At 43.2% G+C, this 72,089-nt stretch overlaps 1 non-coding gene across 1 annotated transcript; it reads left to right on the forward strand.

Moving 5' to 3' along the window:
• The first annotated feature begins 17,704 nt into the window (after positions 1 to 17,704).
• Positions 17,705 to 50,075, forward strand: LOC123772841 (uncharacterized). Its single transcript, XR_011228169.1, has 2 exons — positions 17,705 to 20,040; positions 48,956 to 50,075. It is a non-coding gene; the product is annotated as an uncharacterized protein (transcript).
• Positions 50,076 to 72,089: the final 22,014 nt, after the last annotated feature.

Raw genomic sequence — 72,089 nt, forward strand, 5'->3', positions numbered from 1 at the left:
GGTTCCACAAATCAACAACCACAAATAGGAGCGGCCCCGCATGGGTCAACTACTCATATATATATATATAAGAACATAAGTACATAAGAACAAGATAACTGCAGAAGGCCTATTGGCCCATACGAGGCAGCTCATAAGAACATAAGAACAAAGGTAACTGCAGAAGGCCTATTGGCCCATACGAGGCAGCTCCTATTCTATAACCACCCAATCCCACTCATATACTTGTCCAACCCGCGCTTGAAACAATCGAGGGACCCCACCTCCACCACGTTACGCGGCAATTGGTTCCACAAATCTACAACCCTGTTACTGAACCAGTATTTACCCAAGTCTTTCCTAAATCTAAACTTCTCCAATTTATACCCATTGTTTCGTGTTCTGTCTTGTGTTGATACTTTTAATACCCTATTAATATCCCCTTTGTTATGTCCATTCATCCACTTGTAAACCTCTATCATGTCACCCCTAACTCTCCGCCTTTCCAGTGAATGTAAGCTTTGTTATTCTTTTTTCATATGAAAGATTTCTAATCTGGGGAATTAACTTAGTCATCGTACGTTGGACACGTTCAAGTGAATTTATAACCATTCTATAATATGGCGACCAAAACTGAATTGCATAATCTAAATGAGGCCTAACTAGAGCAAGATATAGCTTGAGAACCACACCAGGTGTCTTGTTACTAACGCTGCGATTAATAAATCCGAGTGTCCGATTTAAGAACATAAGAACAAAGGTAACTGCAGAAGGCCTATTGGCCCATACGAGGCAGCTCCTATTCTATAACCACCCAATCCCACTCATATACTTGTCCAACCCGTGCTTGAACCAATCGAGGGACCCCACCTCCACAATGTTACGCGGCAATTGGTTCCACAAATCAACAACCCTGTTACTGAACCAGTATTTACCCAAGTCTTTCCTAAATCTAAACTTATCCAATTTATACCCATTGTTTCGTGTTCTGTCCTGTGTTAAGAACATAAGAACATAAGAACAAAGGTAACTGCAGAAGGCCTATTGGCCCATACGAGGCAGCTCCTATTCTATAACCACCCAATCCCACTCATATACTTGTCCAACCCGTGCTTGAAACAATCGAGGGACCCCACCTCCACAATGTTACGCGGCAATTGGTTCCACAAATCAACAACCCTGTTACTGAACCAGTATTTACCCAAGTCTTTCCTAAATCTAAACTTATCCAATTTATATCCATTGTTTCGTGTTCTGTCCTGTGTTGATATTTATATCCATTGTTTCGTGTTCTGTCCTGTGTTGATACTTTTAATACCCTATTAATATCCCCCCGGTTATGTCCATTCATCCACTTGTAAACCTCTATCATGTCACCCCTAACTCTTCGCCTTTCCAGTGAATGCAACTTAAGCTTTGTTAATCTTTCTTCATATGAAAGATTTCTAATTTGGGGAATTAACTTAGTCATCCTACGCTGGACACGTTCAAGTGAATTTATATCCATTCTATAATATAGCGACCAAAACTGAACGGCATAATCTAAATGGGGCCTAACTAGAGCAAGATATAGCTTGAGAACCACACCAGGTGTCTTGTTACTAACGCTGCGATTAATAAATCCAAGTGTCCGATTTGCCTTATTACGAACATTTATGCATTGATCCTTTTGTTTTAAATTCTTACTAATCATAACTCCCAGATCCCTTTCGCAATCCGACTTCGCAATCACAACACCATCTAGCTCGTATCTTGTAACTCTATCATCATTACCTAACCTCAGAACTTTACATTTATCAGCATTAAACTGCATCTGCCAATCCTTTGACCATTTCAAAACCCTATCTAGATCAACTTGAAGTGATAGTGAGTCCTCCTCCGAATTAATTTCCCTACCGATTTTCGTATCATCGGCAAATTTGCAAATGTTGCTACTCAAACCTGAATCTAAATCATTTATATATATTATAAACAACAGAGGTCCCAGGACAGAGCCTTGAGGCACTCCACTTACAACATTTTCCCACTCTGACTTGATTCCATTTATACTAACTCTCTGTTTCCTTTGGTATAGCCATGCCCTAATCCAGCTTAATATAGCACCCCCAATACCATGAGACTCTATCTTTTTAATCAGTCTTTCATGTGGCACTGTATCAAAAGCTTTGCTAAAGTCAAGGTATACAACATCGCAATCCTTACCACTATCAACTGCCTCAACAATGCTAGAATAAAAAGATAACAAATTTGTTAAACATGAACGGCCATTTATAAAACCATGTTGCGACTCAATTATTAATTTATGTTTTTCAAGATGAAGACGAATTTTATTTGCTATTATAGAATCGAGTAACTTTCCCACAATAGACGTTAGGCTAATTGGTCGATAGTTAGACGCAAGTGATCTATCTCCTTTCTTAAAAACTGGTATCACATTAGCAACTTTCCAAAACTCTGGCACTCTGCCTGACTCTATTGATTTATTAAATATGGTTGACAGTGGGTCACAAAGCTCCTCTTTGCATTCTTTAAGCACCCTAGCAAACACTTCATCCGGCCCTGGGGATTTGTTTGGTTTGAGTTTTACTATTTGTTTAAGAACATCCTCCCTGGTAACTGCTAAACTCGTCAACCTGTCCTCGTCCCCACCCACATAGACTTGTTCGGCTGAAGGCATATTGTTAAGTTCCTCTTTAGTAAATACAGATACAAAATATTTATTAAAAATACTACTCATCTCTTCATCACTATCTGTTATTTGACCTGTCTCAGTTTTTAATGGACCTATCCTTTCCCTAGTCTTAGTACGATATAACTGAAAAAACCCTTTAGGATTTGTCTTTGCTTGCCCTGCTATGCGAACTTCATAGTTTCTTTTTGCTTTCCTTATCTCTTTTTTAACATTTCTAACCAGTTGTACGAATTCCTGTTCTAAAGTGACCTCCCCATTTTTAATCCTTTTGTACCAAGCTCTCTTTTTACCTATAAGGTTCTTCAAATTCTTTGTTATCCACTTTGGGTCATTAGTATACGATCTATTCAATTTGTATGGTATACCACGTTCCTGTGCTTTGTTTAGAATATTCTTAAATAAGTTATATATTGAATCCACATCGAAATCCCCATTTAAGTCACCTATCGCTGGGTTCATGTCTCGCTCCAAGACCGGCCCACACCCCATACCCAAGCCTTTCCAATCAATTTGACCCAAAAAATTTCTTAGGCTATTAAAATCAGCTTTTCGAAAATCTGGCACTTTAACAGAATTTTCTCCTACTGGTCTATTCCATTCTATGCTAAATCTGATTTCTTTGTGATCACTGCTCCCTAGCTCACTCCCTATTTCGATGTCATTAATTTGCGTTTCCCTGTTAGTTAACACTAAATCTAAAATATTATTTTCCCGTGTTGGTTCCTTAATGTGTTGCGTAAGAAAGCAATCGTCAATTAATTCTAGAAAATCTTCTGCTTCACTATTCCCTGTTTTGTTCAACCAGTTTATTCCGCTAAAATTAAAGTCACCCATGACATAAATACTGTTAGATCTAGATGCTCTAGATATTTCATCCCATAGATGCTTTGCTTCCATTCTGTCTAAATTTGGTGGCCTATATATTACTCCTATTATAATATTATTAGCTTTTTCGTTTAATTCAATCCAAATAGTTTCTGTGTGTGGCTCTGTTTTGATTCCCTCTTTGAGACTACATTTCAAATTGTCCCTAACATATATGGCTACTCCACCTCCTCGTCTAATATATCTATCTGTGTGAAATAGTTTAAATCCATATATTTGATATTCAGCTAATAGTTCACTATTTTCTACATTCATCCACGTTTCGGTAAGTGCAATAATATCTATTTTTTCTGTGCAGACAAGAGCATTTAATTCGTTAATTTTATTTCTTAGACTTCTACTGTTAGTGTAATATACCCTAAGTGAATTGTTATTTTGCGGACCTTCTCTTTCCCTGATCGTTTTGCCAATTCCTTTCTCCCACAAACACATACTTTTATTACCTCCTTCCTCCAAATCAATTCCCATACCTCTATCTACTAACAGTTTAAACCCAAACAAACACCTCTAACCACTTCTTCTAGCGAGTTCGCAACAGCAACAACCCCAGCTCTCGATAGATGCACCCCATCACGAGCATACATTTCATTTCTTCCATAGAAGTGTTCCCAGTTGTCTATGAAAGATATTGCATTTGATTTGCAATATCTTTCCAGCCGGCAATTGACACCAAGTGCCCTCGATATCCATTCATTTCCCACTCCCTTTCTTGGAAGAATGCCACATATGATCGGGATTCCTCCCTTGCTCCTAACTAACTCTATGGCTGTTTTATACCTCTGAATCAGTTCCTCACTCCTGACTCGACCAACATCATTTCCTCCCACGCTAATGCAAATAATGGGATTGTTCCCATTACCAGCCATAATATCATTCATGTTGCTTATAATATCACCAATGCCAGCTCCGGGATAGCAAACCCTTAACCTGTTCCCCCTATCTCTAGCACAAAACGTTCTATCCAAATACCTTAAGAACAAATACCTTAAGAACTTGAGATTTGCCTTATTACGAACATTTATGCATTGATCCTTTTGTTTTAAATTCTTACTAATCATAACTCTCAGATCCCTTTCGCAATCCTACTTCGCAATCTCACCATCTAGCTCGTATCTTGTAACTCTATCATCATTACCTAACCTCAGAACTTTACATTTATCAGCATTAAACTGCATCTGCCAATCCTTTGACCATTTCAAAACCCTATCTAGATCAACTTGAAGTGATAGTGAGTCCTTCTCCGAATTAATTTCCCTACTGATTTTCGTATCATCGGCAAATTTGCAAATGTTGCTCCTCAAACCTGAATCTAAATCATTTATATATATTATAAACAACAGAGGTCCCAGGACAGAGCCTTGAGGCACTCCACTTACAACATTTTCCCACTCTAACTTGACCCCATTTATACTAACTCTCTGTTTCCTTTGGTATAGCCATGCCCTAATCCAGCTTAATATAGCACCCCCAATACCATGAGCCTCTATCTTTTTAATCAGTCTTTCATATGGCACTGTATCAAAAGCTTTGCTAAAGTCAAGGTACACAACATCACAACCCCTACCACTATCAACTGCCTCAACTATGCTGGAATAAAAAGATAACAAATTTGTTAAACATGAACGAGCCAGAAATGTTTTTGTTTTTTTGGTACAAGGACGTGCCGAGTACAATGAGTGAGTTGCTTCCAGGGTCACGGCGCCTTAAACAGAAAAGAAAACTCTTTCCCGGACCAACTTACTATGTAAGTCTTGCTGTTGTGCCGGAATATTGTCGGAGGGTATCGTTGCCTTATGATCAAGTAAATGTTTATTAACGGCCATTTGTAAAACCATGTTGCAACTCATTTATTAATTTATGTTTTTCAAGATGGAGACGAATTGTATTTGCAATTATTGATTCAAGTAACTTTCCCACAATAGACGTTAGGCTAATTGGCCGATAGTTTGACGCAAGTGATCTATCTCCTTTCTTAAAAATTGGTACCACATTAGCTACCTTCCATGACTCTGGCACTCTGCCTGACTCTATTGATTTATTAAATATGGTAGACAGTGGCTCGGAAAGCTCCTCTTTGCATTCTTTAAGCACCCTGGCAAACACTACATCCGGCCCTGGGGATTTGTTTGCTTTTAGTTTTACTATTTGTTTAAGAACATCCTCCCTGGTAACTGCTAAACTCGTCAACCTTTCCTCGTCCCCACCCACATAGACTTGTTCGGCTGAAGGCATATTGTTAAGTTCCTCTTTAGTAAATACAGATACAAAATATTTATTAAAAATACTACTCATCTCTTCATCACTATCTGTTATTTGACCTGTCTCAGTTTTTAATGGACCTATCCTTTCCCTAGTCTTAGTACGATATAACTGAAAAAACCCTTTAGGATTTGTCTTTGCTTGCCCTGCTATGCGAACTTCATAGTTTCTTTTTGCTTTCCTTATCTCTTTTTTAACATTTCTAACCAGTTGTACGAATTCCTGTTCTAAAGTGACCTCCCCATTTTTAATCCATTTGTACCAAGCTCTCTTTTTACCTATATGGTTCTTCAAATTCTTTGTTATCCACTTTGGGTCATAAGTATTCGATCTATTCAATTTGTATGATATACTACGTTCCTGTGCTTTGTTTAGAATATTCTTAAATAAGTTATAAATTGAATCCACATCGAAATCCCCATTTAAGTCACCTATCGCTGGGTTCATGTCTCGCTCCAAGACCGGCCCACACCCCATACCCAAGACTTTTCAATCAATTTGACCCAAAAAAATTCTTAGGCTATTAAAATCAGTTTTTCGAAAATCTGGCACTTTAACAGAATTTACTCCTACAGGTCTATTCCATTCTATGCTAAATCTGATTTCTTTGTGATCACTGTTCCCCAGCTCACTCCCTATTTCGATGTCAGTAATTTGTGTTTCCCTGTTAGTTAACACTAAATCTAAAATATTATTTTCCCGCGTTGGTTCCTTAATGTGTTGCGTAAGAAAGCAATCGTCAATTAATTCTAGAAAATCTTCTGCTTCACTATTCCCTGTTTTGTTCAACCAGTTTATTCCAGTAAAATTAAAGTCACCCATGACATAAATACTGTTAGATCTAGATGCTCTAGATATTTCATCCCATAGATGCTTTGCTTCCATTCTGTCTAAATTTGGTGGCCTATATATAACTCCTATTATAATATTATTAGCTTTTTCGTTTAATTCTATCCAAATAGTTTCTGTGTGTGGCTCAGTTTTGAATCCTTCTTTTAGATTACATTTCAAATTGTCCCTAACATATATTGCTACTCCACCTCCTCGTCTAATATATCTATCTGTGTGAAATAGTTTAAATCCATTTATTTGATATTCAGCTAATAGTTCTCTATTTTCTACATTCATCCACGTTTCGGTAAGTGCAATAATATCTATTTTTTCTGTGCAGACAAGAGCATTTAATTCGTTAATTTTATTTCTTAGACTTCTACTGTTAGTGTAACATACCCTAAGTGAATTGTTATTTTGAGGCCCTTCTCTTTCCCTGATCATTTTGCCAATTCCTTTCTCCCACAAACACATACTTTTATTACCTCCTTCCTCCAAATCAATTCCCATACCACTATCTACTAACAGTTTAAACCCAAACAAACACCTATAACCACTGGTTCCAACAAGTTCGCAACAGCAACAACCCCAGCCCTCGATAGATGCACCCCATCACGAGCATACATTTCATTTCTTCCACAGAAGTGTTCCCAGTTGTCTATGAAAGATATTGCATTTGATTTACAATATCTTTCTAGCCGGCAATTGACACCAAGTGCCCTCGACATCCATTCATTTCCCACTCCCTTTCTTGGAAGAATGCCACATATGATCGGGATTCCTCCCTTGCTCCTAACTAATTCAATGGCTGTCCTGAATCTCTGTATTAGTTCCTCACTCCTAACTCGTCCAACATCATTACCCCCTGCACTAATACAAATAATGGGTTTGTTCCCATTTCCCTTCATAATATCATTCATGTTTCCAACAATATCACCAATTCCAGCTCCCGGATAGCAAACCCTTAATCTGTTCCCCCTATCTCTGGCACAAAACGTTCTGTCTAAATACCTCACCTGGGAATCTCCCACAACCAAAATTCGCTTCGATTCTCCCTTTTCCTTTCGAGCAGTTTGAGGGACCTGCGCTCCGCCGCTCCTCGCTGATTTCCTCGCTGCAGGAAATTTGCAATTGACGATTGCTTTCTTACGCAACACATTAAGGAACCAACGCGGGAAAATAATATTTTAGATTTAGTGTTAACTAACAGGGAAACACAAATTAATGACATCGAAATAGGGAGTGAGCTAGGGAACAGTGATCACAAAGAAATCAGATTTAGCATAGAATGGAATAGACCTGTAGGAGAAAATTCTGTTAAAGTGCCAGATTTTCGAAAAGCTGATTTTAATAGCCTAAGAAATTTTTGGGTCAAACTGATTGGAAAGTCTTGGGTATGGGGTGTGGGCCGGTCTTGGAGCGAGACATGAACCCAGCGATAGGTGACTTAAATGGGGATTTCGATGTGGATTCAATATATAACTTATTTAAGAATATTCTAAGCAAAGCACAGGAACGTAGTATACCATACAAATTGAATAGATCGAATACTAATGACCCAAAGTGGATAACAAAGAATTTGAAGAACCTTATAGGTAAAAAGAGAGCTTGGTAGAAAAGGATTAAAAATGGGGAGGTCACTTTAGAACAGGAATTCGTACAACTGGTTAGAAATGTTAAAAAAGAGATAAGGAAAGCAAAAAGAAACTATGAAGTTCGCATAGCAGGGCAAGCAAAGACAAATCCTAAAGGTTTTTTTCAGTTATATCGTACTAAGACTAGGGAAAGGATAGGTCCATTAAAAACTGAGACAGGTCAAATAACAGATAGTGATGAAGAGATGAGTAGTATTTTTAATAAATATTTTGTATCTGTATTTACTAAAGAGGAACTTAACAATATGCCTTCAGCCGAACAAGTCTATGTGGGTGGGGACGAGGAAAGGTTGACGAGTTTAGCAGTTACCAGGGAGGATGTTCTTAAACAAATAGTAAAACTAAAAGCAAACAAATCCCCAGGGCCAGATGAAGTGTTTGCCAGGGTGCTTAAAGAATGCAAAGAGGAGCTTTCCGAGCCACTGTAAACCATATTTAATAAATCAATAGAGTCAGGCAGAGTGCCAGAGTTTTGGAAAGTTGCTTATGTGATACCAGTTTTTAAGAAAGGAGATAGATCACTTGCATCTACATAAGAACATAAGAACATAAGAACAAAGGTAACTGCAGAAGGCCTATTGGCCCATACGAGGCAGCTCCTATTGTATAACCACCCAATCCCACTCATATACTTGTCCAACCCGTGCTTGAAACAATCGAGGGACCCCACCTCCACAATGTTACGCGGCAATTGGTTCCACAAATCAACAACCCTGTTACTGAACCAGTATTTACCCAAGTCTTTCCTAAATCTAAACTTATCCAATTTATATCCATTGTTTCGTGTTCTGTCCTGTGTTGATACTTTTAATACCCTATTAATATCCCCCCGGTTATGTCCATTCATCCACTTGTAATCCTCTATCATGTCACCCCTAACTCTTCGCCTTAACACAACAGGCACCAGACACACGCTAGGCATCATACACACTAGGATAAAACAAACATTAGGCTGGAAGTCAGAAAAGAATTCAAAGAATTTTACTGGAAAGGCTTGCTGTTAGGAAAGGAAGTAATTGAGATGAATTAATGCACAGTATGTCAATTTTGTGAAATATATGATAAAGGAACAAAAACATTTATACCAAAACAAAGATGCAGAACTAGGAAACAGGATTTGTTCAACTGAAATTTCAAGACGGACAGAGACCAAAAGACACAAAAATGGAATCAATATACGAAGAGGCCAAACCCCCAAACATACCAGTAATACAAAGAGAAACAACTACACGGCAGTGAGGAGAGAGGCAGAAAGAAATTTTGAAAAAAAGGAACAAACAAATGTAAAGTAGAACAAATCATATTCTATAAATACAGCAACAACCAATTGCAGGTAAAGGATAATATTCAGAGCTTTTAAATGCATGGATGGCGAAATACTCAAGAAATTGTTCACGACTTTTGTTAGACCAAAGTTGGAATATGCAGCGGTTGTATGGTGCCCATATCTTAAGAAGCACATAAACAAACTGGAAAAGGTGCAAAGACATGCTACTAAGTGGCTCCCAGAACTGAAGGACAAGAACTATGAGGAGAGGTTAGAGGCATTAAATATACCAAATATACTACACAAATATATATACTACACATGCACAATAAACTACCCTACACAGGCTGAGTATGGTGTGTACAATAAATTATTAGCTAAAAGATAAGACTGAGTTTGTATAAATGGGGTTAAGTCAGAGTGGGAAAATGTAAGTGGAGTGCCTAAAAACCCTGTCCTGGGACCTCTGTAATTCATAATATATACAAATAATTTAGACTCAGGTTTGATCAGCAATATTTGAAAATTTCCAGACGATACAAAAGGGATTTTTTTCTGGATTCAGGATTATTTTTTTATGGCTGAAAACAGGTTTTCAGCAATAAAAGAAATACAGTATTGCTGGAACAACCGTCGACATCTTCAAGAGAAAACCTGAACATCTTCAAGAAGTGAAGATGACCTTGAGAAGAAGTATAGGTTGGGAGAAGTATAGGTTAGGAATTGTCTCCAAAGAATTCTCAAAGAATTACTCGTTATTGCTATCCAAGATAATTAGACGAGCCAAAGCTAAATACTACGAAGATAAATTTACCCAAATAAAGAGTACCTTACCTAAAAATATGTATGTACCTTACGTAAATAAACATTTGATTTTGAAGTGCCGGACAAACAAGGCTGTGGTGGATATGTGGGCCTGAGGGGCCTGTCCAAGCAACAGCCTGTTGGATCAAGCTCTCACATGTCAAGCCTGGCCTTGGAAGGGCTTGGTGAGTAGAACAACTACCAGAACCCTATAATGCATGTATCAAGGTGTCCAGGCAGTGAGCACCACATAATGCAGTGCAGTCCTGTAAGAATAAGCACAGTAAGTATGGGCATGGAGGGGGTGCAGCAGTGGCTTGTGAAGGGCTGGAGAGTAAATGGACATGCCCAGGGGTAAAAAGCATTAGGGTAACAGAACATAGCCCATAAAAATAGTAATGACAATGAATGAATAATTATATGAATGCAATAATACTTCATATCTCAATAGGAAAACTAAGCAGGGTGCAAGACAAGGTACTGGTGGTGATAGTGGTTGGTACAAGTCCTCACATCCCCACAGACACCAGTAACAGCCCTCACCTCCCAACACAGTACCCTTGTAGCGAGTTAATCTTATACTCGCTTCATTATCTTATAGCATAACTAATTAACACTAATTACAGAAGCTACACAGGGGATACTTTGGTGTGAGTTGAGCGCACTGAGCGTCGGTATCGCTACACCCTTGTTCCTTAACAACCCTTTGGACCTTTATTACAGAAAAATAGAATCAATTAATTTAATAAAATATAAAATATAAGTGCTTACTTACGATAATACTATCGGTGGAACACAAAATCTTCTTCTTCTTGATAGTAGGTGCAGTTTGCATGAAGGGTTAGTCCTCGCCATGACTGAACTGACGACAAAATGGCCGATGTGTTGATATGGCGTCAGTTGACGCTGTGACGTCACAGGTGAGGGACGCTTTGCGCATTACTCCCTCGTACTTAAAAAGTACTACAGGTACTTTTTGGTTTTATTTTTGAATATGGCAGAAGTTGGACAGCTTTTCAAATCATTATAAGGGAGTGAGTTCCATAAACTAGGTCCCTTTATTTACATAGTGTTTACATAGATTAAGTTTGACTCTGGGGATATCAAAGAGATATTTATGTCTGGTGGGGACGTGGCCATGTGTTCTATTACATCTGTCCAGGAAGAGTTTCAGAACAGGGTTTGCAGTTAGAAAAAGGGCTTTATAAACGTAATTTACACAGGAGAATGTATGGAGTGAATTTGTTTAGCATGTTTAAGGATTTGAACAAGGGAGCTGTGTGTTGTCTGAAGGTAGAGTTAGTTATTGTCCTGATAGCAGATTTTTACTGGATGATGATGGGCTTGAGGTAGTTTGCAGAGGTTGAACCCCAAGCACAAACGCCATAAGAATGATAGGGATAGATAAGTGCATAATAGAGTGAGAGGAGAGCAGAGTAGGGTACATAATATCTGATCTTAAACAGTATACCAACTGTTTTAGAAACCTTTTTAGTTATGTGTTGTATATGGGTGCGGAAGTTGAGTCTCTTGTCTAAGTATAGGCTAAGAAACTTTCCATCATTTTTATTGCTAATGTTTACATTATCTATCTGAAGCTGAATTGCATTTGTTGATTTGTTTCCAAATAAGATATAGTAGGTCTTTTCTATGTTTTGTGTGAGGCTTGTTGGTTGACAACCACAAGTAGACTTTTTTTAATTAATTGTTTACAACATTATTTAACAGGAGTGGGTTGGGGTCAGAGTAGATGAGTAGTATCATCAGCCAACAATATAGGTTTAAGTATGTTAGAGACATTAGGGAGATCATTGATGTATATAAGAAACAGGAGGGTCCTAGGATGCTGCTCTGTGGCACCTTTACGGTAATTAAGTGGTAGAGTGGGAGAGGTTATATCATTGATGGCTTCATATTGGTGTCTGTTACTAAGATAGGATCGGATATAGTTTAGGGCAAGGCCACGGATTCCATAATGGTGGAATTTAAGTAAGAGGTAGTTATGGTTAACAGTATCAAAGGCCTTTCTCAGGCCGATGAAGAGTTCAATTGGAAACTCACTTTTGTCAAGGGCTGAGAAGATTAAGTCAAGCAGACTAACAATAGCATCATTGGTACTCTTTTGGGAGCGGAAGCCAAACTGACAGGGACTTAGTATATTGAATTTTACAAGATTGGAGTAGAGCTGTTTGTAAAAAAAAAAAAATAATTTTGATAATATAGGTAGATTCGATATGGGTCTGTAATTATTTATGTCTGCCGTGTTACCTCCTTTATGAACTGGCGTTACTCTTGCTTTTTTAAGGATATCAGGGAAGGTATGACACTCTAGGGATTTGTTGAACAGCAGTGCTATGGATGGTGCAAGGGCATGGGAGGCACGCCTGTGTACCATCGATGGTATTTCACTAATGTTCCCAGCTTTGGTTTTTAGCGAGTGAATGATGGACACAACATCTGTAGGGCTGACCGGAGAGAGGAGAAGAGAGTTTGGATAGCTGCGTGAAAGATATGTGGTAACATATGTCTGAGTCTCTGGGATTTTTCGGGCAAGGTGAGCACCAAACGATGAAAAGAAGCTATTAAATTCAGTTGCTGTTTCAAGATCTGTTGCAGGTGTATAACCATCCTTGGAGATTTTTATCTTATTATGTAAATGTTGTTTAGCTCCTAGGATGGTAGAGATGGCTCTCCATGTGCTTTTTATGTTGCCTTTTGCTTCTTTGAATCTATTCTCGTAATAGGAACGCTTTGCTCTTATTATACTGGTAAGCACTGATGCATACCTCTTAACTACTTCTTTTCCAACTAGGCCAATCCTAAGTTTTTTTTCATATTCATATTTCTTGTCGATTGCTTTAAGTATGCCATTAGTGAGCCAGGGATTATTTAACCTTTTTGCCAGTTACTTGCTTGGTGAGGAGAGGACAATAAGTATTGTAAAGGCTTTAAATTTTGGAAAGAGGCTAGTTAACGAATTATTATCCTGTGTATTGATAAATTTAGATTCCCAGTTTACATTGTGGAGGGCATTTGTGAGATTGCCTATTGCCGCTTCACATTGTAACCTAAAGGTAATTTTCTTGTTACCTGGTGGTGTTATGGCCATGTTCGCTACAAGGAAGGTAGGATAGTGGTCAGTTGTTCTGTCAGTGATTATACTTGATGTAAGAGGAGCTGTTATGTTGGTCCATCAGTGATCCAGGGTAGTCGCAGATGTTTGAGTGACTCGGGTGGGCCTGGTGATTGCGGGGATGAGCATACAGGAATTCATGCTGTTGAGGAAACAGTCTACTTGAGGGTTATTTTGTAGCCCTAGGTCAATATTGAAATCACCTCTGAGAACTATGTGATTTTTGTTGAGATTATTGTTTATGATAAGGTTCCTCAAGTTGTTATTGTATTTGTGTCTAGCTTCAGACACAAGCATGTTACAGTTATGTCTTAAAGAGTTGAGAGCAATTAAGGATGATAAAGAGTCACTTACAACTAATGTATCAAGTTTGGATACTTGTACACATTTCAGTGCAAGGAGCAAGGCAAATAGTTCAGTCTGAAGGGTAGAGGCCCAGTTGTTTATACGGACTCCCCACTCAAAATATAAGTCATATCCTATTGCCAGGACAACTGCACTTCCAGCTGCACCCGTTGGGCGCTGTAGGAAACCTTCAGTGTATATGATTTGAGAGAGAGAATGCTCTGTGGACAGAGCATCAATATGGCTTAAGACGTTGAGCTTTGCCTCAAGACAAAGCTGGGACTGATCTCTAATTTGCTCCTTTGATGGAAAGGGAGGGATTAAAATTGAAAAGGGTGTAATTTCCTACAGTGCAGGAAAGTGCTATTGTTGTCTCTCTTGGTACAAATTATAAATCTGATACTTTCTGAGTTCAGTTCCAATTTTATTTATCTATTTGAAACAATGTTTACATTCAATAAAGAAATTCTGGAGGGCTTCTGTGCAACGGTTAGGATGAGCTAGCCTAAGCATTTTTATACCAATTTGACAGTTATTTTCAGTAACACGATAAACAACGCTCGGAATATTAAGTTCCTTTCTCATATTAAGTATCTTTGTGGTACGAGGGCACCCAAGGATTATCCTCAAGGCTTCGTTCTGCAATTTTTCAAGCCCTCCAAGCTTTCTTTCAGGATGCCTTAAAGTTAGTTTAGTTCATTTATTATGCACCCCATACCCATCTTGTGGGCGGTAGTGGAAAGGGTTGCAGAGGCACATAATGGGCTCAGGGACTGAACCCAACAATTCATTTAGCTAAGCAAGTTACAATCTTGATGAGCTAGTTACAAAATTCAGTATAAGTCGTCACATCAACAATAGGTTCGAGATCGATCACAAGTACAGTTTCTAAATTAAGCAACTGACATATGTGGAGAGCTAGTGTCACAATTGATATGTTTGTCCTGCACACCGCTCCCCATCCAGTGGGCAGCGGTGGATAGGTTACAATCACTTAGTTACTACTTACAGTTAGCAAACTGGGGATATTTGGCTAAAATTTCTGGTACCAGATCATTTTGAATGAAATATTGACACATCGTTGGTACATTGGTTATAGAATTGTCTCTGAATTCACTATCACATAGTGACGAAGGGGTGTGCAAATAATTTTGTTGACAGTTAACATTTGGTCAGGTCTACATCGGCAGATAATGAGAATTCCCAGAAATACTTGTAACCGAGTCTAAGCCGAGCAGTAGTAACATCTAGAAGTCTGCTGATTTTATTGGATGAACTATAGATGTGTGGCTCCTTTTGCATAATAGTATTGAACGAAAGTTAATCTCCCCAAACACTTTCGCGTTTTGGGCAAGTTACCCCTCCACTCTCTCCATTTTTGTTTGGACATTCCCTGGTAGTGTGCGGAAATACTGAAAAGTGTATACTCTTTTCAACTTTGTCACCTTAATTCTCGTCCTATGTCTTTCATTTTGGTATCAATGCGTTCGCAATAGAATTCCCAACAGAACTATGTGCATATAATGTCAAAGACAGCAGCGCGCTCCACCCGCCGACAAGATGAATGTAGGCCAAGGGTACCAGAAAAAGAAAGCTGAGCCACCCTCAGGCAACTCTCATTACATTAGAGAGTGTGATAATACTGAAAAGTGTATACCCTTTTCAACTTTGTTACCTCAATTCTCATCCTAGTTTTTTCAATTTGGCATCAATGTGTTCGCAATAGAATTCTCTACAGGACTAAAGGCATATAAACTCCAAAAGCCCGGCTTACCATCCGCAACAAACAGAGTAAGCGAGAGTGTGTTACCAGGGAGCGCACAAGAGCGATAAAATGTATACACTCTTTTCATTTTGGTCACCCCAATTTTCATCCTAGGTCTTTCATTTTGGTATCAATGTGTTAGCAATAGAATTATCTACAGGTTTAAATGCATATAAACTCCAAAAGCAAGGTGTACCATCCGCACAAAACAGAGAAAGTGAGAGAAAGTAACCCGGGAGCACTCTAGTGCAATGTAATGTGAACACTCTTTTCACTTTGGTTACCTCAATTCTCGTCATATGTCTTTCATTTTGGTATCAATGTGTTCGCAATTGTATCTGCTGGCATTTTACCCTTTGCTTGGATCTGAAGGGTTTTAGGCTCACCACGATGCAATCTGATAGTACCACAGGTGTATATACCTATCTTCAAGCAGCAATTCACTCATTCAAACCGACTTATAATAGTTATCCATATATAAATGGTAATCTTTGTTCTACCTGTTAACCTGTCATATGAAGAAAGATTGTCAAAGCTTATATTACATTCTCTAGAAAAGCAAAGAATTAGGAGTGACATATGGTAGAGGTGCACAATGGGATGAATGGACATAACAAAGGGGACATTAATGGGGTATTAAAAGTAGCAACACAAGACAGAACTCGAAACAAAGTGTAAAAATTGGAAAAATTTAGATTTAGGAAAGAACTGCATGAGTAAATACACTGGGTTTGTACCTTAAGGTTCATGTATGCAATATTACAGAGTTCCAGTTAACTCCCATGCATGCAATTACTTTATGTTATGTTTATGTTTTTTATGTTAAAATGTTTTTGTTGATTTGTTTGTATATTTTCATAAGTAAAGCATGCTTACCGTCTTATTCCAAGTTTTATGATAACTTTACAAGGTTTAAAACATAAAGTTCAATATATATTCTGGTTTTCACACATGAATTATACGTTAATATAACATCATAATAACGTAATGATGTCGTGTAAATAACGTTATACTGACGTCATATAAATGTTATATTTATGTTATAAGAACGTAAATTGGATAGCTTTACAGAAAGTAAACAAAAAAAACTAAATGTTGACTGAAAATTATTTATTCTTAAATATAAAGCATGAAAACATTATAATACCATAGCATTCACTATTATTTTTAAATTTTTACATAAATCTTAAAAAACTGTGTCTCAAGAATATATGTTTTTAGTTATATCCTTTGGTTTTAAGAACATCAGATATACGTATTTATGTCAAAAGTTACAGTATTACCTTTGTGGAACCATTTAAAAACGTCCACAAACGTTCTGTGTTTGCTGGGAATAGCCTGGATGTGTCACAACGGAAAGGTTGATGATATTCTTGAGAGATATAAGAATTTTGCACCAAGATTGTAATATTTTGTTGAATTATCTGCATGTCTCTTGCAAATTGTCTATACAGTATACCTAGGTCATAAAAGTATTTGTGTGTACGTCTGATAACATGCTACTTGTGAAGGAGGAACTTTATATGTGTTTATCTCTCAGAATGTTTGGTAATATGTTTATTTGTGATGTGTGTTTATGTATGTATTAACACGTTGTGCTGAATGGGGTGAGAATAGCTTGAGCTACCTCATCCCTTTGTGTGTATTTTACCTCAATAAACTTATTTCAATTTCAATTTCAATTACCTTACCCCTATATTGTCAACCCATGTCTGTTTTTTTTTAAACAACGCTGTTTGTCGACCTAATTGTATTTGTGCTGCTTTTTCTGCCATGTTCCCTCTTTTTTTTATTTTTATTTGTTCTCAACACATTTTATACTTTAATCTCAATTAGTATTAAGTTTTAGTCTTTAATGTTTTTCCTGCCCGAAACGCTCCGCGTAATAGTGGCTTTAGGCATTGTATGTACTAGCTCTATCTATAAATCTATGAATTTTTGTAAAACCTCTTGTATGCATGTACTTTACCTGAATAAACATTTATTTATTTATTTATTTTAATTTTATATTTATTATTTATTATTATATAGTTTACCCTAACATACTATAAAAGAAAACGTAAGAATTTATAGAAAAACAAGCAACCGATCCTTCCGCAACAACAATCACCGTTCCATCACGCACACCAGGCAACGCCAACGGTCGTCGATGCCCCTAAATCAACCACAACAGGCAACACCAAGACTGATACGTTGGAACACCTTCTTCTCCACTGCCCACGATTTCATAGCGCTCCCGTCAAACTAGAGAGTGCTGTTCGTAGGCTGAATATTCCCGCCACACGATTCCTTTTCTCCTTGACTGGGCAGGTGCGAGAGACAAAGTCGTTCGTTTTGACATCCTTCGCCATACCTTCCGGTTCATTCAGTGTGTCCGTGGCTCGAAGAGACAGTAGGGTGTGTGGTCTGAAGAGACTGTAGGGTCTGGGGGGCCTGAAGAGACTATAGGGATCCTATTCCTTGCTATTTTCCGGTATCGGGCAGCCGGGGCGTATCTGATCTCTCGATCGGCGTCGCCCCTCAAATCAACAACAACAAGAAAAGTTAATTACCCAACGCAGTAGGAGTGTTGTGCTTTCAGGAGACGCCCCCATGTCAGAAGAAGACGCCGGTCATCAGGAGGAGGTGGTGGTGGTACCAGTTTCAGAAAATGTACAAACCATAAAGAAGGTAAAACCTCAACAGTGTCCAGAGTGTGGCAAAATATTGAGTCATCAAGGGAGTTTGAAGACTCATATGACGGTGCATACAGGTGAAAAGTCTCACAAGTGTGTAGTGTGTGGGAAAAAATTCAGTCAATTTGGAAATATGAAGAGGCATATGACGGTTCATACAGGTGATAAATTGTATGAGTGTCCAGAGTGTGGCAAAAAATTCGGTCATCATGGAAGTATGAAGACGCATATGACAGTGCATACAGGTGATAAGGCGCACAAGTGTCCAGAGTGTGGGAAAAACTTCAGTCGTCTTGATAATATGAAGGCTCACATGTTAGTGCATACGGGTGATAAACCTCAAGAGTGTCCAGAATGTGGTAAAAGATTCAGTCATCTGGGAAATATGAAGACTCACATGCTGGTGCATACTGGTGATAAAACTCACATTTGTCCAGAGTGTGGGAAAAGCTTTGGCCGTCTTGGAACCATGAAGGCTCACATGTTGGTGCATAAAGGTGATAAACCACATAAATGTTCAGAGTGTGGAAAAAGCTTCAGTCGTCTTGATAATATGAAGACTCACATGCTAGTGCATTCAGGTGATAAACTGCATGAATGTCCAGAATGTGGGAAAAAATTCAGTCAACTTCAACATATAAAGAGGCATATGTTGGTTCATACTGGTCAAAGATTGCATGAGTGTGCCGTGTGTGGGAAACAATTTAAGCACCGTAAAAATATAATACGTCATATATTAGTGCACCCCGGGGACGAACCTCAAAAGGCACCAGATGATGTGGATGTTGAATAAATCTTGAGTACCATAAGCTGTACAGTATTATCTCCATACATAACTTCTCACTAATCCCATATTCCATATGGAAACTCGGCTTCACATTTAAAGTACATTGCTATTACTGTGTTAGATGCCCCTACAAAGAGATATGGAAATTTTGTGGTTCATTTAAAAAATACTGTAATAACACCATGTTATTTGGAAGTTGCACAAAATTATTTTTGTTTGTATATTGTTGTGTGAAAAAAATGCTTGGCTGTGGAAGGCAAAGCTCTGCAGGATTAGTATTTAAGTTGCTTTTTATCTTTTGCTCTTTAGTCAAATTTAGATTTACCTCATCAACTAAGCAAGATAAAACAATGGAAAAAATGATGGTCTTTTCATATTTTGTTTCAATTAAACTTTTAATTTAAATTGTTTTAAGAAATAGATTTAAAATATTATAGTCCAGTGGTTTCCAACCTGTTCTTGGCAGACTCCCAGGGGTTTGCAAAAGTCGTACAGTATTAGAGTAGTTTTGCTACTAATAATGTAGTTTTGCAAAAGTAGTAAACCCAAGCTAATTTAAAAATGTCATCCTCCCGATACCAATAACAAATGGAATAGGGATCAGATTTATGTAGATATGCAAAATGTAAAAAAAATTAACTGCATATGAAGAAAACAGTCTTGTTGAACTTTGATGTGATAACTCACTGAAGTTACATTTCATTCAGTACAACTTATCAAACTTTTGGTTGCATGTGATAATGAGTATTGTACCTAGAACTGGCATCCAAAGCACTGAGATATTTAATGCTATTCCTCACTGCATACTTATGTGAACAGGCTTTCTCCCAGCTGTTTTATATTAAAAAAAATTCAGAAACAGGATGAATGTGGACCTTTATCTATGCCTAAAACTGTCTGGCATTGAATCTCAAATTTGGAACATAGTGTCAACAAAGCAGCATCAACCATCTCATTCATCAAGTAAGTTTTTTTTAACACTACCATATATTTAATTGCATACTCGGTTACATAGGCCTTTCAATTGAAAACGTGTTTGTTGTTAGTGAAATTGGTTTGTTGAGTAGACAGGACTTTAAAGAACCAGGGGTCTGTAGGAAATATTAACATAAATACAAGTGGTCTTTGGGGGTGAAAGAGTTGGGAACCTCTGTTATGGCCGTTTGTGGGAATTTACTTGTGGGAAAGATTTATTAATTGTATTTATTTAAATTAATTCAAGATGCTGGTTAACTAAAGTTCAATTATTTTATTATTTTATTAAAGCATTGTGGACTGTATTTTCAAATTCCACAAAAATAAATTCTCTCACACATTTGAGGGGTTTTATATTTAAATTCAACTAAACTAAAATAAATGAGATAGTCAAACTGAGAAATAGTTCAGGTTATTAGTAATATTTTATAGAAGAATTGATTTAGTAACTATATGGAGCAACAGCTTAATGAGTCAGAAGCTGAAGTTCCTGTCTGAACATGTATGATTTATGTGGGCCCGGTTTCTTCCCTCGTTGACAATATGGGTTCTGGCGTCGCTTGCATGATGTAGTGTCTTAAGTTGTAGGACCCTTAACTCATGGTTTTGCATAGTCCACACCTCAGCCTGCCAAAATTTCACATTATAGCGCTTCACAGAAAAATTTATATTAACACTTTCGCGCTCTCCGCAAAGGTCACTCAGCCAACCGAATGTGCGCGCTGCGTTTTTATCGCTTAAGCGTAAAAACAAAAATGTGTATACTCTTTTTACTCTTCTGACCTTAGTTCTCATGCTACGTATTTCATTTTGGTACCAACGTGTTCGCAATAAAATTCTCTAGAAGAACATCAGTAAAAAAAGTCACGAAACGTATAGGGATACCAGCACCAAATAAATAACTACGAAGATGACTCGCCGTGAGCGCCCATCAGCAACAAAATGTTTTTACTCTTGGGATTGTAATCACCTCCACACTTGTTCTACAGCGTTAATTTTGGTATCAATGGATTCGCAATGAAATTCCCAATACGGTGATATGAATATAAGCGTAGAATAATGATTGCGGCCCGCCCGCAAGAGTGTGGGAACTGGTGAAATTGTTACCCGGTATCGGTGACGGGACGACGCACGGCGCTTTGAAAGTTTATACTTATTTCACTCTCATGACATTAATTTTCTATGTACGTCATTCATTTTTGCGTCAATGTGTTCGCAATAGAATGTTCTATGTGCCCATAGGTAAAAAATATCAACAAAGCGTAAGTTAGAATAGCGCCAAATATAAAACAACGCTGGAACATATCAGTGAGCGTCAAACACACACGAAATGTTTTTACTTTTGTTATGTTTGTCAAGTTTATACTTGATGCACACAGTTATTTTTGGTTGTATATTAATCGGAATAAAATTCCCTAAACAGACATATGCATATAATACATGATATGGGGGAAGCATTACCAGTATAAACGGCTAAAGTCACCCACCTGCAACCCGTTTGGGACAAAATACCATTTGATCGAAGTTATTCACACCTTTCATGAACTTATTGTACCATGCAGCCTAGTGGTGAGAAAGAGAGCCTCATAGCGCGCAGTTTAAAACAAACCCAAAGTAAATCGGATAAAAATTGAATTTTATACAAATATTTTAAAAGTTGACATAACTTTATGTCCACTATGCGTTTACGTTAGACGAAACCGGACGCGCCGGCGCGTTCAGATAGCGCGAAAGTGTTAATATTTAATTACTGTACTATTTAAGGTGATTGAATTTTGGGAAAACTCACCTTTCAGGGCTGGTTGTTCCTTCTATGTAACCACCTCTGACTAATTATTAAGAATAGCCATTCACTATTGCTATGTCAAAGATGGAACAATATACTTTCCTGATTGTAGCCCAGGTCATTCAGTGGTGATTCTATAGGAATCTTAATTTATAACGAGACCAACACAGCATCTCGTGTATCCTGACTGGCTGTGTACAATATGGCGATTCTCCCTCCTTCTTGGGCAGGGAGCATTCATGCTCCATATAAATTTTTTCTATTCCTGAAAGGAGAGTTGTTTAAAGTTTTATTTCTTTGAAATTGATACTAATATATAGATTTAATATATAGGGAATTCAGCCTTCAGACTGGACTCGTTGAATTTTGAACATATGCAAATACTGTGTGATCTTTCATTTACAGAAAATTGTTGACATGGTGGTCACGTTTTCTTTATTACGTAGAAACTAAATCATAATTCTTCACATTGTAACTGCCATGTTTATTTCCTATTAGATATAATAATTATACACACTAACAGAAATATAATTCTAGGTGCATTATTATTTAAATAGGAATTGATTAAATTTAAATAGACTTAGGTGGGAAATTTCCCACATCTTTGTTAACTAGATTAAGAACATTTTCTGTGGGGAGCCCCGTTGGCTCCCTGAAGTTATCCAAACTGACATGTAAAATCTTAGTTTCGGGTCATCAGTCACAGGAGTTCTTTATGCCTACCGGAAGTCACAAGCCAGAACCTGGTCCACTCAGGGAGGTGCAGGGAGCAATGGCCTATGAGCAATCTACATTTAGAGTATGTCATACTTGCTATCAACCAGGGAGGCCAACCAGAAAGATAGGCAAAACAGTTCAAACCTCCAGCTGGTAAAAATTGCAACCTGTGTCCGAACAGAGCAAAATAACCCCCCCAAACAGAAAATAAACAAGCAACACCTCATCCAACTATCACATTCACTCATTAGTGCCCGGGGGCACTAATGAGTGAGTGAGCCGGGGTGGAGGGGGGAGGGGACCGACTCGAGCGAGCCAACAGCTCACCCCCATCAGTTCTTGACTGATGTGCCTGGTGGTCAGATGTCACCTTTAGCCTCTCTTTCCTGTTCTGGGTTTTGCCCTGTGGGGTTGTACCAGCAGTGTGTGTGGTGTGGTGGCCAGGTGTTCTTGGTATGCAGGGCTGCATGTGCCTTGGGTAAACTTCCCTAGGTGCCCTGTAAGTACTACCCTTGCATTTTAGGGTTATCTTTCCTTGGGCGTTCGGGACTCACTCCCGTTGAGGTCTACATCGCTTGTCGTAGACTTCGCCCTTGGGGTATGTCGGGGGTTTTGGGCTTTTTGTCTTGCCCTGGGTAAGGAGTGATTTGTTGCTGGGTGGGGTGCACTGTGTCCAGCTTGCACATGCAGCAGCCAACGATTCTTTCTCGCTGCCAGTTTTTTTTTTTTTTTTTTTCTCATTTCGGCTGGCATTTTTCTTTTGTTTCTGGTGGAGATCTGTTTAGTTTCTCTAGTTTTATATGAAGATAGGGGTCAGGCAGCGGCTGCATTGCATGCTAGGTTTTCATTGTTGCAATGCGGCAGGTTGGTTGCCCGTTTGAAAGCCCCACTTGGGTTTTAGGGACCAAGATTTGGGGGTGTTTGTCGCTTCGACCTTCATTCTGTCCTCGCTGCCATTTCCTTCCCAGGTGGGCGTGGTTCGCCCCACTCTTTCCCCGTGCTTCTGACTCCCAAACATCTGATGGTTTCGGAGTCGGGGCAGGATGAGGCTCGTGTGGTTTCGGGGATTGCCCCTTCCGAGTCAGGTGCGAAGGTGGTTGAGCCCGATTTTCCCGACCCAAGGCTTCTGGGTCAACTCAGCAAACTCCCTTCTCTAAAGTTTTTCCACTTGACTCCGCTTTTTATTTTTTCTTCAGGGGTGGTGGGTGCTGATGAGGGATCTGCCCTGGAGCCTGTGCCGGGGGTTACTGGAGCCTGTGTTGGGGGTGCCAGGGGCTCGGAGGGAGTCCGCATGGAGCGTTTGACCCTGCTTGGGCCCTTGTGCCTTTTGGGCACATCTAGTCAGAGTTCTTTCTGCAGGGGCAGGTGTTTTCATATTTGCCTTCCCTGTATGAATTTGAGTTGGGTGCGACTTCCCCTCGGGTTCATTTCAGCTGCCCGGTTGAACCTGTTTGTGCCGATCCTCCGGGAGGTGGTTTATATATTTGTCACTTCCCATCTCACGTGTCTGCAGGCCGTCTTTGCTCTCTCTTTAGATTTGGCCTGGGCCCTGGCTTTGCAGTCTTTGTCTCCGTTTTTGTCCTCTGTCATTTCCGGATAACTATGTTGTGCAGTTTTTGACGGTGGCTTCTACTAGTTGCCGCCCATTTCCGACTTGTTGGTGTTCGGGAGGGGTCATTCTAGGACTTCTTGGGGTGGTCGTGCCAGGGCTTGGGCTTCGTTAGGTCAAGGTGGGCCTTTAGTGCTTGTTTTGGAGCCGGTGTGTTCCCCAGGGACGTTTTCGTCTGGTCAGTGTGGTGGTAAAAATTGGCAGACAGGCTGTACAGAAGTCTGCTTCGGTGGTTGCATTGACCCTTTCACGGGTCGCCCCATTGACAGGGCGATGGGTGGGGAAGGCTGGCTTTATTTGCCCACACTTGGTCCCACGATACGTGGGTTTTTTCAGGTCATCTCCTCAGTCTTTGGTGACATTGGGCAGCTTTTCCTCCCATAGGGGGGCTAGGGTCTGGTGGGGCAGGCTTCTTCCCAGTCCCTCAGTCGGGTCATCTCGGAGTGGAATGGGTCGAAATGACTTCATCCCTGAAGTGGGTTTCCCGCTTGTTTCTGGTTCCGAAATGGGACTGTGCGTTTCTTCGGTTCATTCTGGACTTGTCCCATTAGAACTGTTTGATTCCTTGCCCCTCTTTTTGGAAGACCATGTTGTCCCAGGTCCGGCTTCTTCTCGAGCCAGGCGCTAAGATGATTTCTCTGAACCTGAGGGACACTTATTAGCACATTCCTTTTCATCCAGGGTTCAGAGATTGGTTGGGGTTCGTGGTGGGGTGACAGGCTTACCGCTTCTGTTGCCTTCCCTTCGGTTTGAATGTGGCTCCTCGCGTTTTCATGCAGTTGTAACGGGGGGTGGGGGAAATAGCTCTATCTTGTCCATTATTCCACCCCCCAGTTAACTAACGAGGCCGGGGGAAACAGCTCTCTCTAGTCCGTTATCCCGTCCCCAGTTAGCTAACTATTCTAGAGCACCCTCCAGAGTTCCTAAGGCAACCTCTCTCGTTCAACACCTTGTAACCTAGGTATTCGACAACCTAGGTGCTACGACTACAAGGCGCCGTCACTTGATCAGTTACCCGAAACTCTAGAGAGAACTCTAGAATACAGAATCATTGCCACAAACGTATAAGAGAAAACGAAAGGAAAGAAATGAATAGTGAAGTAATTAGTGAGGGTTTGGGGTGAGAGGTAGAGAGGTGGGAGGAGCGAGGAGGGTCATTAGTTGAAAGTGAGAGTTTAGAGAGGGGTGGAGGGAGAGGTGTAGATAGGTAGAAGTAGAAGAGTAGATAGTAGAAGTAGAAGAGTAGATAGTAGAAGACGAAATGCTGCCACCATCCATTCATGATCATTACATACAAGACAAGGAATGGAACTTGTCTGTATCAAAATATTCTCAAAAGATGTTATTACCATGTATCAACTCCAAACATGTACTCGTTAATATCATGAAACCAGTAACCACAGAGGCTTTCTCACCTCAACTCAAATCTCTAGGGAACAAAGTTAAACACAATTTAAATAATACATTCAACAATTATATTTCACATGAAGTATCATAATTTAGCAATTCAATTAAAATGTTCCAGTTTAATATGCAAAGTGAGTCATCATCCAAGAATTCGAGAACCCTACAACTTGACTGCCCCTGATCATCACACAACATATGAAAACACGACCAAGTCACCTAAATGTTCAACTCACCGAGGACTGAGTCTAAGTTGAATAGAGAGGGGGGGGGGGGGGTCTGCAATTTTCAGGCAGCGTCACCCCCCGTCTGGTGACGGCCTATCTCGACGGCTGGCCTCTGCTCTGCTCGTCTGCTGTTCTGTCTCGTTAATCCTTTTTGCTGGATAGCTCTCCGAGTTTATATTGGGGAACCTAGTAGCTAACTCCGCCCACAAGTAGATAGCCTCCGGCACTACCAAGCCACTCCTTAAACGTCGGCATGTTTGAAGGCTACCCGGCTCCAATTATACGCTTAGCGGAAGCAAGGTGAAATTCTCATGATCTGACCTCAGGTCACTTGGGGTCATTAACGCTTTGAGGTGTGAGATCTCAGGCAGACAACTGGCGCCTCTCAGATCCTTGTCTGTGACTCATGTACTCTATGTATGTATTAACCTAAACCAAACACTTTTACAGTGTTACATCTCCCCTTCTCCCCGAAAATAAAGTTTTTGCAACACTGCTAAAGCAAGCTAGCTGTGTGCGACAACTTTATTAATGAAAAGAATACATCCTAGCTAAACAAATATACATCATCCTACTCTAAAAAATGAAATATGTAGACAGACGTCCATTGTCTCTGGCTGGGCGACGTCACTGCTTGGTCTTGTAGATAATCCTGTACCACATTTCTTCAACACAACTGCCTCCGTCGCTTCTCCGTCGTTAACGCACAACAACACTTGGTCAACCCGAAAGCCGTTACTACTTGAACTGTGCACAGGACCGTGGAATTCGGTTGTCCCAGCTGATCTGTAATTGGCCCTACGTCAGTCACCATGAGAGACGTATATTGGGGTTCTTCACAGCTATAGGGACTACAAGTTTCGAGACCTTCATATAGTTGCCAACAGTAGAAATCCCATCCTACTCTTCTTCCTCCCTGTTGCTCCAGCACGCCTCCTTCAGAGAGCTACTTCTGACAGCCACATCAAATCCGCATGACACAGGAAGAATCACTCAACAGAGCAACATGCTTGTAGGAGGGGCAGCCAGTCAAGGCAAACGATCCTGTCTTGCAATTACGCTCCATGCAATGATGCTGACACCAGCAAGGGACACTAGGTATCGTGTCTCACTCAGCTTGTCTTATCTTCTTCTTCTTCTTTCTTCTTTCTTCTCTCTTCCTTCTTCTCTCTTCTTTCTTCTCTCTTCTTTCTTCTCTCTTCCTTCTTCTCTCTTCCTCCTCCCATGGGTCTTTGACAAGCGACCTGGGGTCCATTGGGGTCTGTCCGTCCTGGGGTCCATCCTGGGTAGACCGATGTTGGTGGGACAGACTGGAGTCGTTGTTGCTCCTCTTCCATCTTTACTGGGTCGTCTGGGGTCGTCTGCAGAACGACCTGGGGTCCACTGGGGGTCCGTCCGTCTTGGGGTCCGCTGGGGTCCGTCCGTCCTGGGGTCCACTGGGTAGACCAATGTTGACTGACCGAGAGGCTGCATCTTGGGGTCCCCTGGGGCGGTGATGGTGGTGGAGCCATGACCTCCAGGTAGTGGGCTGGTCGTGGTGGTGGTGATAAACGCCCGTGAGTATGGTACACAGCAGCCGTCTCCCTCTTTTGTATGTGCGTCTCTCCTCTCTTCTGGCTCCCACCTGTGGGTGAACAGAAAGGCGACAATATCGTGCTCCCAAGATATGTTATGTGACCCTGTAGTTTGTATAGGGTTACACAGTCCAGTCATACCGCTCTCCTCCTGGCAACGACTACACTTAAATTTAAATAATCCAATTGACACTGAATGATACTGACTTGGTGGAACATAAAACAGTAACAGAGGAAAGTTTAGAGAAGAGAGAATAAGGTCATCACTACCTTTAACTTGTCACAAAAAAAAAATCAACACTAATAGACAAAACACTAGCCTAAACTTAACTGTACCGTTCCTAATCTTAAGTACATAATTAACCGTTACTCCCACCCTTAACCTACAGCCACCTACGTGACCCAGAGTGTTTCCCTAGCATCTCCGCCGTTCAACAACTCCAAACTGTTGTCACCCCTGTGACCAGACTATCTAACGTCGAGCGTCCCCAACGTGAAGTCTACTGACATACTAATCCACACTAGCATGCTGTACAATACCAGTACACCTCGGGTTATTGCGTTCAAATGGAGTAAAACAGTCGATCGCAATAATCTGAGCAGAACCACTACTTAAAAACTACACCTGCCACTCCCCACTGACCTGGAGACCAGCGGTGGCTGGGTGTCCCCGTGGGACATGCGAGGTCACCTGTCACACTCAGCTGACCTGCACTACCAACAACGCTAAGTTCCCAAATCGCCAAATCTTATTACTAACATAAATCACTACACACGCAAGTTCTGGTGAACATTCCCTGAACTACACAAAACTCACAAAATCACTAAACACAACACCAGAGAATCACTATCTCCTAACCTGAAAACAAGTTCGCTAACTCGCGAATAATAAACACCTGTCAAGATCTCCCTGATAGCGCCTGAGCGGCAAAAAGACACGTGGGACTGAACAATGTTAAAAGAACACCAACTACCTACAACATTGTTCAACACCGCTGCCAACATTGTAACGGGGGGTGGGGGAAATAGCTCTATCTTGTCCATTATTCCACCCCCCAGTTAACTAACGAGGCCGGGGGAAACAGCTCTCTCTAGTCCGTTATCCCGTCCCCAGTTAGCTAACTATTCTAGAGCACCCTCCAGAGTTCCTAAGGCAACCTCTCTCGTTCAACACCTTGTAACCTAGGTATTCGACAACCTAGGTGCTACGACTACAAGGCGCCGTCACTTGATCAGTTACCCGAAACTCTAGAGAGAACTCTAGAATACAGAATCATTGCCACAAACGTATAAGAGAAAACGAAAGGAAAGAAATGAATAGTGAAGTAATTAGTGAGGGTTTGGGGTGAGAGGTAGAGAGGTGGGAGGAGCGAGGAGGGTCATTAGTTGAAAGTGAGAGTTTAGAGAGGGGTGGAGGGAGAGGTGTAGATAGGTAGAAGTAGAAGAGTAGATAGTAGAAGTAGAAGAGTAGATAGTAGAAGACGAAATGCTGCCACCATCCATTCATGATCATTACATACAAGACAAGGAATGGAACTTGTCTGTATCAAAATATTCTCAAAAGATGTTATTACCATGTATCAACTCCAAACATGTACTCGTTAATATCATGAAACCAGTAACCACAGAGGCTTTCTCACCTCAACTCAAATCTCTAGGGAACAAAGTTAAACACAATTTAAATAATACATTCAACAATTATATTTCACATGAAGTATCATAATTTAGCAATTCAATTAAAATGTTCCAGTTTAATATGCAAAGTGAGTCATCATCCAAGAATTCGAGAACCCTACAACTTGACTGCCCCTGATCATCACACAACATATGAAAACACGACCAAGTCACCTAAATGTTCAACTCACCGAGGACTGAGTCTAAGTTGAATAGAGAGGGGGGGGGGGGTCTGCAATTTTCAGGCAGCGTCACCCCCCGTCTGGTGACGGCCTATCTCGACGGCTGGCCTCTGCTCTGCTCGTCTGCTGTTCTGTCTCGTTAATCCTTTTTGCTGGATAGCTCTCCGAGTTTATATTGGGGAACCTAGTAGCTAACTCCGCCCACAAGTAGATAGCCTCCGGCACTACCAAGCCACTCCTTAAACGTCGGCATGTTTGAAGGCTACCCGGCTCCAATTATACGCTTAGCGGAAGCAAGGTGAAATTCTCATGATCTGACCTCAGGTCACTTGGGGTCATTAACGCTTTGAGGTGTGAGATCTCAGGCAGACAACTGGCGCCTCTCAGATCCTTGTCTGTGACTCATGTACTCTATGTATGTATTAACCTAAACCAAACACTTTTACAGTGTTACACAGTTAACTAGGGTGATGATGCCCCGTCTGCGGGTTCCAGCCTACCTTGATGACTGGTTGGTGTGGGGCTCTCAGCCGGTATGTGCGTCTGCTAGCCAGGGATCTGGTTCTTTTCCAGCTTGCTTTTTTTTTTTTTTTTTTGCAGGGATATTCCTGCGTGGGCCCTAAGCCTCTGGCTGGCCCACTAGGTTTGGGTTCCTGGTGAAGTGGTGGAAGTCCCAGTTGGTTCCATCCCAGGTTCTGACTTGGCTGGCCCTTGTGTGGGGTTCTCAGATAGTGTCCTTTTCTCTCTCCCTCCTGCAGCTTTGCTCCGGCTGCAGTCCCGCTTTCAGCTGTTTTAAGGGGAGGACCCGTGTCACCCAGAGGTGGACCTCTTTGCATCAGCTTGGTCTTAGCGTCTCCCATTATATGTGGTGCTGTTCCCCGACTGTGAGGCTCTTGCTGTAGACACGTTCTGGCAGGGCTGGTTGCGGTGGGGGTTCCTATACCTTTATCCCCCAGTCCAGCTGCTGCTCTGGGTTCTCGCTCGGCTCAAATCCTACCAGGGAAGAGTGCTTCTCCTGGCCCCATGGTAGCCGGCCTATCCTTGATTTCAGGCACTGTCCAAACCCTAGAGTTTTCCGCAACTCTGCCTCTTGCATCGGGTCGGGCCAGTGAGGTATCTCACTGGCTCGACTTACTCTTCCGCTCGTCGCATCTTTTTTTTTTTACACGGGTGTATCTCTGCTTGTATGGTGATCAGGTGGCTTATTTGATAGTGTTCCACCTGCGGTCTTCCTCTCAGCGAAAGTATGAAGTCTCCTGGCGGTCTTTCCGACATTTCCTTTCACTTTGTAGGGTGTCGTCTGTATTTGTTAGAATTGTTTTGTCTTTGCTTTCTTGTTTTTTCTGGACCAGCTTCTCATGCTGAATACTGTTGCTTCTTAGCGTGTGGCATTGGCGCAGCTGCTTCAGCTTGCATTTGGAGTGGATGTCACTTCTGCTCCGTTTCGCAAGCTCTCTTGTGTGTTTTTTCACCTTTGGTCTGCTTATGCGCTGCCTGAGCTGTCCTGATCTTTGGACCGAGTGCTCTCTTTTTCTTTCCTTCCCTTGGTTTGTTGTGGCCCATTTGGTCTGGTATTGTTTTATGAAAGCCTTATTTTTGTTGGCTTTGGCCTTTGGGGGGTCAGGTTGGGGAGCTTCATGCTCTTCTCCAGTGCAGAGGGTTCTGCTCATTTGGTCCTGAAGGTAGTTTTGTTCGTTTGCAGCCCTCCTTCTTTTCTGGCGAAAAATGAGGTGGCTGGTTTCCGGAGGGGTCCATTGGAGGTGGATGCTTTGGTTAATTCTTAACACTTTAATGCGCGCCCCATGAAAAAAAATAGCGCATTGTGCGCGCGGCGTTTTGGGCTCTTGAGCGTTAACACCAAAAAGTGTGTAATCTTTTCACTCACCGGACACCAATTCTTGAGCTACGTATTTCATTTTGGTATCAATGTGTTGGCAATAAAATTCTCTACAAGATCATATGTATAACATGTCACCAAAGCATTAGCTATCCCACCATGAAATAAATAAAACGTAGATCACTCGCCGTGACGCCCAAATAGCAACAAAATGTTCATACTCTTATGTTTGTTGTCAGCTCCACATTAATCCTACAGCGTTATATTTTATATCACTGAACTCGCAATAAAATTCCCTACACAGACATATGCATATAAATGTAGAATCATGATCGCGGCCCACACCAAGAGTGTGTGAAGTGGACGATTACCCTCGTTGTGTCAACAACTCAATAGTCTCTCCTCTAAGTTACAATACAATGCCGTTTTCTCAAATAGGCCATGTGCCTATTAGAGAAAACGGAAATTTAATGGCAAACATTTTCATACTAACCCCAAGTCGATCGAATAAGAATATGATTTTATATGTTTTTTTTTAATTCGGCCAGCTATTTACTGCGCGGTTGCGGAACCCGTTAGCCAAGTGGTCCGTATATTTACGGTCTGGTTGCGTTAAAGTGATAAGCAGTTAAGGGGTCCTGAGGAGATTTTACACTGTGCGCAAGAAAAAAAAATTCTAAATTTTTTTTGTGTTCTAAAAATGTTAATTTGTGTTCCCTGAGCACAGGAAAAAAATACAAAAATTCTATTGTACTTACCAATGACGTAATTGAGCCGACAAGTTCGCCGATGATGTCACAGAGTGAGTGCTCAAAGGTGCTGCGTCAAGGAGGTGTCGTGCGTGGAGGCTCAAAAGGCCCGAGTTGCCACAAATTTATTTTCGCGGCATTATTTACAGTATCTATGGCCCATTTTACAATAATTTTTTTCGCTAGTATTGTTCCAATTATTGTTACTTGACCTTGTATTATTAATACAACTGGTATAAATTCACTATGTGCTCACATATTATTGTCACAAGTATGCGCACCAAAATGGTATATTTTAAAGGAAATATACAATGTATTTTGTTTTTTTTTCAATATATACACTAACGCTTTATGCGGATCAGGACATAACCTGGAGTCCTGTTTGCCTAACCGCTTCCGCAATGTGGACATAAAATGATGTCCTCAAAAAAATATTTGTATAAAATTCAATTTTAATCCGATATATTTTGGGTTTGTTTCAAACTGCGCGCCATGAGGTTCTCTTTCTCACCACTAGGCTGCATGGTACAATAAGTTCATGAAAGGTGTGGACCACTTCGATCAAATGGTATTACCATTTTACCAGGAAAACTCACAAGTGGACCAAAAAGATAACGTTTATTTCCTGCAAATGGCATTGCATAATGCCTTTGTTTTGTACAAATACAACACAACTGATCAAAAAAAGCTAACATTGCTACAGTTCCACGAGGTGGCAATTTGGGCCCTATTGCGCTGGGACCCGGAAGATTGGCCTCAAACAGCAACAGTATCTCAACACTTGCGGCACGCTCCAGACATAAATGATGACACAGGTCCTGCCTATGCTGACGCCATGCAAACTCTCGGACCATCTGGTGTGAGGCGGCCTCTGTTCACTTCAACACCTCAAGCTGAAGCAGCAACCGAATCAGAACCCGAAATGTCTGGCACACTGCCATTTGACGAGATGGTTTTGTCAGATGACTCTGACTCTGACTCAAATGTTGAACCTCCAGCGATTCAGTTGATTCTGAAAATCGCATGAACTACAAATTGAAACGAGTATTTTGATACCAGAATGAACACTGTATCACATAAACTGCCGTAAGTAGACTCGAACCTTCATAGATTTTTTTTGGGTATAGCGTGTGTCTGCATGAGTGTCCCAAACGGGTTGCAGGTGGGTGACTTTAGCCGTTTATACTGGTAATGCTTCCCCCATATCATGTATTATATGCATATGTCTGTTTAGGGAATTTTATTCTGATCAATGCACAACCAAAAATAACTGTGTGCAACAAGTATAAACTTGACAAACATAACAACAGTACAGTAAAACCATTTCGTGTGTGTTTGACGCTCACTGATATGTTCCCGCGTTGTTTTATATTTGGCGCTATTCTATCTTACGCTTTGTTGATCTTTTTTACCTACGGGCTCATAGAACATTCTATTGCGAACACATTGGCACAAAAATGAATGACGTACATAGAATAATAATGTCAGGACAGTGAAATAAGTATAAACTTTCAAAGCGCCGAATCACACGTGTCGTCGCGTCACCGATACTGGGTAACAGTTCCGCCACTTCCCACACTCTTGCAGGTGGGCCGCGACCATTATTCTATGTTTATATTCATATCACCGTGTTGGGAATTTCATTGCGAGTCCATTGATACCAAAATTAACGCTGTAGGACAAGTGGAGGTGATAACAATCCCAAGAGTAAAAACATTTTGTTGCTGTTGGGCACTCACGGCGAGTCATCTACGTAGGTTTTTATTTGGTGCTGGTATCCCTATACCTTTCGTGACCTTTTTTACTGATGTTCTTCTAGATAATTTTATTGCGAACACGTTGGTACCAAAATGAAATACCTGTACGTAGCTCGAGAACTAAGATCAGGAGAGTAAAAAGAGTATACACATTTTTGTTTTGACGCTTAAGCGACAAAAACGCCGCGCGCACATACCGCTTTTTTTTTTAACCTTAGCCGGGCGGGCGAAAGTGCTAAAATTCACTTGATATGTACATGTATTTACAAAAGTATTAGACATTTATTAGTCCTGGAGACTGTGATACTGTACAAAACAGTTGACATGGCACAGAGGGACTGCACACGTTTCACACCATGTTAACACTAATTTACGTTTCTGTGGCCTCATTTTTGTGCTGTAACACACAACGCACCGACGCTGGCCTGCTGCACACACTCCAGTTGATGGTAATTTCTTGATTTGGTGTACCAGAAAGGCCTCCCTGTAAGTGAGCCTGGGTGCAGGAGCATGGTCCAATATTGAGTCCCGAATGGGTCTTTGTATGCCAGGAGTATCTTTGCCAAACTTACCTAGTAATTGTTTCACAACCTGAAAACTAAACAAACAGAAATATGGTTTTCTACCTGTTTTCACAAGATACATGTTGTAACTGTTCAACATTGTTACGTCAATAAGGTGGAAAATCATCATCTTTTCCCACTTCACTGTTGTCCGTACACACTCTACAGCACCCACTATCATGTCACATTTATCGACTAAATGCATGTTGATGTTGTAGTCCATCACACAATCTGGCTTATATATTATTTGTTTTGTTGTTCTGTTCACTTTGCCACTGTCCACCATTGTACCAGGGTGAATGGTGGTCAACATGTTCACTTCACATCTGTCTTTCCACCGGACTGAAAGCATTTCACCACTTTTTCTTACCTCGCAATCACCTACTTGCATAACAGTGTCAAACACAGGCATTTCCCTTCATTTTGGCTTTACTGTGCCACACACTCCAGCTCTATTATCAAGCAAGAACCTGGTTAGTAAGGGACTGGTATGATAGTTATCTATGTACAATGTGTGGCTCTTGTTCAGATATGGTGCAAGCAGTGCCTTCACCGCATTACCTGAGAAGCCATGTTGGGCATTAGCAGGAATGTCTACATTTGTAGCCAAATACAGTATCGTGTGTAGGACCATTCCTGATTCAGTCACAGAGCACAAAGAACTTCAATCCAAATCGGTGGCATTTTGAGGGAATATACTACTTGAAGGCAGCACGTCCTTTGAAAAGCACAAGGGATTCATCAATAACCAGCTTCTGAGCTGGTATGTAGTAATCTCTGAACTTTCTAATCTGGTCATGTAGCACGTGCCTCACCCTCCAAAGCCTATCATTCTGTCTCTCGTCTGCATTATTTGCAAAATGAAGACACTGTAGGAGTATCAGAAATTGGTCTCGGGACATATATTTCGCAAACAATGGTGTTGGAACAGTGTTGTCTTTTCTCCAATAATGTGATATACTTGTTTCACACAATGTTTCATCAACATACATATGGCAAAAAACACATACAGCTCACCTACAGTTGTCTCTTTCCAACGCTGTAATCGTGAAAATTCTGATACATCCTCACCTTTAATGAAATCAGCTGCAAGTCTATTCGTTTCGTGAACAATATGTTCCATGAGCGGCTCATCAAAATATGCAGTGAAGAAGTTCATTTCGCTCTTTTCGTCACCTGTATCAGGGAAAAGATCTGTAATTCCCACATCTCTATTGTCAAAGTCGGGAATTTGTGAAACAAAATCTTCCCCATCACTCCACACAAATAAACCTGCTGTCTTCCGATAGCCATTAGCTGCACCACGGCGAGGATTCCTTGGACCAGAAGCTGAAGCAGGTCTAACAACAGTAGGGGCAGGAAGGGATGATGAGGGAAAGGTATTGGATCATTCCATCTCAAATCACCAAAAAGTCACCTATGGCTCCCACTCGACCCTCTCCAAATGCCATGAAATTTTGTAGTAAGATAGCCCTAGACCCCAAATGAAACTTTGCAAAATATTAAAGCTCAATCTGCTTTGGTTCTTAAATAACAGGTCCATATTCAATGGGCTCTCGTCCCATTAATGCGTAAATGCCACAAAAAGTACCAACTTTGACCCTTTGTTAAATCATTTCTATTACCTGTAGGAGTGTGAAATTTGACATACCAGGACAACTTTTGGTGTAGAATAATGTACTGTAATTGAAAAAGCAGTATGGGTGGCCATTCAGCTATCCATCCATGCTAAAATCACTGCCAAATTTTGTCGCGAGAAATTTGGACCCCAATTTGGTGACCACTTACTCATCAGCAAAAGGTCTAAACGCCATAATCTTTTGCAATGATGTATAACAAGTGCAATATTATGCAGTGATGCAATAGCAACTCTGTTGTATCCATATGTCCAGAGGTGGCCCACTTGAAAGTTGGCCCAAAAATTTTTTGTGCAAAACTAGCCCACTTTCAAGGCAAAATATCTCAATATGCATCATTCCCAATTTGGTTTTGAATGACACCATTGGATAGAGCAGATTTTTCTGTACAAGAGTAACTTATTTAGGTTTGGATCTGAATTCCTAGTTCAGCCAGAGGACCCTGAAAATGACATACCTTGGTGTGATATCGAAAAAATCAAATTATGATTCTCCATCTTCCTTGTGCACTGATTATGACTTCTCTGGGGGGGAGCCCCGTCGGCTCCCCGGAGCTATCCCAGGCTGATATGATAATGTCAGACTTTGGCATCAGTCATGTGTATGGAGTTCTTAGGCCTACCGGGGACCACGGCCAGAACCGGGCCCCCTCAGAGAGGCAAGGGGAGCAATGGCCTATAGAAGCCCCCGTGTAGTTGGAAGCATTCTATGTCTGCCATCGACCGGAACAGGCACCCAGAAAGGTAAGCGCCCCAAAACAAACCCCTATTCTGGTTAAAATTGCTACCAAAAACCGAACTAGTGGATAGAACTCCCCAACCGAAAACAAGCAAACTAGTGTGACGTCACACACTGCCGCGCCGCTGTCTGCGCAGCTCCCCCCTCCCCGGGAGGGGGAAGGGGAGCCCCAGACCCCCCGCGCCGGCTACCCACACCTCAGTTCTTGAGGCTGATGCTATAGGCGATGGTCGTGTGCTCTGGCTCCGGTGTCGCTACTGCACTGTGCTTTGCGTGTGGTGTTAGTTTTGTGGGTGCGAGAGCCAGGAGTTATCTTCAGTACTCGGGCTGCCTTCCCTAGGTGCCCTGTAAGTACTGCCCTTGGGGCTTGGGGCCACCTTCCACAGGCTCCTCGGGGTCTGCCTCTGCTGGTCCGTTTTACCTTTCGGTTTTTCGGCCGCCTGTTGGGCTCTTGGGTGTTCTGTTCTCCCTTGTTACCGGCAGGTAAGAGGCAGTTTGCACTGGTAAGGGGCGCAGGGTGCTGCTCAGCTTGTAATTCCCGACATCGCGGCCGGCTCTGTTCCTTGGGGTTCGCTGTCCTCTTGCGGGGTTTTGTTTTTCTTTTTGTTTTTGCCTGGTGGGGGGGTTCTGTCATTTTATTCAGTTTGTTTTTGCCCTTCCACTGTTCTCTTCGGTGGCGCCCCCTGCTAGGTCCCCGTGAGTGTACACGTCCCTGGGGTTCAGCTTTAGAAGTTTGCTTGGTAGTTTTGGGCGCCGGTTTGCAGCACCCTGCCTGGGACTACCTGAGCGCGAGTCCTCTTCAAGTAAACGCTCAGGACCCTGGGAATCCCTTAGGGGGCGCGTGGGTCCGATGGATGTGACCCCGGAGTCTCCACTCGTTGTGTGCGAGTTTGAGGGTTGCTCGGTCCCCTTGTCTCAGGGTGACCCTCATTGTTTTTGCCTCTGCCACGCTGCCTGTTGGGTCGGTGATACTTTCGACCCTGAGTCCTGTGAGTGTTGCTGCTTGCTTGTGACTCAATTTACCTAATCCTCTGATGATTCTATTCGGGTACAGGCGGCACGTGCGTTGCAGTCTAGGTTTCGTCTGTTGCAACGCGCTCGGTTGGTTGCTTCCCCGGATGCCCCGGGGCTGCCCCGCTTTGCTTTTCGAGACCCGGACTTGGGGGTGGGGGTCGCTTCGATCCTGGTTCAGTCCGCACCTCCTCGTCCTTCCCCTTCTGTTCGTTCTGGTCCCCCGCCCCTGCTTCCGGCCCCGAAGCGTCTGAGGGTTTCGGGGTCGGAGCAGGGGTTACTTGATCTCGAGACTCGGGCAGCTTCGGGGGTTGCCCCTTCCGGGGGGGCGGCAGAGGCATTCGAGTCTTGTCTCCCGGCCGAAGCTTCAGGGTCTGACCAGTGGGCCCCCCCTTCCTCCAGCTTTTCCGGCTGCTCCGTCCTTGTCTTGTGGGGTCGGGGCTTGGGGAGAGGACTCGGCCTCGGGTCCTGTGGTGACGGACCTCGAGGCTGGGGAGGGGCTGACTTGGGGGCCTTGGGCCCCGCCTGGGTTTTTCTTCCCACTGAGCGGGGCTTATTGTTACAAGGAGTGGGGTTTTCTTTTCCCCCCTCTGCGTACGAGTTGGATTTGGTGTCAGCCCCTCCCCGGGTTCGGTTCCGTGTTCCCCCGGGTACGTTGGTTCCGTCCTTCCGGAGGTTTTCGGCTTATCGCATCCAACCTGGTGTGGTGCGAGCGGCCTTTGCAGCTTACCTCCTGCGTGACCCGGATTATGCCTCGGAAATGGATCCGTCCACGTTCAGGTTTGGGACTTCGTTCCCTTTCTGGTTCCGTTACGAGGTTCCGGAGTCGTCCTGGCTAGCAGACTGCCCCTTGTTTGGTCTGGATTCCTGGCATTCCTTCTGTCGTTCCCGCACGCTGGAGTGGCGGGAAGCTTCCACGGTGCTTCAGGTTTTCCTGGGGGGTGAACTTGAGTACCTGAATGAGTGCTTGTTTGCCCCTGCCCTTCCCCGCGATGTGGGCGTTATTCAGCTCCATGTGCAGGTTCCCTCCCTTTCGGCGGCGCTCGTTGCGGAGGACTTGCGCGCCCGGGGCCTTTTGTGTTCGGCCTTGCGGTTCTTTTCCCTCCTGGAGCTGTCTTCGGATTGGCTCATGGAGGATGTGGGGACGCATGGGTCCGTCCCAGGGTCCGGCACCTTGTCCTCGGCTGCGCGTTCATCGGCTGCCTTGTTGAAGCTGTTCACGCCGATTTTGCGGGATGCGGTTTCCCTGTTCTATGCTTCCCGTCTCGCATGTCGGCAGGCGGTGCTGGGTTCCTCCGTGGAATCTGCTTGGGCTCTGGCTCTTAGGCGTTCTTCACCTTTTTGTCCTCTCCTGTTTGGGGAGTCGGCCGTGGCGCAGTTTATTCAGGCTGCGTCGGCGGCTTGTCGTCCGATGTCGGACTTGTTGGTTTTCCGGGGGTCCCGGGGTGGGTCTTCCCGGAAAGGTCGTGCCAGGGCTCGGGGTTCCTCTCGTCGTGGTAGGCCTCTGGTGTCAGGTTTGGGGTTGGCTCCTCCTGCGGACCCTTCCTCGTCTGGTCGGCGCGGTGTTCTCGCTGTGCGGGGTTTTGGGTCTCGTAAGGGTCGCCGGCCCTTTCGCGGTTTGCCCCCTTGACGGGGCGATGGGGGGGCGGCTTGCGCTGTTCGCCCGCGCCTGGTCCCACGATTCGTGGGCCTTTCGGGTCGTGTCTCGCGGCCTGCGGTGGCGTTGGGTGGCCCCTCCCCCCTTTGGGGGGTCGGGGCTGGCAGGGCAGGTTTCTTCCCCTGCGCTCGGTCGAGTCGTCTTGGAGTGGGTACGCTTGGGCGTCGTCGAAACGACGTCGTCCCTCAGATGGGTTTCCCGTCTGTTTCCGGTTCCGAAACGGGACTGCGCGGACCTGCGGTTCATTCTGGACTTGTCCCGTCTGAACCCCTGGGTTCATTGCCCCTCCTTTCGGATGACTACGCTGTCTCAGGTTCGGCTCCTCTTGGAGCCGGGAGCTTGGATGGTGTCCCTGGACCTCCGGGATGCTTATTGGCATGTCCCGATTCATCCGCGGTTCAGGGACTGGCTCGGTTTTGTTGTGGGGCGTCTGAGTTACCGCTTTCGTTGTCTCCCGTTCGGGTTGAACCTGGCACCTCGCGTGTTCACGCGCCTTACACGAGTTGTGGTGGCTCATTTGCGTCTCCTAGGTGTTCGGGTGTTGGCCTACCTCGACGACTGGCTGGTTTGGGCTCCCAGCCAGTCAGCTTGCTTGCTAGCCAGGGATTTGGTTCTTTCCCAGCTCGTCGAGTTCGGGTTCTTGGTGAACTGGAGGAAGTCCCATCTGGTTCCCTCTCAGGTTCGGACTTGGCTGGGTCTCGTGTGGGACTCTCGAACCGCCTCCTTGTCTCTCCCTCCGGAGTCTCTCCTGCGGCTGCGGTCCCGCCTTCGTCTGTTTCTGGAGGGCCCTCGGGTCACCCGGCGGTTGCTCGAGGGGCTGTGCGGGAGCCTGAACTTCGCGATGGTGGTCTACCCGCCGGGTCGGGTTTAGCTTCGACGGCTGTTCTGGTTCCTTCGGGGTTCCCCCTTCCGCCTCTCTCACGATCGCAGAGTTCAACCCCCGGGGGCCTTGCGTCGGTTGCTGCGTCACCGGCTTCCTCTTCGGGTTTTTCGGGGTTCAGTGCCTTGGCGCCTACCCGAGCCCTCGCTCGATGTGTACACGGATGCGTCGTCTCTCGGCTGGGGTTTTGTGACCAGTGCTCACCAGGCCGGCCAGGGGCGTTGGGATCCGTCCTTCCGTCGAGCTCACAGCACGGTGCGGAAGTTCGCGGCAGTGTGGTTTGCTCTGGGGAGGATTCGGGTGGCCCGCGGATCGACGATTCGGCTCCATTCGGACTGCTCTCCGGTGGTTCATTGCCTGAACCGCGGGGGTTCGATGCGGTCCTTGTCTCTTTGGGGTTGGTCGCTTCGGGTGACTCGTCTGCTGAGTTCTCGGGGTTTGGCTCTCCTGGCGGTTCACGTACGGGGCGTGTCCAACGTCTTGGCCGACGCCCTGTCTCGCTTCGTTCCCCTCTCCACGGAGTGGACGGTCGACGACGAGTCCTTCCGTTGGCTTTGCCTGACGTTCGGGCGCCCTGAAGTGGACCTCTTCGCGTCGGCGTGGTCGCGGCGTCTTCCCGTTTATGCGGCGCCCTTCCCCGATTGCGAGGCCGTCGGGGTCGATGCCTTTCGGCTCGACTGGTCGAGGTGGGGGTTCCTGTACCTCTTTCCCCCGGTTCGGCTGTTGCTCCTGGTCCTGACTCGCTTAGAGACTTACCGGGGGAGAGTTGTCCTTCTGGCCCCTTGGTGGCCGGCCCAGCCTTGGTTTCAGGCGCTGGTTGCTAGGTGTCCGAACCCGAGGGTTTTTCCGCGGCTCTGCCTCTTTCAGCAGATCGGGCCGGTACGTCACGTTGCTGGTTCGATCTTCTCCTCGAGTCTTCGCGTATGGTTTTTTTGACTCGAGTCTATCATCATCTCTATGGTGATCAGGTGGCGTCCTTGTTGATGTCCCACCTGAGGGCTTCTTCTCGGCGGCAGTACTGTATGAAGTTTCCTGGCGGTCCTTCCGTTTCTTTTTGCGTCTTCGTCGTGTTAGCTCCTTGTCTGTTCGGGTGGTCTTGTCCTTCCTCTCGTGGTTGTTTCAGGACCGTCATCTTATGCCTAACACTGTCGCTTCGTATCGTGCGGCGCTGGCGGAGCCGCTTCAGCTTGCTTTCGGTATCGATGTTACGTCTGCGCCGTTTCGCAAGCTGTCTCGTGCATTGTTTCACCTCCGGCCTGCTCATGCGTCGCCTAAGCCGTCCTGGTCTTTGGACAGAGTGCTCGCTTTCCTTTCATCTCCTCGTTTCGTTGTGGCCCCTTCGGTCCAGGATTGTTTTTCCAAGGCTCTTTTCTTGTTGGCTTTGGCCTCTGGGGGTCGGGTCGGGGAGCTTCATGCTCTCCTCCGGCGCAGGGGTTTCTGCTCTTTTGGTCGTGGTGATAGTTTTGTTCGTTTGCAGCCGTCTCCTTCTTTTCTGGCGAAGAATGAGACTGCTGCGTTCCGGAGGGGTCCATGGGTGGTTGATGCTTGGTTGGTCAGGTCGGGGGTGCATCATGTTTTGTGTCCGGTTGCGGCGCTTCGCCGTTATTTGCGCGCCACAGCTTCTGTGTCCGGGGACGCGCTGTGGGTTGATCCGGTTTCCCTTCTTCCCTGTTCGCGGGTTCGGGTCTCTCAGGTCGTCCGCAGGGTTATTAGGTCCAGCCAGCCTGCGGTCTATCCCCGTGCCCATGACGTTCGTAAGTTCGCGGCTCTTGCTGCCGTCTTTGGGAATATGTCTTGGTCTGATATTCGGGCGCGGGAATTTTGGCGGTCGAACAGGGTCCTGGCTGCTCGTTACCTTGTGAATGTCCCTGGGCCTCGTCGGGCCTGTGTTGCTTTGGGTCGGCGGTTGCAGCCAGTTGTCTCGGCTTCGATTTGAGGGGTGAGCGACGACCGCCTCCCGGGTAAGTCCCTCTTTTTCTGTCTGTGGGTAGTTAGCTCCGGGGAGCCGACGGGGCTCCCCTCAGAAAACCAGCGTTGAATGTAATGAAACGCCATTTTCTGGGTGAGTCGCGGAGGCTCCCCGGCATCCCTCCCTCCCTCCGGTCGGCGGTTTTTCGCGTTTTTGACATCCAGCCTCAAGAACTGAGGTGTGGGTAGCCGGCGCGGGGGGTCTAGGGCTCCCCCTTCCCCCTCCCGGGGAGGGGGGAGCTGCGCAGACAGCGGCGCGGCAGTGTGTGACGTCACACTAGTTTGCTTGTTTTCGGTTGGGGAGTTCTATCCACTAGTTCGGTTTTTGGTAGCAATTTTAACCAGAATAGGGGTTTGTTTTGGGGCGCTTACCTTTCTGGGTGCCTGTTCCAGTCGATGGCAGACATAGAATGCTTCCAACTACACGGGGGCTTCTATAGGCCATTGCTCCCCTTGCCTCTCTGAGGGGCCCGGTTCTGGCCGTGGTCCCCGGTAGGCCTAAGAACTCCATACACATGACTGATGCCAAAGTCTGACATTAGCATATCAGCCTGGGATAGCTCCGGGGAGCCTCCGGGACTCACCCAGAAAATGGCGTTTCATTACATTCAACGCTGGTTTTTTTCTTTCCATTCTTTTCGGGACACATTCGACTAAATTCTTCACCCTTAAAAAACTGTACTACCCTTTCCTTCACTTCCTCAGGAACTGACTTGCCCTGCATTTTCTTAGGAATTGCTAGTATTCCCTGTTGTTGATGTGATGACTTATACTGAATTTTGTAACTAGCTCATCAAGATTGTAACTTGCTTAGCTAAATGAATTGTGAGGTTCAGTCCCTGAACCCATTATGTGCCTCTGTAACCCTTTCCACTACCACCCACAAGATGGGTATGGGGTGCATAATAAATGAACTAAACTAAACTTCTTTCAGCTTCCTAGCTTCGCAAACCATGTATTATGAAACTTTGAACTGCTCCATTGTCTTTTTGATAGACCAGCTTTGTGGCACGAGGGTTAGGATTTGTATTTTTTCTTGGCGCTTTGCTACATCAAATTTTAGCTTCATTTCTTCAATGAGTTTATTGAAGTCTTGGCAATTTGTGACTTGCTTGGCTTGAGCTTGGCTAGAGTTGAGTTGGCTAGAGCTTGGTACCAACAGGTTTTGGTAATCAATATTTCCAATTGCAGCAATCTGCTCGGCAATTATTTCCTGTGTTTAGCTAATCCTACACTTTGCATAACCATGCTTATCCCTTGCATTGACTCGTTGATATTTAATAGGTGAGATGCCTAATACTGATAAACTTGTGTTTACACTTTCACAGATTTCCATATTATCAGCAGGGCCATCAGATTCAGTAGAGCTGGACTCACTTACCTGTTTACTGTCGAATTCCTTTCTGCATGATGTGCACAACTTTTGGCCAGGCTTAATACTGACATTCAGCATATCTGACATTTTCTCTGCAGTAGCTACTGTGATTGGTCGCAAATCTTTTCGCTTTACATGGCATTTCTTCTTCTTGAAGGGATTGCATCAAGTTTTTTGCAAAAATTCAAATTTTTCAACAGCAAAGCTTCATGATGGAGGCATACTTGAGATTCTCCATCCAAGTTCAGTTCACTTCACTTTGCTATCAGTTTTGGATCATCTGCACTATACTGTTTTAGAAACTTCAAACCTTTGTTGGGAGTGTAGGTTGTCAAGTGACATTCAGAAGAGCCACGCTCATGGCTAGCAATAGTACATGGCAATAAACCAATGGAATCCTGATTCATGACGTATCTGTAATTGAATTCAAATCAAATTATTTAACTAACTGAATACAGTAATTTCAAGTGTGACCTGTAATACATTAACATTAATATTGCTTTTTATTTATTTGTGTATTTATTGCAAGTAAATACACAAATAAGTAAACAGCAATGTTTGACCTGCTGACACGATACTACAAAGATAAAAAGATAAATATAGAACAGGAACCTAAAATAGCACTGATTGTTTAATAATAATTCTGAATCCCACCCAAAAATGTTCTACCCAATGAAGCTTAACATTTTTCCAATCAGTTTGGATATCAATTTGCTAGCAGTCATGATCAGTGCACAAAGAAGATGGAGAATCATAATTTGATTTTTTCGATATCGCACCAAGGTATGTCATTTTCAGAGTCCTCTGGCTGAACTAGAAATTCAGATCCTAACCTAAATAAAAGTTACTCCTGTACAAAAAAATCTGCTCTATCCAATGATGTCATTCAAAACCAAATTGGGAATGATGTATATTGAGATATTTTGCCTTGAAAGTTGGCTAGTTTTGCAAAAAAAAATTTTTGGCCAACTTTCAAGTGGGCCACCTCTGGACATATGGATACAACAGAGTTGCTATGGCATCACTGTATAATATTGTGCTTGTTACACATCGTTGCAAAATATCATGGCATTTAGATCTTTTGGTGATGAGTAAGTGGTCTCCAAATTGGTATTTGGAGATTACGTCTCCAAATTTCTCACAACAAAATTTGGCAGTGATTTTAGCATGGATTGGTAGCTGAATGGCTACCCAAACTACTTTTTTTTAATACACTGCTGTATTCTGCACCAAAAGTTGTCCTGGTGTGCCAAATTTCACACCTCTCTGGACAATAGACGTGACTTGATAAAGGGTCAAAGTTGGCCCTTTTTACGATATGTACGCATTAATGGGATGAGAGCCCATTGAACATGGACCTACTATTTAAGAACCAAAGCAGATTGAGCTCTAATGTTTTACACAATTTCATTTGTGGTCTAGGGTTACTTTTTTACAAAATTTCATTAGATTTAGAAAGGGTCGAGTATTCACCTAGTTGTGTTTGCGGGTGTTACGGCCCTCTCGGGACGCAACGGGGTTCTTACTCTGATGTAGTTAGAGGAAGATATATATCCGGCCCCAAGCCAGTAGAGGCTATCAAGGGATGCGATCCGTGACGCAAGTAACTTAAAGGGAGTAGGGAAAGGAAGGTAAGAACTTAATATAATATAATATAACCTTCACCATTTAAATATATAAAAGTAAAACGTACACAAGGGGGAGGGGTATTAACACTTTACAACGGGGGTCAACACTGTAGTCTTCTGCTGGAGACTATGGATCCTTGAAGCTAGGTGCTGAGTCCGCGGTGCTTTCTTCGTGGCCTCAAGACGTGTCCTCTGAGAACGCCGAGTCTACCCTGGCCACAGGTCAGCCACAACACAGGTCCACTGGGGGCACCGTCGTGGAGGCCGTCAACCACACGTCCAGCAGGTCTGCTGGCAGGTACTGAGCCACCAAGGCTGGTACGGCCACTCCACGAACGATAAAAGAGGTACGCCCTAGACAGGAGTCTCGTGTGATATCACAAATCACCCTCCTGTCCTCAATACCCCAGTGGATTATCGTCTCCAACCGTCGGTCCCGGGTAAATCCTTTCACTGCCACTCCACTGGCAGGCTTAACACACCACAGTGTTCTTCCGGGGGGACGACGTCACGACAGCGGCAGCAAACTTCACTGTATGGAGACTGGCTGCCTCGGGTAGACTGACTCCACCTTCAACACAGTGGTCCCAGGTCGGCTCTGTAAGCAGACACGTCATTAATAACCGGGACACTAATACACCACACTCACAGGCTCAGATACAAACGCCCGACATATCCACTCCATAGATGGCGCTGTCGTCGGAGCACCACCTCACCAGAGGTCAGGAGCGGCGGTGTTGAGCGCTGAACCAGACTAGAAACTGGTCCTCGAGGCCAGTACACGCTGTCCTCACTAGGTGTCGTCGTTCGCTTGGAGGGGGTTTCGGGAGCTGACCCACAGATGGCGTGTTTGTCACTGCTCCCGGCCTGGACGCTGGATCCGGGTTCGTAACAGCGGGGGTTGAGCTTTTGCTCTTTCGGCCTGCCTCTCAACTGTCAATCAACTATTTACTAACTACTTTTTTTTCCCCATACCACACACACACACCCCAGGAAGCAGCCCGTGACAGCTGACGAACTCCCAGGTACCTATTTACTGATAGGTAACAGGGGCATTCAGGGTGAAAGAAACTTTGCCCATTTGTTTCTGCCTCGTGCGGGAATCGAACCCGCGCCACAGAATTACGAGTCCTGCATGCTATCCACCAGGCTACGAGGCCCCTTGTAGTGGGAGGCCTTTGGTGGATTCACATGGAATGACCCTATTGGAAGATGAGGGGATTTGTTCCTCATTGTCGCTATTTTGTTCCATGCGGCAGCGCTTAGCTGGGCGGGCAGCTGATGCGACGAAACTTTGACTGGCACTAGCAGGCGTAGCAAAACTATTCTCCGATTCTAAATCACTAAAACCAGAGAATGATTCACCTGCTTCAGACTCGTCGATCATATCATAATCTGGCAATGGAACACATGAACTATGTGCTTGGATGCGAAGTGGTGTTGAGTAGTAGCGGATGACTCTCGTAGCATCCTCACCCTCTTGGCACCAACATGTTCACTTTCACTATCCGTTGTTTCTATATCCTCAGGCTGTGTATAGTCCTCATCTATATCTGAGTCGTCAATATCAGATTCATCAACGTCTTTGAACAATTCATTAGTAATTTCGTCTTCTGTCAATGACTGTGCGGCACTGTGCGCTGAGCGAGGTCGAACGCTGGGTCGTGAAGCGCTCGCCATGATGTCTGGTCACTAACTAAGGCCTGGGAGACAAAGGAGGCCTGCACTAGATTTTTTCAACATGGCGTCTGTTTACAATCGCCCCTGGCTATGAGATGGGTGACCTCTTTACACTGTGGGACACTTGAATCATGCCTGGCACTATGGCATATATATACGCCATGCGCACGGTGGGACATGTTACTCATGACGTGTATATACGCCATGCGCAGTTTAAGGGTTAAGGTGCCTCACGGCTGAGTGGACATCGCTTCGGATTTGTAGGCCAGAGGTTCCGGATTCGTTCCCCGGTGGAGGCAAAGACAAATGGGCAACAAATTTCTTTCGTCCTGATGCTCCTGTTCACCTAGAAGTAAATAGGTACCTGGGAGTTAGCTGCTACGGACTGCTTCCTGGGGGTGTGTAACAAAAAGGAGGCCTGGTCGAGGACCGGGCCGCGGGGACTCTTAAGCCCTGAAACCATCTCAAGATAACCTCAAGGCCTGGGGTGGCTTTACATCGCTACCTGCAGGCCAGTGGTTCGGTGGCAGTGGACACGCTCTGGGTTGATCCGGCCTCCCTAGTTCCTTGTTCCAGGGCTCATGTATTTCAGGTTGTCCGTAGTGTCATTAAGTCTAGCCAGCCTGCGGTCTACCCTCATGCCCATAATGTGTGGAAGTATGTTGCTCTAGAAACTTTTTCGGGAATTTGTCTTGGGTCAACATTCGGGCGGGGATTGGGGGGTGGGGGGATTGGAGGTCGAACAGGGTCTTGGCCGCCAGGTATCTAATGAATGTTCCGGGGCCCTCTTTGGCCTTGTGTTGCTTTGGAATGTCTGTTGTGACCTGCTGTCTCATCTTTGTTTTGAGACCTGCGGTGCTGCTGTCTCCCAGATAAGTTCCTCTGTTAGTTATCTGTGGGTAGTTAGCTTCAGGAAGCTGATGGGGCTCCCCAAAGAAAATCAGCATTGAATGTAATGAAATGCCATTTTCTGGATGTGCTCCAGAGGCTCCCTGACACCCTCCCTCCCTCCCTCCGGTCGGCGGTTTTTCATCATTCTCGAACTGATGGGGTGAGTTGTCACATCTGGCCCCCCTCCAACTATCGCAGTCACTAACAAGTGACTGCAATAGTTGGATGAGGTGTTGCTTGTTTGTTTTCTTCTGGGTGGGAGTTATTTTGCTCTACACATGGAAATCACAGTAGCGTGATGCATCACATAAACAAATCCACAAGGGGATTCCCGATTGCAATTCTTTTCACCATGTCGTGGCCTAGTCGACTAAGGCAGCATCTGAGATCATCTTGGGTGTATGTTCGAACCCTCATCACAGCCCTTGTGGTTTTGTTTATTTTGCTGTTTGGACGTAGGTTGCAATTTTTACCAGCTGGAGGTTTGTGTTGTTTCGCCTATCTTTCTGGGCGCCCTTCCCAGTCAATGGCAAGTTTGACATAATCTAAATGTAGAATGCTCGTAGGTCATTGCTTCCAGTGCCTCTGAGGGGACCAGGTTGTGGCTCGTGGTCTCCGGTAGGCATAAAAAACTCCCGTGACTGATGCACCCAAAATAAAATGGCACATGTCAATTTGGATAGCTTCAGGGAGCAGACGGGGCTCACCCAGAAAATGGTGTATTATTACACTCAGCACTTTTTTTTCATGAAATATTTGAAAAAGGAGTAGCAGTTAGGTTAAGGACATTATTTTTTTTCACAAAACATTTGGGAAAGGAGTAGCAAAAATATTTGAAATGTACTAAAGATTATCCCATTTTATTGACTGTATCTGGATAAAAATACATTTTCATCCAGATACAGTAATAGAGATTCATCAGAATTCTTACTCCAACTGATTTGCATGTAATGGGTGTTTATATTATCTTGCTTCATGACTAACAAATGTAAATGACCCCAGCATTTATGTCTTACTAGCATTTATTTAACTAGACTCTGATACTTGTGTTATATTTGTCTGACTGATATTTATATTAACCAAACCATTAATTATATTAGTTTTACTCTGGAATTTGTATTAGCTTGATTCTGGGAATTATCCTTTAGTGTAGCATATAAATTGAATCTGGCATTTCTTTTTGTCGGACTTTTGCGTTTATATTAGCCTAACTGCAGGCTTTACGCTTTTTGGGGAGCATTTAATTCATGCTGATCAACCTAGGCTAGGTCTATTTTCTGCTATTATTCATGTAATTATTTATGAACTATTGCTTTTAAGTGTTTACTTCTAATTAATGTGATTTAATTTCACTTTCAGGCCTCAAGTTAAATACTGTATAATTTATAGTGTTCCGTATAGACGTATATGCTGCTAGATACAAGACGCCGATATTGATTTCATAGGTTTAATTTATTATTTTGGTTGATTAACAATGTGTAGTTATAGTTTATAAATTATTAGTACATAATATTTATTAATAGAATAAAGTGTTATTCATAACTCATAGGCTTTATGCCCCATTAACTATTATTTAGAACTTGCATGACAGTTTTCAATACATGTTCACTCACTATAACAAGTAGGATTATAGAACTTATTTAACAGTTACCTTTACATACAAGGTAGAACTTGACAGTTTTCTTTAGTATGTTCTGTATCGACCTATATGCTACTAGATACAAGATGCCAATATTAATTTGATAGTGTTTAATTTATTATTTTGATGGATTAGCAATGTACAGTTATAGCCTATTAATTATTAGTATATAATATTTATTAATAGAATAAGGTGTAATTCTTGACTTAAAGGCTGTATGCATCATTAATTATTATGTAGAACTTGCATGATAATTTTCAATACAAGTTCACTTCACTCACTATAACAAAACAGTATTATAGAACTTGACAGTTTTTTTTTACTTTACATTCAATGTCACTGTTCATTCTCTGTAACTCAGAGTATTATAGAACATACTTGATAGTTATCTTTATAAGGTCATTCTTCACTCAGCTGTAATTAGGAGTATTATAGAGCTTACGTAACAGTTACCTCTACAAAAAAAAAAAGTTACTGTTCATTCACTGTGACTAGGAGTATTGTAGAACTACTTGACCTTGTATGTAGTTATCTCTACATGCAAGTGACCTTGTTGGTAGAGATAACTGTCAGGTAAGCTCTATACTATGCCTAGTTACAGCGAATGGACAGTGACCTTGTGCTTAGGAAAAACCTGTTAAATAAGTTTTATATACTCCTTGTTACAGTAAGTGAACAGTATAACCTTGTATGTAGAGATAACTACATACAAGGTTACTGCTCACCCACTGTAAGAATGAGTTTTACAGAGCTTAGAAGCAGTAAACTCTTCGTACAAGGTCTCTGATGACTCACTGTAACTTAATGTTCTTATAATTAGTATATAATTGTTCATGTAAAGTTGTTTATTTATCCTCTGAGAATTGTTCAGCTTGTCACCTGAACACTTTAAAGTCATAATTCTTAGTTGTTAGGAATATTGGGGAACCAACAAAGTAAATTATAACAAAGTAGTTATTATTATAATTCAGAAATCACTTGATAAAAGTGTGATTAGTTAATGAGCAACGCAGTGGTCACTGAATGATCAATGGCTATATATCTAATTATAATAGTGAAGAATTAGAGATAAATATCTCTAGTATGACTGTAAAAGCTATAGCATCCACAACCTTCACACACATTCTTCCACAAACACTTTCTAACACCTTGAAATGGTTAGCACTGCACTCAATACACTGACCAAGAGCTAAAGTCCATCTCTCACAAGCTCAAATAGGTGAGTACAGACTATGAGTCACAATGACGTGGCTGAAGACATGATGACGAAACCACACATGAAAAGATGGAGAAACGACAATGTTTCGTTCCATTCTGGACCATTATCAAGTCGTATGTGAGGGAGGGAGAGGTTGTTGTTGTTGAAGATTTAGCTACTCAGAATGAAATGTCCATGTGGCATTGGCTATAATGAGCCTGTAATTGAGTTTGGTTATTAGCAATAACCTTGTTTCTGTGATACACACAAAATTGACAATTCTTTTGACCATATCGTTGTACATTTGACTAAGGCGCATCTGGGAATATCCTTTGCATAGGTTCGAACCCTCATCACGGCCCTTGTGGATTTGTTACTGTGATATTTAGGTCAAAGTTTTAAATGGAGGTGAAGTTTCCTCCTTTTCTCATTTCTTTTCTGCTTCTGTTTTAGCACACTGGTTTTAGTCTTGTTTTAATAACATTATATTGGTGGTGGATATAGATGCACTGTATTCACTAGTATGTTCCATCCTTTAACTGCTTTTCTCACCATTGTAGTTGCTTTGGATTTTGCATCTAATGCAGCTGCTCTAGTTGGATGAATGTTGAGTTTTATGCGCAGGGCTTCAGTTGCTTCACATTCCAGTAAGTAGTGTAATAGCGGCACCTCTGCATCTGTTCCACAGATAAGACACTCTTCAACTATTGGGTTTATTACCTCCCAGCAGCACTTGTCACAAAGTTTGAGTCTATGTATGACTACTGCAATGTCTCTGGATATCTTTTTGCCAGGCTTGAAAGAGGAGTACCCAGTGGCTTGTTCGTACCACATCACAGTGGCTCTTCCTCTACTTTAGCTCTGTGGCAACTTTTGGTAGTTGGGAGTATTTTCTTCTTGATTTGCTCCTTAATCTGTGAAAAACTTGGAGGTATTTTAACCTGTACAATAGGTAGAGCAGTGGCAGTTTTCACTAGTGAGTCTGCCTTTTCATTACCATCTATGTCAATATGACTTGGTATCTAATTTAGGGTGACTGACGGCCCTAGATTGTGTGCTTCTTTTTCTATATGTAAGATTTGTGTGATGAGTTGTATGTTATCTCTGCTGGCTGGATAACTATGCCTGTAGCGAAGATTTAAAGTTTGTATGAATGATGACATTGTCACAATTGGGGGTGGTCATGTATTTTAATGTTGTCTAGGAAAATAAGGCTTAATTTATTTGAGCCAAGGGGAATTCAAGGCATAGGAAAACAACCTAGTAGATAAATGACACAAATGTATACAGTATTTACAAAACACACGTGATATTACATAACATAATTCATTCCTTATAAATCAATGCATTCAGAAGGAAAACAACATTGTCTCCTATCACCCAAATCAGCTCGGGGTCCCATTCAGCTCGGGGTCCCATTCAGCTCTTAGATCAACACTGGAACTGTGCACTCCAGCACTACCTCTGTCAGCCTGTGACACATACATAAATCCCTAGGAAATCTGGACAGGACTCTCAAAACTAACTGTTCAGTAGTCTATCAGTGCATTCTACCCTTCCTTGCAACCCTATTTATATAATACTATGGCTTATCTTTGGACATGGCAGGAGAAAACCCTCGGGAAACAAGTCCCGGTCAGACAGCTGGTGCTCTGCATCAGGTCAAAAATGGCTTCCCTCTCTGCTGCATCATTGCCCCTTAATACTCTTAACATTCCCAATCAAACCCTTTATTGACTTCATTTACCATATTCCCCACACAGGTTTTTTGATTGACTCCATTTTTCCTTCACATAGTTTTGCTATTCCAATTCACGTTATTCCTAAACAATCTCCAGCTGAAAGGTACAACTTTTACTGGCGTAGTAATACTAGTCACTCGTGGCCTCCCTCTTATCAGCTGCAGATTTATTTCAAGAAAACATTCTCCTTTGTGTCCACAAACAATCTATAATAGAAACTAACCTCCACAGGAGGTAAGGTTCGTAACACAAGGGAGCCGGTCGGCCGAGCGGACAGCACACTGGACTTGTGATCCTGTGGTCCTGGGTTCGATCCCAGGCGCCGGCGAGAAACAATGGGCAGAGTTTCTTTCACCCTATGCCCCTGTTACCTAGCAGTAAAATAGGTACCTGGGTGTTAGTCAGTTGTCACGGGCTGCTTCCTGGGGGTGGAGGCCTGGTCAAGGACCGGGCCGCGGGGATACTAAAGCCCCGAAATCATCTCAAGATAACCTCAAGATAACCCCTACTAAGCCACGGAGAAAAAAAAATGAGTACAGTAATTCATAAATGAATTTCACATTTTTTTCACATAGGTTCAACACCTCAAACAGATTTCATAATAATTTTACACAAATGGTACATGATAACTAATGAACACATTTACACAATACTATATACATTTCTTTGCAGTGGTACAACCCTAAGCCACCTCAGGTTTAGGCAATCTAGAAAGTGCATCTGCTATATTTAATTTTCCTGGAATATGTTTAATGACCAGATTGTACTCCTGCAACAGTTGAGACCACCTTAATATCCTCTGATTGAAGTTCTTCATGCTAGCAATAAATGTTAAGGGGTTGTGGTCAGTAAACACTTCAACAGTATTGGCTGATACATAAATGTCAATTTTTTTTTAACAGCAAGTGATAATGACAGTGCTTCTTTCTCTACTGTGAATTAATTCTGTTGACATTTGGTAAGCTTTTATAATAGTAATAGTAATGATTAATACCCTCATCATCCTCTTGCATTAGTACAGAACCAGCACCCCAGTCTAAAGCATCAATATATAGTTTGAATGGCTTAGAGTAGTCAGGAGTAGCTAACACTGGACCAGATGACAACATTCCTTTTAATTTAGTAAATGCATCCTGACACTCTTGAGACCATCTAAATTTCACCTTTTTACATAGCATGTTTGTCAAAGGTGCTGCAAAATTTGTACAGAACTTCCTATAATATGCACACATTCTTAGATATTTTTGCACCTCTTTCTTACTAATCAATACTGGGTACTCCAATATATCATTTATTTTATTTTTGAGTGGTAACACCTTCCCATTTCCCACTTGATATCCTAAAAAAACAAATACTAGCTTTGGCAAAAGTACATTTGTGCAAGTTTACAGTTAAATTAGCCTTCTTTAAGCATTTTAATAGTTTAGCTAAGCCTTTCACATGGTCCTCCCAATTATTGTGATAAATTACAATATCATCAAAGTAAGCTCTACATTCGGGTATGTCTTTTAACACTAAGTTCATCAGATGCTGGAAAGTTGCTGTGGCATTTTTCAGCCCTAAAGGCATTACAGTAAATTCATACAAACCATCTGCAGTTACAAATGCACTCATCTCCCGGGCTCTTGATGTTAAAAGAATTTGCTAGTACCCTTTTGACAAATCTAATTTGGTCACAAACTTGGCTTTACCAAAACTATCTATGCAATTATCTAATCTAGGTATTGGAAAATTATCATCAACAGCCATTACATTTAATTTTCTGTAGTCAATGCACAACCTGTGAGTTCTATCGTTCTTTGGAACTAAAATACAAGGACTACTCCAACTGCTGCTGCTAGGTCTCACCAATCCATGTTGAAGCATGTGTAGTCAACTTCTTTCTGGATGAGATTCAGCTTTGCAGGGTTGCCTCTATATGGGTGTGTCTTGACTGGTTGGTTGTTTCTCACCTCGATGTCATGGTGAATAACTGTAGTCTGGGTGGGAATATTGCCAAAGATGTCTGAATGAGAGGTCAGCAACTGCTCCAAGTCCTGCTTCTGCTCTGATGACAAATGTTTCAACAACTTCTGGATGCTAGACAACCACTTCCCAGTGCTAAAATAATGTACATGAGTATTGGGTACATTTTCAAAATCACATTCCCCACTGTTCTTGTCCACATGGTTTACACTAAGCACTGGTTGGTATTGGTAGTTCCTTTCTGTGTTAACTTCATTCTATTTACATGTACTACTTGTTCTTTTCTCTTGAGATCAAGTGTCTGGATTACATAATTGGTGGGACTAAGTTTTTTTATCACTGTATAGGAACCTTGGAACCTATGCAACATGTTGGTCCCTGTCGTGCCTTTAGTACCACCACTTTATCACCTGCCTCAAAATTTCGTTGCTTTGCTTTTTTAGCATAGTGTACTTTCATTTTGCATTGAGCTTCTTTAAAATGAATTAAGGTTTTACCCTTTTTTGTTTAACTTGTCTTGGAATTTATCAACATAATTTACCTGCATAAGATTTTTTGGACTTCTAACAATTTTATCTCTTAAGATGGTTAGTGGACTTCTCACATCATGCCCAAAAACTAATGAATTGGGTGAATTCCCCAGTGATTCCTGATAAGTATCCCTCAGTGCCATGAGCATCAGTGGAAGATGGAAGACCATCATCCCAGTCTCTGCCAGTTTCCATGCAACTTGTTCTCAGCATTTGTTTAAGGGTTTGATGCATCCTTTTCAAAGCAGCTTTGCTCTCAGGATGGTAAGTAGTGAATGTCTTATGGAGGATATCAAACTCCTGACAAAACTGCTGAAAACCTTTGGAAATGAAATTGGCCCCATTATCTGTCTGTACTGCTTTAGGTAGACTAAAAATAGTGTAAAATTTCATTATGTGCCTTACTGCCACTTTCATTGTAGCATTTCTAACAGGGAATGCCTCAGGAATGCGTATAGCCTGATATATTATGGTGATGATATATAAATTACCACTCTTGGCTCTAGGCAATGGGTCTACTACTTCAACAACAATAATTTGGGTAAAGGGTTCCTTAGCCATCACAGTTGACTGTAAAGGGGCTTTTGGTTTTACCTGGTTTAGTTTGCCAGCTTTTATACATACAGGACAGTCATTACAATACTGAATGACATCTTTCTTTAATCTAGGCCAAGTTAAATTCTTGCTCATTTTATTATGTTTTTGTAATACCCTGATGACTGCCTATTTGTGAATCATAGGATACACTTAGCACCTTTTCTCTATTACCCCTCGGTAGGACTACAGTGGTACCTCCACTTATGAATTTAATGTTTCCCAGAGACGGGTCGTAACTCGAAAATTCATAACTCGAAAGAAATTTTCCCATAAATAATGTAAATTGAATTAATCTGTTACACACCCCAAAAAAATATTAACTTAAAAATACATTTTATACCAAATACCACTTTTTTTTTTTGTACTAGCTACAATACAGAATGTATACCTTATCTTTATTGAGGACTCTTATTGGCATATGGAAGACAATGAGGAGGGGGGGGGGGAAAGGAGGAGAGGTGTTACACTCTCTTCCATTATAATATCAGGCAGTGATGACTTCTCTGGGGTACTCTCTCTTCAACGGTTTGCAGGCATACCACTAGGACCTGGTTGTGGCTCACTGCTTGCTTGTCTTACTAATAATCTGTCTAAAGACACTTGTTTTTCCTTTTTCTCCTACTTGTCTGTAGTGAGACATCACATTGTCATTTAGAAGGTCAATGCAACGGTCTGCTACAGCTTTATCTAGGTGAGTTTTTTCAACAAATCTTTGCAATTCCTCCCATACTATACACATTTTCTTAACCACTGCACTGCGCAAAGCGCCTTTAGGCGCTCAGAGAGTTGTGCTTTTTGTTTTTTAATTTGGCTATATTTTAATGTTTTTTAATGTTTTCATTACTATTTGTGTTTTGAAATGGAAATAGTTGACTTTGGAAACATTTTGACATTAAATTTACCTGAACATTTGTAAAAATAACAAAAATATGTCCTTGACAATTGCACCAAGACGTTTTTGCCGAAAATAGGTGAGCAGTGCAAGGGTTAATGAGGAAGGGACATTCTCTACTGCCTCTATTCACAACTATTTTCTTAGATTGAACCTTACCACTGACTTTCTTGGGACTCATGGTATGATATACTGTATAATTAATACTTTTATGTTCAAAAAACAAAAAAACACAAAACAAAGAAATGCTTTACAAGCGTGATCGTCACTAAGCAAGCGCTCAGTCAACCCCATATGTGTATCAACAAAGTCGCGAATTGAGGCACAGGTTGCAAATCGAGTCGCATTTTTTGACGAAATTGGGATCGTAACTTGAAAAATTTGTAAGTAGGGGCAGTCGTAAGTCGAGGTGACACTGTACTTGATTAACTGGTACTAAGATGAATTGTGTACTAAGATGAATTATTCAATCCAAGCAAGTGACATGAAAACAGCTTATAGAGTTGGTACCAAATCATCTTTTATTTATTTTATTTATTTATATATATACAAGAAGCAGCCCATCCTCCAAAAATGGGGTGGTAAATGTAAGCGAGACAAATAAGTACAATTATGTACTATTCGTAGCAGTTAGTAATTGTACTTATTTTCACTTGGTATTAAATTGTACTGTCAAATATATTGTGAATATTTGAGTTTACCTGAAAAACTGAATAGAAAACCACAACCTCACCTAACCGTCTTAGTTTTTGAAGATAATAATTTTATTGCTTCTTAATTACAGTTAGTACTTAACCTATAGCTATATTGATATTACAGTTTTATAAAACTAATAAAACAAAACTAAAATATATCAATAAATTATAAAGAAACTCAGGATATTTTAAAATTTTGTATAAAATCTATATTCTTAAATAAACCTGAAAAATAAATTCCTGATATTTAAAACTTGTATATAGCAAATCGAAATTGAAAACTTCATCCTAAAATTCTGAGTGTCTTAACAGAAAACAAGGAGAATTAAATCGGGGGAGAGAGTTGGGTAAATGTAACGGCCCCATAAGTGTAATTATGCACTGTTTATGACAGTAAGAAAATGTACTTATTACACTTAGTATTAAATCGTACTGTCAATTCGGAGGATGGGTTGACAAGAAGGTACATTGGGATTGTGAGGATACATAGTATTGTAATTACAATCTTATAAAGCCACTAGTATGCGCAGCGTTTCGGGTAGGTCCTAAATCTAAGAAAATTTTAAGTAGGTAAATACTTGCAAAATTTATAAAAAAAGATAACAGTTACAAAGCAAGAAAAAAAATTTAAGATGAGAGAAAATTGTAGGTATATTAAGCATATAGGTAGCTCAGATTGATTGCAATGACAGCTTGAATGGTAGTTTAACAAAAATTAGTAGGCATAATACAGCATATGGCTAGCACATAAAAGAAGACAGCAATGAACACAATAATAAAGTTGTTTGGGTTAAGTACATAAAGGTTGGGAGATTGGGTAACACTAGATACAGAGCAAATTTAAAGCTCAGTGTAGGAAACTACGAAGATGAAATTAGGTACTTTTTGTTTTTGTTTTTAAATGAGGTAAAAGTTTGACAGCTTTTCAATTCACTAGGGAGTGAGTTCCATAGACTAGGTCCCTTAATTTGCATAGAGTGTTTACACAGATTAAGTTTGACCCTGGGGATATCAAAGAGATATTTATTTCTGGTGTGGTGATTATATGTTCTATTACATCTGTCCAAGAAGAGTTTCAGAACAGGGTTTGCACTTAAGAACAGGGTTTTGTAAATGTAGTTGACACAAGAGAATGTGTGGAGTGAGGTTATGTTTAGAATGTTTAGGGATTTAAACAGGGGGTTGAGTGTTGTCTGAAAGCAGAGTTTGTTATTGTTCTGATAGCAGATTTTTGCTGGGTGATGATGGGCTTAGGTAGTTTGCAGTAGTAGATCCCCATGCACAGATACCATAATTAAGATATGGGTAGATTAGTGCATAATATAGTGAGAGGAGAGCAGAGTTAGGAACATAATATCTGATTTTAGGGAGTATACCAACGGTTTTAGAGACTTTCTTAGTTATGTGTTGAATGTGGGTGCTGAAGTACAATCTGGTACAAATAACAAAAAATTGTGTTAAATTAGATATCTGCTCCCACAAGTCAGACCTTCTCAGAGCTGCAGTTTCTAAGAAGATGAAAGTCTAATCAGATTCAGACAAAATCTCTTATTTAAACTACATGGAATCTGCAAAAATTCCACTGCAATTTGTGCGAGATGGTAAAATAATAGTTAGGAAGACTGACTCTGGAAAAATTTATGTTATAACCACTGAGGCACACCTCACTTCTTTCCTGGATGACTGTGGGATAACAGCTGTATAACCAGAATTAAATTGTAGTCTCATCTTCTACCTAAGTGTACTTTAGCTCTGCCTCTTCTTTCCAAAGTTTTTTTTAAATTTGTCATCTTTGTTGTTGACATTTCTTGTTTTTTTACTCTATTCTTAACCCCCCTTGTCACTAAACCTAAGTTTCTTTATTACCCTGTTATATTTAAAGTTACTTGGAATTTGTTTCTTAGTAATCATTTATTTTAATTAATCAGTTGCATAGTTGTTTATGTAAGCATTTACCTCAGTATCATAGTAAAATCTTATTCATAAATATAATCTCACCCTATTTATTTTTAAATTTAGATTTATATTAGATTAAATTGATAGATTTATTTAGATTTATATGTCATTTTTTTAATTAACTATTTGAGCTCACTTTGTTTTTTTATTATACATTTATATTGTCAGTCTTTACTGATTTTTTGTTTTCTCTTTTTACCTAACTTCTGTATCCTTCCTGGCTGTCTACAGGATCTTTATTTTACTTCTAATTTGTTACTATTGTATGTGTATTTGCATTTATTCCGGTGTTTTGCTATAATTACATTGTTTTTGAAGCAGATTTAGTATTTAACTGTTTCTGCAATTGCTTGTCTAATTGTATCGTGACCCCTTTGCATTTCCATGCACACTGATATTGATCCTGATCTAAATCTTGTCTCATATCTACACCAATCAGCACATTGATCATCATTATTGCAAGTATTACACAGCACACCAGGCAAAAAACTAACTCCAAAATAGCACCTGCTTATCAGTTTACAGTACAACCAAAATGTTAGATCACTTGGTAAACATTTTGACGATATAAATGCACTACTCACAGCACTAGGTACTAATTTATCATTTATTATTTTAACAGAAACTCGGCTAAGTAAAGACTATACCTAACCCTACAACTTAGCTGGTTATAAAGCCATTCACAACTGTAGGCCTAATAAAAAAGGTGGCAGCACAGCTATATATTACCGAGAAACCTTCATCTGCAATAGTGTCATTAGTGATAGAGACAACCATTGTGAATATACATTTGCCCAGTTCTCAAGTAAATCCCTTAAATCCTCCTTGACTATTGGAGCTATCTATAGATTTCCTAATACTAACATAGCTTCATTCTCAGATAACCTAAGGAATCTTATCATAAACAACAATCTCAACAAAAATCACATCATTCTGGGAGGAGACTTCAATATTGACCTGGGTCAACAAAATTGCTCTCAAGTTGACTATTTTCTTAACAGCATGAACTCCTGTATGCTAATCCTCACCATTACCAAGCCCACCCGAGTCACTCAAACATCTGCCACTACCTTGGATCACTTATCGACTAACATAACAGCTTCCCTTGTATCTGGTATAATCACTGACAGAACAACTGATCACTATTCTACCTTTCTCATAGCAAACATGGACTTAATACCACCAGAAAGCAAGAAACTTACATTCAGGTTACACAGTGAATCAGCTATAGGCAACCTTACAAATGCACTTTACAATATTAACTGGGAATCTGAATTCAATAATACTCAGGATATAAATTCATTAGTTAACCTCTTCCTCTCCAAAACTCTTAAGCCTCTACAACACTCATTGTCCCCTCCTTACCAAGCAAGTAACTGACAAAAGAATAAACAATCCATGCTCACAAGTGGCATATTCAAATCAATCAACAAGAAACATGATTATGAAAAGAAAATTAGGATTGGCCTAGTTACAAAGGAAGTAGTTAAAAGATACTCATCAATGCTTACCAGTATCATAAGAAAGGCAAAACTTTCATATTATGAGATTAGATTCAATGAAGCAAAAGGCAACATGAAAAACACATGGAAAACCATCTCTAGTATCCTAGGAACTAAACAACACCCACATAACCAAATAAAACTGTATAAGCATGGCTATACACCGGCAACTGATGTAGAAATGGCATATGAATTTAATAGCTTCTTTTCATCAGTTGGCGCTAACATTGCCAGAAAAATCCCAGACTCGGACACATATTAACAGATATATCTCAGGCATCTATCCAAACTCTCTTTACTTGGATTTCACATGACAGATTCTTGATGACCTCCATGAATGTGACCATTAACCCATCCTTGTTACACTTTTCTCTTTTCACCCTCCCCTCTCCTTCCCTAGGTGGCAGTTTGCTAAGGCAGACTGGAACCTATTTACCCTCAGTGCTGCTCTCTCTGACCTCTCCCTTCTGCCTCTCCATCGCTCTCTCCTCCTTTTTCATGACACTGTCTTCAACGCTGCCCTGCGCTCTATTCCTCGCTCTTACTCTCGGGGCCCACGGAAGTGCGTTCCCTGGTGGAATACAGACTGTGCTCGGACTGTCCGCTGTAAGCATGCAGCCTGGAAGAGACACCACCGCCGGCAGGCGGCCGATTCTTTTCTTTTATTTTGGAAGGTGAGTGCGGTGGCCCGTAGGGCCATCCGTATGGTTAAACATGAATGTTGGGTGTCTTATGTCTCCACCATTACGTCCGACACTCTCTGCCGCAGATCTGGAAGAATATCCGCAAGATAGCGGGTAAGTTCGTTTCCGATGTCCCACCGGTCCTTCACCTCCGTGGTACTCTTGTGGCGGACCCGTTGCAGGTTGCTACCGAACTGGGTTCCCACCTTTCTTCTCTTAGCTCTGGTTTTCATCTTCCCCAATCTTTCCTTCTTTGTAAACCTGTCCTTGAATCTTGTCCTTTGGATTTCTGTACTCATCTTAGCCTTCCCTATAACGATCCCTTCTCTCTCTCTAAACTTCGGTCTGCCGTTCTGCCGTTCTTCGGTTTGCGGTTCTACGGCGGCGGGCTCCGATGGCATTCATTATGATATGTTTCGCCATCTCCATCCGTGCACGTCTCAGTATTTACCGAGTCTGTATAATCGGATCTGGGAGTCGTTGTCAGTCCCTTACGACTGGCTCGATGCCGTTGTCCTCCCTGTTTGCAAACCAGGGTCTCTGGGAACATCCCCTAAGGGCTTTCGCCCTATTGCCCTCACAAGTTGTGTCTGCAAACTCTTTGAACGTATGGTTAACGTTCGTCTGATGTGGTTCTTGGAACACCATCACCACCTCTCCCCTTCTCAATTTGGTTTCCGCAAATGCCGCAGCACAACAGATGTCCTGGTGAACTTGGAGGTCTATATTCATACTGCTTTTGCTGCGAAGACCTCCATTGTTGCCGTCCTTTTTGACCTGGAAAAGGCTTACGACACCACTTGGCGATATTATATTCTATCCCAACTTCATTCTTTTGGCCTTTGTGGTAATCTCCATCTCTTTCTCCGCAGCTTCCTCTCTCATCGTTCCTTTCGGGTGAGGCTTGGTACCACTCTCTCTGCCTCTTTTCAGCAATACGAAGGTGTGCCCCAGGGTAGTGTTCTGAGCACTACTCTTTTTCTGGTTGCCCTCAATGGTCTTCTTTCCTCTCTTCTTTCAGGCGTCTTCTCCGCTCTCTATGTCGATGATCTTACCCTTTGCTGTCAGGGTGATGATTCGCCTCTCCTTCAGCGCCGGCTTCAACTTGCGATTGATGCCATGTCGTCTTGGGCCACCGATCAGGGCTTCAAGTTCTCTACTACTAAGATTTGTGCCATGACTTTCACTCGGAAATGGGTCGTTCTTCGTCCCTCTTTGTCACTTTATGGTCATCCCTTTGAGTACAAAAATTCTGCGAAGCTTTTGGGGTTATTCTTTGACACTCGTTTGTCTTGGTCTCCCCATATCTCTTACCTCCGTGATGAGTGCTCTATAGGCCCTTACCCTCCTTCTGGTATTGTCCCATACTTCTTGGGGCGCGGATAGACGCACTCTCCTCGCTTTACATTCCTCTCTTGTCCTAAGCTCGATTATGGTTGCCCTGCTTACTCATCTGCTTTTCCTTCTACTCTTCGCCGTCTTGATGCTTTGCACCATACTGGGTTGCGCCTCAGTTCTGGTGCCTTTCGTTCGACTCCCGTCCTTAGCTTGTATGTTGACACTGGCTTCCTATCTCTCCATGACCACCGTGATCGCTACTGTCTTCTCTATCTTGCGCGGTCCTTGCAACATCCTTCCTCTCACCTCTGTCGTGCTTTAACATTTACCCCTCCTGCGGTTCTTGGTCCTCTTCACCGCCTCCCTCTTTCTGTCCGGTTATCTCGCTTACAGGATCCACTTTCCGTTCGTATTTCTAATATTTCTCCTCGTGTTGTTCCTTCTTTGCCCCCGTGGAGAGTCCCCATTCTGCAGTTTTGTACATCCTTGACTTGCATCACTAAAGCTTTTACTCCTCCTACGGTTCTAAAATGCCTTTTCCTTGAGCACTTTTCTTCTCACTCCCGCTCTGTTTTCGTCTTCGCCGATGGGTCTAAGTCTGCGGACGGTGTTGGCTACTCTGTTGTTTTTCCTGATTGCACTTATATGTGTCCCTTACCTCCGGAGACTAGCATCTTCACTGCGGAACTTTATGCTATTCTATATACTCTTCATCTCCTGCTTTCTCATTGTCAATCTTCCTTTGTAGTTGTTGTTGACTCTCGTAGTGCCCTCATGGCTTTCGGGTCCTTTAATTCGGTTCATCCAGTGGTTGTTGAGATCCAGCATTGGCTGTTTCTTGTTCACAGTAAATTTAAGTCAGTTGAGTTTTGTTGGGTTCCCAGCCATATTGGTGTGTCTTTAAATCAGCGTGCGGATGCTGCCGCCAGGGAAGCTGTCCGCTTCTGTCCCATCTCTCGTAAAGGTATTCCTTATTCCGACTTTTACCCGGTTATCAATTCCTCCATCCTTGCCCGTTGGCAGGCTTGTTGGTCGTCTGTTACTGGTAACAAACGACGTACTCTTAAAGGTTGTGTGTCCTTGTGGCCGTCCTCCTACCACCGTAACCGGCGATGGGAAACGGCTCTGGCGAGGTTGCATATTGGCCATACTCGCTTAACTCATGGTCACTTGAAGGAGCGCCGCCCTGCTCCTTATTGTCCTAATTGCATTATCACTCTTACGGTCGTACATATCCTTGTTGAATGTCCTGACTTCCGGGACGAGCGTGTGTCTTGTTTTCCGATCGTCCCCCGCGGTCGCTTGTCTCTCGATAGTATTCTTGGTGACTCGGATACTTTTGATATCGTTCGCCTTATGCGTTTCTGTTCTCGTATTGGCATCCTTGATGATATTTAGCGCCCTGTGATTATCCCACACATTTGATGGTGCTACATAGCCTTCCCGGTTTGGTGCCTTCTTTTGATAATTACTTACTTATCCAAATGCTCTTCTTCTTCGAGTCAGTCAACCAGTCAGCCCGACATGTTGTGTCCATCATACACTCACTAAAAACCAAAGCAGGGAACATCAGGGAAATTCCATCTATACAATGGATGGAATTTGTGTCCATGCATGCGCCACCCATAGCTCTACTGTTCAACAAATCCAAAGAGTGTCATACCTTCCCTGATATCCTCAAAAAAGCAAGATTAACACCAGTTCATAAAGGAGGCAACCCGGCAGACATAAACAATTATAGACCAATATCAAACCTACCCATTCTATCAAAAATATTTGAAAAAATTATCTACAAACAGCTCTATTCCTACCTCGTAAAATTCGACATACTCTGTCCCTGTCAGTTTGACTTCCGGTCCAAAAAGAGTACCAATGATGCAATTATCCGTGGTGTAGTGGTAAGACACTCGCCTGGCGTTCCGCGAGCGCTATGTCATGGGTTCGTATCCTGGCCGGGGAGGATTTACTGGGCGCAATTCCTTAACTGTAGCCTCTGTTTAACGCAACAGTAAAATGTGTACTTGGATGAAAAAACGATTCTTCGCGGCGGGGATCGTATTCCAGGGACCTGCCCGAAACGCTACGCGTACTAGTGGCTGTACAAGAATGTAACAACTCTTGTATATATCTCAAAAAAAATAAAAAAATAAAAAAAATTAGTCTCATTGATGTAATCTACTCAGCTCTTGACAAAAATGAGTTTCCGATTGGACTCTTCATTCACCTGAGAAAGGCCTTTGATACTGTTAATCACAACTACCTCTTACTTAAACTCCAGCATAATGGAATCCGAGGCCTTGCCCTGGACTATATCTGAACCTATCTTGGTGACAGACACCAATGTGTAGCTATCAATGATATAACCTCAAACTCTACCAATAACCATTGGAGTGCCACAGGGCAGCATCTTAGGACCTTTTAATTCTTATATATATCAATGTCTCTAATATTCTTAAACCTATATTGTTTGCTGATGATACTACCCTCATCTATTCAGACCCCAGCCAACATACACTAAATAATGTTGTGAATAATGAATTAAAAAAAGTCCACTTATGGATGTCAACTAACACTAAACATTGAAAAGACCTACTACTGTATATTATGCACTAATCTATCCCTATCTTATTATGGTATCTGTGCATGGGGGTCAACCACTGGAAACCACCTCAAGCCCATCATTACCCAGCAAAAATCTATCTTTTTTTTTTTTGAGATATATACAAGAGTTGTTACATTCTTGTACAGCCACTAGTACGCGTAGCGTTTCGGGCAGGTCCCTGGAATACGATCCCTGCCGCGAAGAATCGTTTTTACAACCAAGTACCCATTTTACTGTTGAATTAAACAGAGGCTACAGTTAAGGATTTGCGCCCAGTAAATCCTCCCCGGCCAGGATACGAACCCGTGACAAAGCGCTCGCGGAACGCCAGGCGAGTGTCTTACCACTACACCACGGACGGATAGTGGTGAATAATATCAGAATAATAACAAACTCTGCTTTCAGACAACACTCAGTCCCCTTGTTTAAATCCCTAAATATGCTAAACAAACTCACTCCACACATTCTCTTGTGTCAATTACATTTACAAAACCCTGTTCTTAAATGCAAACCATGCTCTGAAACTCTCCTTGGACAGATGTAATAGGACCCATTATCACCACAACAGAAATAAATATCTCTTTGGTATCCCCAGAGTCAAACTTAATCTGTGTAAACGCGCTATGCAAATAAAGGGACCTAGTCTATGGAACTCACTCCCTAGTGAATTGAAAAACTGTCAAACTTTTGCCACATTCAAAAACAAAAAGTACCCAATTTCATCTTCATAGTTTCCTACTCTATGCTTTAAATTTGCTCTGTATCTAGTGTTACCCAATCTCCCAATCTTTATGTACTTAATCCAAACAATTTTACCATTGTGATCAGTGCTGTCTTCTTTTATGTGCTAGTTATATGCTGTATTATGCCTATTAATTTTTGTTAAATTACCATTCGAGCTGTCAGTGCAATTAATCTGAGCTACCTATGTGCTTAAATATACTTACAAATTTCTCTCATTTTTTCTTGCAATATGCCTGTTATCATTTTCATAAATTTTGCTAGTATTTATACCTACTCAAAATTTTCTGTTAGATTAAGGACCTGCCCGAAATTCTGCACGTAATGGTGGCTTTACAGGAAAGTAATCACTATGCTATGTATCCTCACAATTCCAATGTACCTGCTTGTATATATATAAATAAATAAATAAATACCTCCCAAGTGTGTAACACAGGTGAGCTCCTAAGTCTCTACTCCCGCATCAACACCTCTTTAGTGTAGTAATAAGTCATAGCCTCCGATTCTGCTTCTAATTCAGTTACTGCCTTGTTATGCAAGTCAGTCAACGTAGGATCAGTTCTTTGCTGATAAATAAAATTTGATTTTGGGCTCAAGTCTAAAGAGCCAGATGTGGTAACTGGACTACACTCTCCCCTACCCCTTTTCTTAGGTGGTTTGGTGGATTGATTGATTGTTGCCGCCGAAGGCGGCTAGTTTATTGTGCACCCCCCCCCCCCTCCCCTTCCGGCCCGTTGGCGTCGTGAGGGGGCTTGGTGGACGGCTGCCGGAGTGTGATGCTCCGTTGGGCAGTCCTCTGTCCTTTTCTGGCCTTGCACTCCTGCTGCTGTCTTCTCCAATTGTGCCGGATCGCTTTTCCTTTTCCTTATGTTTCGTTTTTCTCCCCCCTCTTCTCCTATCTGCTTGTCGTTTCCTGCCGACCTTTTGCTTGTTTTGGATTATTTCTTTGGACTTCTTCTATTTTGACGCCCGGGTGCTTGAGGAGGCATACTCTTGCACCCGTAGAACTGTAGTACCCGACGTCTCGAGCGAGGGGAACCTTTTATTGTCAATCCCCCTTTCGTCGCTGAACCCGATCTCGACGGACTGACGGTTCTTAAGGTGGCGTTTGTGGGGCGTATACTCACGACGCACCCCTAGGGGGCCCTGGCATGATCGGCGATAGCTTCCTGTTGGGTGTCCTGCCTCTAATTGTGGCTCCATGGTGGGTATGGGGGCACATTCGTGGATGAATTTGTCACTTTTCGTCTCTATGTCGTTGAATGTTTCCGTTGTACCCTCTCAGGCTCGTGGGGTGGGCGACCAAGCCCCCGAGTCGGCCAGTATTGGCAGACCAGGCTCTGTAGCTCCCGCTGCGTTGGGCCCCGACCTTGCTCCTCCTTTGACCGTCCTGACTTCTTCCCCCGGCTCCCCTCCCTCCTCTGAGGTTGGGTCGAGCCTCCAGCCCCCGGTGGTGACCACTTCGTCCCCTGGTGTGGCTAAGTCTTTCGTTGTGACCACTGCGCCTTTTGACCCCTCTCTCTCTAGGGGTTCTCAACGCCGTTCGCGCCCCAACCGCACTCGCTCGATTCCTTCCCGTGCTGATGCGTATCAGGCCTTGTTTGGTCCTGCTTCATGGGCCAAATACTTTGATCTCCTCCCTCTTGATTCTGCGCCTCCTGACGATTTCTCCCTCCATCGGCATCTTGTAGATTCCGTGGATGCGTGTGTTACTTTCAACCCCACTCGTCTCGGTACACGTGTCGTTGCTGCTCCTTCTCAGGATGCGGCTTCCCGCTTGGCTGCCTTATCTTGCCTTGGCGAGATCCCTGTTCGGGTCTCCAAGAACGTTCAGATGAATTCCAGTGTTGGCACTATTCTCCTCCCACCCCATGTTGCAACCGGTGTTCGGAATCTGCAGGATTGCCACGATGATATTCGGCATATCCTTGATGCCCAAGGCCATTCTGTCCTCCAGGTTGACTCGTTTACTCGTCCCCCTCGTGGTCGTCGCCGTCAACCCCTTCGCGTTGTGAAGATCACCTTTGATGGTAGGACCCTTCCATCCTCTTGTCATTCTTGCTGGTGCTAGGTGCTCTGTCCAGGAGTATTTTCCTTCTCCTCGACTTTGTAATAAGTGCTGGAGGTTTGGGCATGGTGCCCTCCGCTGCTCTGGGACTGTCTCTCTCTGTCCTTTGTGTGGGAGTGAAGGTCACTCTAAGTCGGAGTGCACTTCTCCCCAAGCTCGCTGCCTCAACTGCGGTGAGGCCCATCCTACGTTCTCCCGTGCCTGTGTCCATTACAAGCTTGAGGCGGCCGTCCTTAACCTGAAGCACCGGGAGCGTTTGTCTTTTCCTGAGGCGAGGCGCCAGGTTCGCCGGCTCCCGCCTTTTACTAACATCTCTTATGCTCGCGTGTTGCGCTCTTCCTCTCCTCGTCCTTCCCCCCCTTCCTCAGACTCTCAACCGTTTCCGGGCCTTGGACCCTGATACGCCTACTGCCCCCTCCTCTGTTCCTTTGAGTTCTTTCCCGAGGGGTCCCCTCCTGGTCCTCTGTCTGGGGTTCCCCTTCTTTCAACCCGGTCTGTCATGTCTCCTGTGTCTTCTTCCTCGTCCCCCTCCGATCCTCCTTCCCATCCTCTTCCACCATCTATCGGCTCTCCTCGCCGCCTGTCGGTGCAGGCGGATGTCCATCGCTCTCCTAACGGCCGTCGTGTGTGCTCTCGTTCGGCTTCTCCTGTTGAGACACTGGAATCCGTTGCCCGGTACGTAGTTGCTGGGTCACCTGTCTCTTTAAGTCAGAAGCGTAAGCCTGGCTCCTCTCCTTCCTCTTCCCCGGCGGGTAAGAAGGCTTCGCTTTCTTCCTTAGCTCCTACTTCTGGCTCTGTTGCTCCTTCCCCTCCCGTTTCAGTGGTTGCGCCCCCTGTTCCTGCTATGGAGGTTTCTTTGGCCCCTGCTTCCCTTTCGGTTGCTGCTCTTGCTGGGGTGCGCTCCCCTCTTTCTACTCCCCCTCTTCCTACTGCTGTCCTTGACTGCTCCTCTCCGTTGTCTCCTCCTCTTCCTCCTCCTCCTCCGGACCCCGCCCGCCCACCTCTGATCTGTTCTCCCGTTTCCTTCCCTCCGTCTTTGCTCAGTTTACCCATGCCCCCTAACCCTGACTTTGCTGACCCTGATCCCGACCCTGATATTCTTTAACGTGCTCTGTTGCTCTTTCGCCTTTGTTTCTTCCTTGTTCTCTGTTTTTGTCCTTTCTCTTCTCGTCGTTGTCCATTCTTCAATGGAACGTTCGAGGTTATTACGCCAATTTCCTCGAACTCCAACTTCTGATTTCGCGGTTTTCGCCCCTTTGTGTCTGTCTCCAGGAGCCAATGCTTGGTGCTCGTCCTGGTCGTTTTCATGGCTATTCCTTTCTCTCCCCCCCCCCCCAGCCATTGCTGGGGCTTCTAATTCTTCTGCTCTCTTGATTCGTGCAGATGTTCCCTTTGTTCCTTTACTTTTTCCTTCGCCTCTCCATTGTTCTGCTGCTCGTATCTTTGTGGGGAAATGGTACACAGTTTGTTCCATTTATCTCCCCCCGAGTGTCCCGCTCTCTCTTCCTGATTTGAAACACCTCCTAGACTCCTTGCCGGAGCCTGTGCTCCTGCTGGGTGACTTCAATTGTCGTCATTCTCTTTGGGGTGACGTTCTGACGAATACCCGGGGTCGCCTCCTTGAGCCGTTTCTCCTATCTTCTTCCCTGTCTCTTCTGAATTCTGGTGAGCCCACTCATTTGGACTCTCGGACTCGCACCCTTTCTTGTCTTGATCTTTCTCTCTGCTCTTCTTCTCTTTACTTAGATTTCACGTGGCAGGTTCTTGATGACCTCCATGGAAGTGATCATTTCCCCATCCTTGTTTCCTTTTTCTCTTTTCGCCCTTCCCTCTCTTTCCCTAGGTGGCAGTTTGCTAAGGCAGACTGGACCCTATTTACCCTCAGTGCTGCTCTCTCTGACCTCTCCCTTCTGCCTCTCTCTCGCGCTCTCCTCCTTTTTCATGACACTGTCTTCAACGCTGCCCTCCGCTCTATTCCTCGCTCTTCCTCTCGGGGTCCACGGAAGTGCGTTCCCTGGTGGAATGCGGACTGTGCTCGGGCTGTCCGCTGTAAGCGTGCAGCCTGGAAGAGGCACCGCCGTAGGCAGACGCCCGATTCTTTTCTTTTCTTTCGGAAAGCGAGTGCGGTGGCCCGTAGGGCCATCCGTACGGCTAAACGAAAATGTTGGGCATCTTATGTCTCAACAATTACGTCCGAAACCCCTCTGGCCCAGATCTGGAAGCGTATCCGCAAGATAGCGGGTAAGTTCGTTCCCGATGTTTCACCGGTCCTTCACCTCCATGATACTCTTGTGGCGGACCCGTTGCAGGTCGCTTCCGAACTGGGTTCCCACTTTTCTTCTGTTAGCTCTGGTCTTCATCTTCCCCAATCTTTCCTTCTTCGTAAACCTGTCCTTGAGTCTCGTCCTTTAGATTTCTGCACTCATCTTCAGCTTCCCTATAATGATCCCTTCTCTCTCTCTGAACTTCGTTCTGCCCTGGCCCTCTGCGGTTCTACGGCGGCGGGCTCCGATGGTATTCATTATGAGATGCTTCGCCATCTCCCTCCGAGCACGTCTCAGTATTTACTGAGTCTGTATAATCGGATCTGGGAGTCGTCGTCAGTCCCTGAGGACTGGCTCGATGCCGTTGTCCTCCCTGTTCGCAAACCGGGGTCTCTGGGTACTTCCCCTAAGGACTTTCGCCCTATTGCTCTCACGAGTTGTGTCTGCAAACTCTTTGAACGTATGGTTAACGTTCGTCTGATGTGGTTCCTGGAACACCATCACCTCCTCTCCCCTTCTCAATTTGGTTTCCGCAAGTGCCGCAGCACGACAGATGTCCTGGTGAACTTGGAGGTCTATATTCGTACTGCTTTTGCTGCGAAGACCTCCGTTGTTGCCGTCCTTTTTGACCTGGAAAAGGCTTACGACACCACTTGGCGTTATCATATCCTATCTTAACTTCATTCTTTTGGCCTTCGTGGTCATCTCCCTCTCTTTCTCCGCAGCTTCCTCTCTCGTCGTTCCTTTCGGGTGCGCCTTGGTACCGCTCTCTCTCCCTCTTTTCAGCAATATGAAGGTGTGCCCCAGGGTAGTGTTCTGAGCACTACTCTTTTTCTGGTTGCCCTCAATGGTCTTCTTTCCTCTCTTCCTTCTGGTGTCTTCTCCGCTCTCTATGTCGATGATCTTACCCTTTGTTGTCAGGGTGATGATTCGTCTCTCCTTCAACGCCGGCTTCAACTTGCAGTTGATGCCGTGTCGTCTTGGGCCACTGATCATGGCTTCAAGTTCTCTACTTCTAAGACTTGTGCCATGACATTTTCGCGGAAACGGGTTGTTCTTCGTCCCCCTTTGTCACTTTATGGTCATCCCCTTGAATACAAAGATTACGCGAAGCTTTTGGGGTTATTCCTTGACACTCGTTTGTCTTGGTCTCCCCATATCTCTTACCTCCGTGTTGAGTGCTCTAAGGCCCTTACCCTCCTTCGGGTCTTGTCCCATACTTCTTGGGGGGCAGATAGGCGCACTCTCCTTGCTTTACATTCCTCTCTCGTCCTGTCTAAACTCGATTAAGGTTGCCCTGCTTACTCGTCTGCTTCTCCTTCTACTCTTCGCCGTCTTGATGCTTTGCACCATACTGGGTTGCGCCTCAGTTCTGGTGCCTTTCGTTCGACTCCCGTCCTTAGCTTGTATGTTGACACTGGCTTCCTGTCTCTCCAGGACCGCCGTGATCGCTACTGTCTTCGCTATCTTGCGCGGTCCTTGCAACATCCTTCCTCTCGCCTCTGTCGTGCTTTAACTTTTACCCCTCCTGCGGTTCCTGTTCCTCTTCACCACCTCCCTCTTTCTGTCCGGTTATCTCGCCTGCAGGATTCTCTTTCCATTCGTATTTCTGATGTTTCTCCTCGTGTTGTTCCTTCTTTGCCCCCGTGGAGGGTCCCTCTTCCGCGGTTTTGTACATCCTTGACCCGTATCACTAAAGCTTTTACCCCTCCTACGGTTCTAAAACGCCTTTTCCTCGAGCACTTTTCTTCTCACTCCCGCTCCGTTTCTGTCTTCACCGATGGGTCTAAGTCAGCGGACGGTGTTGGCTACTCTGTTGTTTTTCCTGATCGCACTTATATGTGTCGCTTGCCTCCGGAGACTAGCATCTTTACAGCGGAACTTTATGCTATTCTCTATGCTCTTCGTCTCCTACTTTCTCGTTGTCAGTCTTCCTTTGTAGTTGTTGTTGACTCTCGTAGTGCCCTCATGGCTCTCGGGTCCTTTAATCCAGTTCATCCAGTGGTTGTCGAGATCCAGCATTGGCTGTTTCTCGTTCACAGTAAATTTAAGTCGGTTGAGTTTTGTTGGGTTCCCAGCCA

This window comes from Procambarus clarkii, chromosome 12 (assembly GCF_040958095.1).
Source record: "Procambarus clarkii isolate CNS0578487 chromosome 12, FALCON_Pclarkii_2.0, whole genome shotgun sequence".
In the NCBI taxonomy this organism is placed as follows: Eukaryota; Metazoa; Arthropoda; class Malacostraca; order Decapoda; family Cambaridae; genus Procambarus; species Procambarus clarkii.